This window comes from Lepisosteus platostomus, chromosome 25 (assembly GCF_059453375.1).
Source record: "Lepisosteus platostomus isolate fLepPlt1 chromosome 25, fLepPlt1.hap1, whole genome shotgun sequence".
NCBI classification, from domain to species: Eukaryota; Metazoa; Chordata; class Actinopteri; order Semionotiformes; family Lepisosteidae; genus Lepisosteus; species Lepisosteus platostomus.
In genome coordinates this window covers 11,484,197-11,556,285 of record NC_142635.1, presented here as the reverse complement: position 1 = coordinate 11,556,285, position 72,089 = coordinate 11,484,197, and the positions used below count along the sequence as shown (strand labels likewise).

General features: G+C 36.8%; 1 protein-coding gene across 1 annotated transcript; it reads right to left on the bottom strand.

Annotated features, from left to right (window-relative positions):
* Positions 1–14,667: 14,667 nt before the first annotated feature.
* drd2a (dopamine receptor D2a) lies at positions 14,668–69,186 on the bottom strand. The gene is made up of 9 exons (XM_088619354.1): positions 69,038–69,186; positions 68,607–68,808; positions 39,021–39,322; positions 27,161–27,270; positions 26,090–26,226; positions 24,916–25,115; positions 20,454–20,540; positions 18,992–19,340; positions 14,668–17,835 (listed from the first exon to the last, which is right to left on the bottom strand). Exons 3-9 carry the CDS (start codon positions 39,288–39,290, stop codon positions 17,639–17,641), a joined length of 1,350 nt encoding a protein of 449 aa, XP_088475480.1. The 5' UTR covers positions 39,291–39,322; positions 68,607–68,808; positions 69,038–69,186; the 3' UTR covers positions 14,668–17,638.
* Positions 69,187–72,089: the final 2,903 nt, after the last annotated feature.

Sequence of the window (72,089 nt, the reverse complement as noted above, 5' to 3'; positions counted from 1 at the left end):
CCTTGATGTACACAGCTCTGTCACACCTACAGTACTTAGAAGCAGAAAACATGTATCTTCGGTAGCACTGACAGTATTCGTATTAAAAGTTAAAGAAAACATCTTATACCTTTTGTAGCTAATGCGACATTGATAGGCAGTTTGAAGTTTGGAACATTCAGGGAATCACATCTGAGTGTAATTCAAGCATTATTACAGAAGTTTTGGGGTTTCAAGGGCTGGGAGTTTGCCAAGGATATAGACCTTGCCCAATTATAAACGACAGCAGCTGAATAGGCCTTAATGGCATTCTGACAGCTCTGCTTCTTACGATCAAGCAATTCCATGTCCAGCTGTTACCTTATCAAGTCATATCAATAAGAAATGAAGAGTCAGAGCGGAGAAGTTTGTCCTAATTAATGGGTTTTCTTACTTCATCAGAGCTCTGAGCAGCAGACGCTGTGTGAGATTACATGTTAAGCATATAATGAAGTTAAAAAAAAAAGAATCTCTATTCTCAATTCGAGGAAGGTTAACTATGTGAAAGACAGGAAGGACACACTTGTAAAAAATACTCACGTCTTACATGACGACAATAGAACATTGAAGCCTTCACTGGGACTATTGGACAACCAATCCAGTTCAAGTCACAAAAAATATATCAGAGCATCAAGAGTATATTTGTAATTTTTACATATGCTTATAATTCAGTAGAGGTTAAGCAAATGTACTGTTCCGTCAACATCTAGAAGTTGCTCTGGCTGGGAACTTAGATTTTGTCATTTTAATTCTAAAAAAGAAAGTGGACAAAGAAGGTCAACACGGTCTGCCATCTTGTTACGACATGAAATGAATAAACCGGCATTTGGAACGGCGCTGAGCCTCTGGCTGATAAAACTGCTGAGGATCCGAAAGGCTAATTAAACCACTTTTCTTGTGCTTCACAGGGACCTACCTGTCAGAACCGGCACAAAGCACGGTGCAAATCAGCTGAGGGATGGGATTCGTTTGCCAGACCGATGGGGTGTTAACAAGTCAGGGAAAAAAAATGGGATAGGAATAAGAAAGGACTGGGGTGTGATTTATCACCCCCTTCCAATAACTCATTTGCTAGCAACAGGGCAAGGACTGTGCTAAAAGTCTTTGCAATCAAATGGCAGGAGAAAATGCAGTCTTTTCAAACCAGGAGAAATGGGCAGTTATAGGTGGAGGCAGAGACAGACGAATACTGGAACCTAGCATGATAACTGGTGTTAAGAACGTATTGTTCTGGTTCTGGGTAGGTGCAGTACCTGACTTGGCCCATCAAAATAAACAGGATTTAGATTAAGTAAAAGGATGCAACAAAAAGTACCAGGTGGTAATAAAATAAAAAAAGGTGTGAAACTCTGGCCCTAGGTAAATAGAACTCTAAACATACATCATTAAATATATTTATTTAAAAAACTGTCCTGTTTTATTATAGACACATAAACAAACAGCAATCAGCAATGAAAGCTGACAAAAAAAAACAATACTGAAAAACATAAACAATACAATTATGTTTTTCTTAACAGAGAAATCCCATATAGGCTGGGGCTTTGACTGTATTTTATACAGAGAACTTTTGCATTAACTGGTGTATTGTGTCAAGGTGGTTTGTATTGAATTTCAATACAAAAAAAAGGTTTGCTTTGTCCTTGCAGCTAGTGTGGAATTAATCAGATTGGGTAAGCATTCACAAAAAGGGGCATAGTTACCTTTTGGTTCATTCTTAATAAATTGTGAAAACAATCAACAAAAGTCTCACAACAGGATCATAAGAATTAATGCTTCAATTAATGAACTTTTTCACTTGTGGATATTGCACAAGCTAGAACAATCAGCTAACCACTAGGTGCCAGCAGAATTCAGATCTCTCCAAAAATTAACAAAAGGCATTCGTTTAGAAATCTTCTTTTAATTAAGAAGACTTTTAAAGTGTAAAACTATACATATAGAACAAAAGAAAACACTCAATCACCTTCACAATTATTTATGAGAGCAAGAACTATAGAACCATTTGTAGTGAATGCATTCACAGATCTGATAATCATATTACGTATAGCATACTTAATCTTTGTCTAAAATACATTCAAACACTTTTCAAAGCCTAAGCCGCATTGAAATAATTTATTATTGCCATGACGTTTTGCCAAAAACTGAGAAAAGAAAATAAAGGTCAGAGATGCAGACTTTTAAACAACCAAGATTGTCTAAAGTAAAATACTGTAAGAGGCAAAACCCTATCACAGAAAGTTGAGCAAACTTTTTTGTTATCCTCTTCCTCCTGCACTCCAATTTGATATATTGTATTAACATTTCAAAGTTTCATTTCTACTGGCTTCTTAAACTTTATTTTCATCAGCTGTTTTTCACACCAACATTATTAATCACCATTTATTAGGTGTTACTGGGATATAGGAAAACATTAAGAAAAAGACAGTTCTAAAAGACATAAAAAATCATGCCTGCTAGTCTTGTTGCTCTATTTTGACTTCTGACTGTTTCCCGAAGAAAGGAAGGGACTTTAATCGTTTGATACAAATCTAATTAAAAAAGGCATTTCTTATCGCAAAATAATGCAATTATAAAAGAACACAGTTCAAGATCTCATCTAAATGGGAAACACTATTCCATTTGGTTCCTCCTAACCAATGATAAGCTGATAATGTGTGATGTGTCTGACATTTAAACGTATCTACAGCTACATGGTAATCTGTTAAATATCAATTTTTTAAGAACCAAACTTAGAAACATAATTGTATATCTTTGTGACCTGGTATCAGGCTTTCTGAAAGCACAGTTATCGTCATATAAACTGAGGCACATTCTGCATTTTAGCCAGGGTGACGTTTATTACAAGCAACACAATTAATTTTAAATTCTGAATTATACAATATTTCATGCAACTTAAAGTACTGTAAGTCAAATCAAAGTCAGAAAACGCAACTGCATTCAATTAGGCAGGATAAGCTCTCGTGAAAGATAAAAGAAAATAGATCAGTGGAAGTAACAATGGCAACAGAAATTGTCTCTTATCTTTGTGTTTGCATTAATACGAAATTATTTTTTGTCATTACCCTCAGAAAGTAAAGCAGGTATTCTTGGGTAAAGAATACCACTGTAAAAAATGCCATTTCTATTCATACCCTGCACGTCTGGCTAGAAAATAAATTGTATGACTGATTTTTGAGATCATTGAGTAAAACACCCTGGGTGAAATTACAAATGTTGCCATTGCATTTTTAAAAAATGTATCCTTCTCTATTCACAAACTCCAATGTGCTTCGTGAGGTACAAAGTTCACTGCTTCTAATGAACAAACAGTTCAAACAGCGCAAACAGTATTAATGTACTGTAATTATCCATTGAGTGCTGTGCATGCAAAACAAATGTACATTTAATGGGATTCACTTGAGGAAAGTATGATTTTGCCCACAGCGTTTTTAATTTGTAAACTTGTAGTTTTATTTTGCTTCAAGAATACACACTAGCATCAGAAGCGGCAGAAGCAATTTAACCTTTTATAGAGCCAAAATGTGTTTCTACAAATACATTTATGAATAAGGTAATGATGACAGATCCCCCTTGTTTGGTAGCTGAGCATGGGTCATCTGCACACATTAACCCCTTTGTTTACTTTGTTACCATTGTTGTATGTGGTGGATGGACCAATATTCTTACTTTTAACCTTTGTCAACCAGTATTTGGTCCAACACTAGCACTCTTATCTCTTTGTTGTATCTTGCAAATTAGTAGAAATGGAATTTTCCTTGATTTGGTCGATCCTGTTTGGGCAGACCCACTCTACTGCCTCCTTTACTTTACTGGCAGCCCAACACGGCCACAACCGAGGCTGATACTCTGCTACAGTTGCTCCCTCTTAGGTGTCTCCTTACTCATAAACCACTCAATCTGAAACCTTGATGTTTTGAGCCTTTAGCTACCAACCAACTGTCTCACTACGAGGCTAAGTTTCACCCTGACACTTGTCTCACTCAAAATCCCTGCTCACAATAATCGGAAGTCTCACCATGATCTTTTACTAACCAGGAGTCTCACCATGAGAGTCTATTTCTCACTGTCATGAATGACAGCAAGGAGCTTTCCCAAACCTGGGCTGACACAGAGTCTCACCACGAGACTCAGTTTCTTGCTCAAACCTGAGCTGACAGTTTCACTATGAGCCTTTGCTTCTCACTGGAATACAGACAATGAGGACAAACCCAAACCAAAGCAGACAAAAACTGTTTACGTCCCGAACCCTAATATAGGGAAAACTGTCTATGATGTTTTTTAAATTATTTGTAATGTTTTTGTGCCAATCTCCAACAGCCGAACCCACACTTGACACTCCAAATTTGGCTACTATGTTACAGTATTGAAGCATCTGAGATTATAAGTTACACTATTTGTTCAAAACCTGATCTGTGTACTGTGAGAATACCAGAATATTCTAGAGCAGCCAGGTCGTATTATAATTCTGTGCTGTGGTTCTTTGGCAGTTCAACAACAACAGGTTGAGCCCGTTAACATGAAAAAAGCTTTTCAATCTACACTACTGTGTTTTGAGTGCATTGGGCTTCTCTACTCACTTGACTTGAAGGTCAGCCTTCTGGATGGCTTACTAGAGAGGAACCCTCCTGCCTGTGTAAGAGTGGAAAAGTTAAATGAAAGGGTGACATAAAATGCACAATGTGAGATGTCAAGCTGTGGGGGTTCACATCTTGCTTTTATGGCTGGGCTTGGATGAAAGGCTGGAGTGAGCCGGTGTTAACTCTTTTCACGGTACTTACAGAATGTTTAACACTTTATAGAGCAAGCAATATGTGATGCAGAAATGAATAATATTCCTGCTTTTAAAGGGAAGCATTCCTTCAGAATGAAAAGCCGAACCAAGATACACTTTGTTTGAAAAGCACATTGCCCAAATTAATTAAGTGCTATATTTTGCTCCTTGACCCTTATTTTTTTTCTGTCACTCCCTAAAACCCCTGTGTCGACATGCCAAGATGTATTATCATGGTGAGATGTAGCATTTTATTAGTTAATCTTCTGCTATAGAATAAGGTGTTTCAGTAAGATATGTATAAATCCAAGGCACAATAAACATTCACCACTTTCCAATTTTAATTAATATAGAATTAATATAAGAAAAGTGGGAATTACAGAATTCTGCATAGACTGAAGAAACTATTTTGTATCTTGTTAGTGTTGTCAAATATAAGTAAAATAGAAGCAATGCCTTCTTGGGCATGACTGTTTTTTTGTCATAGCTCCCTTAGTAATAATAGATAGATAAGACTTTATTGATCCCGAAGGGAAATTGATGTGTTACAGCAGCCCAGCCCAATTCACACAAAAACGGACATCAGAATAGACGAAAAATTATACAAAATGTATATAAAATAAATAATAAAAATAAATACATAGGTGTGTGCAAAATATGATGATCATAGTCACTGTAAAAAAACAATAGAATATGTGCAAAATGCGCATAGGTTTATACAGATTGATTGTCCAAAAAGTACAATGGAGCAACATGCTGTCCATAGACGAGCAAATGAAGGGCTAACAGTCCTAGCCTAGGGCAGCGTTATACACCCTGAGAGCCGCTGGGAGGAAAGACCTGTGGAAACGTTCCCTTGAACACCATAGCTGGAGCAGTCTGTTGCTAAAAGTGCTCCGCTGCCGAGTAACAGTCCCATGAAGCGGATGAGAGGTGTTGTTCATGATGGCTGATGATACTGCAGGATTAATTCAGCACATTATGCACCTTAGCAACAGAGCTAAGCAGGTTCTAAGTGAAAGTATAAGATCCATGAGTAATGATTTCCTATTGTACAATTAAATTAGCATGACACTTTTTCTTGAGTCATGTTTCAACAAGGCCTGTATATTTTAATATAATACTAATTTCAATTCTTTCATTTGTTGATCCTAGGAGTCTGAAAACTACACAATATGAGGTTGGGGAACACTTTAATATTGTTTCAAATAAAAAAAAATCTCATAAAGTTCTCTCTTGCCTTGTTCCCCAAGAGTGCCAATTCCAATGTTATTCTCTGAGGCATTGGGAAAAATCTAAGTCCTGCAGTCTTAACAAGTCTCCTGCTGATAAAGTTCCAGTAGTCTGCGTGAAGGACTGTATTAATATAGCAGAAAATAATACCAAAACAGACTGGCACTGGCTGGGCAGGCTCAGCCCAATATGTTGTCTTCAGGCTCCAAAGAATATAAGCACCAACTGGGAAATTCATTTGCAGGATTTGATTAACATTGCTCTGCTGTGGGAGCCACAGACTGGCCAACATCCTTCCTACTGAAATAATTAGCACTAGCTGATTTTATTTGCTTTGCCCAGTCTTGTGTTTTATTTTTAATCTATATAATTTTAGATGCTTTGACGTTATTTAGTATTGCGAAAGTGCTCAATTAATATTCATTCTCAAAACATATTTATTCACAACAGCTGCAGTCTCTTCAACACACCATGTACCCAAAAGATTTTGGTTGTACGATATCTATCTACAAGATATTTACAGCACTAAGCAACAAGGTTATTGCAAAGTGTTTTCATTTATTTGGAAACAGCTGAAGAAAGACATTTGTAGAAAACTTCCTGAAACAAGTGATTTGTGTAATAACATAAAAACATCTACCTACTGTATGCTATCTTTAAATATTCATATAGATATATACTCTGTTTAGCATAACGGCTTTGATATGAAATCAAATTTCCTGAGAGGTGTTTAATGCTATTCCACAGCTTTTCAGTGTTTGACCCTTTTGTACTTAATTAAACGAACATTTATCAGGGTCCCCAGAGTAAACAAGGCTTTGATATGCTGTGTTCTGCACACTTTTCTAAATCACACTCTGGTTTATTATCTGTGAATAGTCAATTAAAACGATATAAAAAATCTATACTTAATCTTCCTAGGTCTTTGACTAATCTTAAGGGCTGCATAACAATGAAGCCATATGGAATAGCAATCACCGATTCCAGGTTTTACTGTGGTTTATACGTATCAAAGGCCATTGGTAGTGATACTGACTTACGAAGGTATACCTGCCTCCCCTGTTCAGTCTGTTTCTGGAGCAATATTCACAGATGTCAACAAAATGTCTGCAGTAATAAATCTTGTCTGTTTTGAAGCAAATGCCATCTTTTTAGTTACTGCAAACAACCAACACTGTCACTGCAATAGGCACATTTTATGAAAATTGAATTCACTCTTTTCCTTCAGCACGGAAAAATAAGATTACTTTGAAAAACTATTCCCAGCCCAAGTAGAACCCCGCAAAACCAAAATGATTTTTTTTTCTTTTCAATCTGAGGTAAACCGCTAACAAAGTGTGTTTTGTAGATTTCAGTCAGGATAGGGAGCTGTCTTTATGGCTGTAAAACAGTTTGTGGTCTTTGTATATCTCGATGATGTCATCACCCCTTTCCAAAAAGAGATGCTTTAAATCATATTGAGGACTTTGGTTAACATCACTTAAAGAGCACCTTAATGCTTCCAGTCACATAAGGGAAGTTCTTGAAAATCAGAAGAACACTTTGCTCCTCGGGAATATTCTGTGAACTAATTGGCTAAAAAATTGACTCTGAACAGGTTCAATAAGCCATAGGTCACCCTTATATAACCTTAATAACCTCTTACTTGGGTCTGTATAACTCAGTTTTAAGAGGTCTTAGGTTAATCATTTCCTGCTGTGCTTTTATTCCTAGTCTACAGCACAATACTAGTGCAATGGCAAATATTATTGCATAATGTCCTCATGGTGCAAAGATGTTTTTCAGTAAAATTGAATCCGTCCTATAGTTTTACTTTGCAACTAGTAACTTCTTCTATTTCACAGCTCATCAGTATCTGCACTACTTTACCATCTGCTCTCTTGGATTAGAACTCTTTACAAACCCCTTAATTTTGGGCTTTCTGGCTTTGATTATATTTGATAATTGAACAAAAAAAATGTTTCAGGCCCTGTGTTTTAGATACTTTTTTTTATTCACATGATAATTGTTGGCCAATTAAACCCCCTTTAGACTGTTCATCTATTCTACCAAATTCTGTTAAGTGTAATTGTCCCCAGGATTTCTTTATAATGTAGACTGCCTATAGGATGGTGTTTTCTACTGTGATGCATTGTCTTCTGCCTGAATGTAAAAAGTAGCTGAAGAGAACGGATCACAGAAGAAAAGACCGTAGGTAGACACATCATGCCTCATTTACAAAAGCAATTAAAAGCATTTAAGTCAAAATAAGGTAGTAATGAAATGCTGCATTTGCAAACTACCATTAGAAGCAAGTGGAAGTTTATGTGTAGATGCAAGCACACATTTAAAATACAGATGTCCAAATTTGCTTGCTTCATACAGTACAGTACAGTATGTGCTGAAAATCTGCCAATGTAAAATGTCAGAGTACAAAATTCAGAAGCTTAATGACACACATACAGCATTTACAAACCTGTCGATCAGATACATGTAACTTGCGTGATAATTTGTGAGGAGGAAAATCAGGTGAATGAGCTGAATTCCTTCTCACATAAAGATTCTGTGCAATACAAGATCTGAAGATGGAAGAGAGAAGAAAGCTCCTTAGCCCAAGGAGCACAGCCCAGCCAGATTGGATCAAACTCAGCAATCTGCCTGCAGTGACAGAGCAGGAAACCAGATACAGAGAGAGCACAGATACAGTACTGAGTCTGGCACTGTACTGGGCAACTACTTCGGCTTTTAGCCTTTGCCAACTGTGGGTTCAGATTTGATTAAAATTTAATTTTCTGACCTCAAGCTGATTCCACACCCTGTCTCTCTTAAGTATGTCCCCCACATTTTCAATCTCTGCTCCATACTTTAAAGTCAATGTTGGCTTTAGATTATTACACTTAAACACTCCTGTCTTCCTGAGCACCATCTGATAGGACATGTCTTCTTCTTAGTTTTATTTAGTTGTCAATCGCAGGCGTGAAGCTGTGCTAATAATATGCTAGTGATTTCATAACCCTTTTAAGGCACAAACTAAATCTGTGAGAATGAGGCCCCTCCACTTTTATGCAGCTTTTTTCATTTACAGTCAAGTGCAGTTTTGTCTTTAAATCATTTGTTCTCAAATGTAGATGCAGTTGTTAACGTGTTTACTGACTGATTTTTAATAGGAGTCACAACAGTTCTTCAGAGAAATTCACTTTTCAGAGTTTACTAGTTCACGGATGTCAGATTTCTAGAATGCAAAATAATATTTTGAAGACATATGAACACGCGTTGCATTTTGAACAAGAACTATGAGGTCATGATGTGAGATCGTTGTTATAGACTCAAACTATAACACACCTGACTGCAGAAGTATAACTTCTAAGAGGAAGTATAAAAGCAAAATATATTTAATGTATAGTGTGCCTGTACTGTATGTAGTATTTTGTTCCTTAAGTGATAAAAAAGCAGTCAGAATGGATTTATTTGATAGATCTTTGATATTCTAAACAGAAATAAACCAGAGTTTGCTGGGAAATGATTTCCCACTTTTTCTCAGAGTCTCCCAGAGTTCTACCCATCCCCATTACTGTATATCTTGGCAGTAAATGTTCCTAAAAACAATGTCATGCAGAGCAGCTTTCTCCAGTACTCAGGTGTAATTTATCTGGCTGGAAAGTGCACTCTTTTCACACATTAGTTTGCATGCATATACTGTACAATATTGTCACAAATACAATAGAAATGAATGAAGTACCACTGGCCTTATACAAAAACTACACCTCACACAATCCCTCATAACATACTGTATACAGATTCCTTTGATAACAATTCATTTCCTTTCAGTGAAAAATAAAATTCTTATAGTAAGTCACTGCAGTATTTCATTTTGTACAGAGTCTGTCATACTGTAGGTTAGCCCACAAGAGACACTAAGATCCATTTACACAGCTGGATGAACTTGTGAAATTAGGATTAAGTAGGTTTTTAAAGGCTACAAGAGCCATGATCGAACTGGGAAAGGTCTTCAGCCTAACCCTTACCACAGCTCTGCGCAGCCACATGTGTGTTAACCTTGAAAGGCAGGTTTGATATTTTCTTCTTGATCTCTGTTGTTTGAAATTTGGTTAATCAGCCCCTGATCTACAACTCGTTAAAATTAAATGCAGCTGATAAAGGGACATATGACCACCATCCCTAATGATTCTAAGAATGGAAACTTCAATGCATTCATCTACAGACAGATCCTGAAGAATTGTCCCATCCCATTCTGCAGGCTTCTTGATCTGTCTATGCCTAACTTGCATAACAGTGCAGTGGGCAGTTTCATATATCAATCAGACTTTCACAGTGTGCCGATCATGTTGCTATCAAAGAAATATTAACATGCCAGCCAGGCAATGATTCTCTGGGCAACATAACACTTTGTGAACACACAGGCTAGGTGACAAACAAAAGCTGACAACCCAACAAACACAGGGAAATAAAGTGTCAGCTTGAGTTATAATGTAAAGATAGCTGCTTTCTGTGACAGGTGTAGTATCTATTGGTTTCAGAATGCTGGCAAAAAGAATTGAGATCCTTCTCCAGGAGCACACATTGAATTAGTTTTATTAATAAAAAAAGAAGTGCTGTATTACTGAAATCCTGGATGGTTAACACTTATCACTAAGCCATCAACAGCAACCTTATCTTTTCCTGCGAAAAATCACTGTGACAGGCTCAAGGACCTTGTAAATAATCTCACCTGTACAAATATCAAATATGTCACTAGTTCTTTTATTATCAGTTGAATAGAGTGCAGGAATGGTCACATGTTTATCTGTATATAAAAGGGTGATTGCTCACCTGGTTGTTCACTAGACGTGGAAGAAAGAAGCTGAAGAGCTGGTGCCAGGCCTACTCCTGACTAGCCTTAAGTTTAGAGAGCAACCTATTTCCGAACAAGTCTTTTATTTGATGTATTGTCAACAACAATAAAGCCCATAATCTCCTGGACCTTTGCTTTCCTTTTTTTCATGTGCGAAGGTCAATGAACCTTGTTACATTGACCATAATGTAGAAGAAGTAAAAAGCCCTTCTGGTGCCAGAAAATGTGTGATTTGCACTACATGACGGTGGTGTGTTTCTCTTGGAAAATACCCTGCAAAAGGTATTTTGTTTCATGCGCTATTGTTAAGCAATCTTCTTAAGGAACCATGGGTTTCCTCAGTTTTGGACATGGTTTGAAAAGGTAAAAGCTGTCACTCTCTGCGATATATACCTTAACAATATCATTTCTCCTGCACAAGGGAGGTCCATCTGCTTAAGACACATGACATCATCCTGCAGGGCTGAAACAGAGCCACACTCATGTGCACTATCTATATGTGCTTTGCAGAGGCAGTGCCATGGGTTGAGCAGAGTTTAGAGTTCCTGAGAACTATATCTAGAGAACCTGCTGTGATGAAAACCTATGGAATCTCTGAGTCGCACCCACACAAAACCTCCTAAATCAGAAGAGACGGCCTATTCATTTGTTCAGATCACGGAAACAATTTGTGCTCAAGCTATTTTGCAGCTGAGTTTACAGCAACATTCAGAAACTCGAGGAGATTGATATGCTAAAGGCTTTTTAAGTATTGGTAAAAAAAAATGCCTTTTAGTATCACTTTAAAAAATCACTTGGTTCGTCACGATCTCATACTTGAAAAGCATATTCTCCTTTCCAAGTTTTTTTTTAATTTTTATTTAAAGGAAAAATTGTGAAGAAGAATGATGGTATTTATACTAGTATGTAAATATTTATTCCTGCATAGTGCAGCACATTGAATTTTGAATGTGCATTTAACTTTAAGAAATAAAACGTGCTGTACATTTAATTGGGCATTAAAAAAAAACACTCACAAATAGTACCTGGTCATCAGAGGGTAACAACATTGACAGGCAAAGAACCACTTTCTGAAAGAAAATTCAGAACTGAATCTTTTTCAACCTAACCAGGTCCTACTTTTCATTGTTTGGAACATTTTTTATTTATTTGGAAACAACAAAGACAATACAATAACTTGCTCTTTCTTAAATTATTGAGAACCTCAACGGATGCTAGCTCATCATGTAATGTAGATTTTTTGTATTGCTGAATAGGGAATGGACAGATCTCAAGCAGTGTCCATTTCTTGAAGCAGTGGAAGCATTTCGTCCTCACAGAAGGGATGTTTTTCAAGGTGGTGTACAGGAAGTCAGGGGTTGTCATTGCTTTCCCCTTGGACACCTTCTGAAATCCCCAAAGAGGAGTTAAAAATGCTGTTTGGTTCTTAAACATGTGGAAAATGTCCTCTTGAGTTAAAGTAGCCACAGTATGCCCTCAGTATGCCCACAAATGACACATTGCACTCCTGTGCCAGAAAAATCCAGTGCTTGTTCTGTTGTGTATTATTAAACAGATTATTTCTTTCTTAGTCCACTGCTTTACAGATAACACAGTAGTGAGTGCAGATTCAATTAATTGGTGAAAATAACATACAGTACCCATAAAAGGTTTCTGTGCATTTCAGGCTTTAACAATTATTGCACATATCTCATTCTAGTTATCAGTGCAATTCATCTACATTTGAATCATAAAAAAATAATCATTTTAGCTACTTAGCTTGTAATATGACAATTGATTCTGGGATTTTACTGTGAGTTAATTTCAGATACAGTATCAGAGAGAATGGTACCAGACTTTTTATCCAAATAAAGACACAGTATTTAAGTTTTTTTCCCCCAAATTAAAGAATTTATTCCCAGTACTGATGGATATATTTTAAACAGTTTTTTAATTCAAATAAGCTTTGACAGATAAATTGACATTCATTTAAACTTATTGAATTCATCTGTTTTGTGCCTCCCACAAAAATTTGAATTGTTCTGGCCTGTCTCCTGTGCAATTATCAGATGTTATAAGCTGTATCTAAATACAGAATTAAAGCAAACACATTTGTAGCTGCTGCCTTGGAAGTGGACCCAGTCATAAAAGACCACTGAACATTTTAAAGTAGTTCCATCCATCCATCCATCCATCCTAAACGGTTCTTCCAGTTTATGGTCGCCGGAGACTTTCCTGGCAAGCAACGGGCGCAAGAGTCACAAATGTTTGTTTATCATAACGCATGACACATTCTGCTTTGATAAATGGAAGTTATTACCTGATGTTGGGGAGGGATAACAATAACAGGTCAACCTTACACAGCTTTTCCTAATCACCAGCATTACAGAAATAAGTTAAGATATAAACACCTCCCTTGGCTTTTCTCTCAAGCATCCTTCCTCCACCCCATCTTCACATATCCATCTTACATAACATATAACCTGCTTAGTCTTATTTGATAAGTCACAAATAGGAACTAGGAAAGATATAATAATAATTCCTTACACTTATATAGCACTTTTCTGGACACTCCACTCAAAGTGCTTTAAAGGTAATGGGGACTCTTCTCCACTACCACCAGTGTGCAGCCCCACCTGGATGATGCAAGGGGTGCCAGTACGCTCATCACACACCAGCTATCAGTGGGGAGGAGAACAGAGTGATGAAGCCAATTCACAGATGGGGATTATTAGGAGGCCATGGTTGGTAAAGGCCAGTGGGTAACACCCCTACTCTTTTCGGAAATGCCCTGGGATTTTTAATGACCAGAGAGAATCTGGACCTCAGTTAAAGGATGGCACTATACTGGGGCATTAGGACTCATACAGATCGCCGGGTAAGCACCTCCAACTGGATATGATTTCTTATGCCTGCCTGGACAGCTTTACCTATACAATGTGTATCCTTGGGGCTACTGTAGGAGATACTTGTGAGGATAAAAGGTACAAGAAATAAGAAATACTCTGTTCCAGTCGGCTCTAATCTTTCTGTGCACTCACACAACATCAGTTCTGGTTGAAAACTTAACTAGATTTGCACAAGCACTGAGGAAGCTGGGAGGAAACGTCTGTTCTCATTTGCAACATTTATGCTGCACTTTGACAGGAATGGAGTATTTTAAGACACACATAAGGTTCTGATATATCATACACACAAATACGCGAAATAGAGCAGTCAAAATCCAAAACAAGGCATTCTTGTTCGAAAGCTTTAATTTTTTCCATCTGTCTGCATGTTTTTCAAGTTTAATTCACCTTTTCTCTACAAGGTCAAGGAAATCAAATCTATTTACGTGGTGAAATCTTTACGCCCTCGATCTTCTCTTGGATGAGCTGTAATTAGGCTGTACCATTTCTTCTTTTAATGCAAACCTTTGATTATGTCAGTGAGAAAACAATGTACTCCAAAGGTCATAACAAAAATAACAGTAGGCATTTTGCAGGCAAATTACCAGTAATGCCAATCTTTGAGAACTCAGGTCTAAGATATCCGTATAATACCAGTCTTCATAGAAGCCTGTGGGACTTTCTCATCTTTAAATTAAAACAACCCACTTAAAGCATTACTTTTGCCCCATGGTAGTCACAACACTAATTCACTGCCTGTTTTTCCTCTATAGTAAGTTATAAATTAACTATTCAATAAAATAATTTAGATAAAGACATCGTAATAAAAATGCTACAAGATATCTAAAAGTATTAAATAAAATATATCTAGAAGTAATTTATTTTAAATTAATATATACTCTACTATGTGTAAATGTCCTAAATGTTCCAAGAAAATGTGCTCCAACTTATTTTGACATCTATTTTATTCATATGTACAGGAATATTACAAAATATATGCTGTGACTTAAGTACATTTAATTACAATGCAAATGCAAATGTTTCCGATTTAAAATGTAAAACTTTACACAGGGTGAACAAATCAGACAAACCACTGGAAACAAATGCATGTTAGTTGTGCAAGAAACATGACCAGTAACATTTACAAATTTCAGTACAAAATCCACATTTATTGGATGATAAGTAGAATTATTAATTAAAATCATTCAGGTGTATTTTAATACCGCTTTATTCTCGTGTGTTGACTTCCTGTATTGTGACTGAAATAATGCACAATATTTACTATTGGTTAACATGGAACGTGCCACTAAGTAATGATGAAAGCTTTGCTCTTCTGTTGGGGCATTTTTAGCTTAAAAAAGGTAAATATTGTTCTTCAAACAACAGCAATGAGCAGCTTCCAACATACTGTAAAATGACTTCATAAAGGCATACAATTACTTTTGCTCTGAGGAAATCATTTATCAGAATACTTAAGCAAAAAAAGTAGATACAGTTTATATACTCTATACCATGAACACAGTGGTAAATTATCTAATGTTAAATAATAATTGATAATGACAATTTTGCAGAATAACACAGGAATGTTAGTTCAGTGCAATATGCAATTTACATTTGTGGCTAATTTATAACATATGTTTGTGTTATACTTTATTCAGTTTTCATTCTGAAAAAGAAAGCTGTGTTGTGCTTTAGTATTAGGTTAAAAATGAAAGGAACCACCCTGAACCAGAGGTTGTTAGGAACAGGTTAGTTCAAAATGTATGTTATAATGGAACGAAAGATTTTGCCTGAATTACTTTGTAATACTTCAGTACTGATCACTTTTTTTCAGTCATTATACTTCACTGGGAGAGATAAGAAATCCAACAGTTTGTCCTGTCCATCATAGCACTGAACTTTGTAAAGCAAATTGTGCGGTTTTGCCTTGATATGTTGTGAGATATGTTACACATACTGTATGTTGTGCAACAGGTTCCAAGTTATTGGCTCAACTCAAAAACTCATTTACTGTCTCTGCAATGGCACTGACATTTCTTATTATTGTTGGTATTATTGCTATTGTTTTTCACAAATAATACTCGAATTTAGCAAATTTTTCAATGTATTTCAGTTACAGGGTCTCCAAAACAGAAATTCTGTAAAATATTTGGTGTTAGTGCTTAGTCAATGCAAGGAATGAAATAGCTATTTTATATCTACTGTACTTATTATTAAGCTTCAATTAAAGTGTAAAATTATCTGACAAGCACATGTGATCTAACAGTAATTGTTGTTCAAGTACATAGGTAATAAGTGGATCTCTTTTTTGAAATGTAGTTTTTGGGAGAGCATAAAACACTGTGATCTTTGAAGAAGAAACTGACAATGGTAAATATTTGTAAGATCCATATATAATATTTGAGATAATAGATTATCTTTAAGTTGGAATACCTTTTTTTATTCTAAATGAAAACGCTTTATCCTGTATCTAAATAAACCACTCATCTTGCCTGCTTAAATCATAATAATTAGGCAAAAACTTACCTATCGTCTGGGCATAACTGAGCTTTCAAAGGCACAATACCGTAAAGATCTACAGTATGCTTGGAATTTTTTAGAGTATCTTCTGGCCAAAAAAAGAGAATTAGGTGTATGATTTTTTTACGCATTCCTGACAAGTTATCAATCCATTAACTGAAGAATAAATATATTCTCTTTTATTCTATGCAGATACATTGTAATGGTAAATAAAGTAACTTTTATAAATTCTTCTCTTTGTAAATCTTAGTAAATTGTTTTTCTTCAAAAATACCACGTTATTCCTGAAAGTGTTTCATTTTTACTGAATCTAAAAAGAATGGAAAATATTAAAGTTTCCATGAAGCAAAATAATGGATTTAACAAAAAACTTTTATTAAAGTAAGCAACTAACTTTATATCAAAAGGCCTAACACAACCCCCTATATTTTTACTTAAGTATTCTCCACACTTCTCTAGTATTCTTCTATATTAATGAAACTCAGTTAAAAATATAATTTCTGGATGAAAATTCCTTACTGTAATTATATTTTTCAAAGAAACAAAAGAACATAAAAAAGATAAGGACGGTGAAGAAATTCTTTTGTTTTCAATGGACAATGTAATGTGTATTTCATTTTTGTCATGGGCTTATATTCTTTTGTATTCTTATTTACATTTTATTAAGTTAAAGCATTTCATTCATGTACACAACCACTGGAATAACAATCCAAAAAAGAACAAAAAAAGTTTAGTAAAATTGGTATCAGTGTTACAGCAGAAGGTAAAGATTTCTCTCTGGACTTCAGATCCGTGAACTTGTTGAATTAGAAAGATTTGCGTAATACATTTATGAATGCCATTGAGTCTTAATTCATAGACCCATCTTTGTTCTGTGTAAGACAACTGGATATCATCTTGTTTTATTCAATTATAAAGCATAATACTTGAAGAAAGAATCCAAAGCACACTTTTGCCAAATTAAATGTGCAAAACAACAGGGACACAAGCTTGTTGAGCTTGACACTATATTCATTTGTGGTCTTAATGAATGAAGAAAACAACCTTGCCTTTGGCCTTTCTTTACTTAAATCCACTGAATTCATTCAGCATCCTGTCTACAAGTACATACTGTAAAATGAAGGTGACAGGTCCTTGACTATTAGTCCATTGAGTCAGAAATAGAGTGTTGCCCTTTTGTTTACATTCTTTAAAAATGAGAAAAACCATCAAGTGAAGGAAAGATCAGATAAAAACAGGTTCCCCGCCTCCTCGAAGTCCGTTCCCCCGTGCAAATCTTCTCTACCCGAAGGTAAAACGTTTCTGAAACTGCTGACTGGCGATCAAAAAGGAACCAGGGGGCGTTTTGTACAACAAATCCAGACTTTGGCCTCTTTGCTAATTTGTGTCCTTTCCACCTCAGCAGTGCAGTATCTTGATAAAAGCCTTCCTAAACTCAATGTTGAAAGTGGTGTAAATGATCGGATTCACTGCGCTATTGACATAGCCAAGCCAAGTGAAGGCATTGTACATTTCCAGCGGAACCCTGCACTTTGTGCAGTGCGTGTTCAGAATATGAGTGATGAAAAAAGGCAGCCAACATATAATAAACACCCCTGAAACAGAGAAGAAAACATAAGTTTAAAAGGTGCTGCAAATTAATTAAAAGTCCAATTCTAAAACCTCCTTCAACTGATGTTTCTTTATCTCTTGATGAACAAGATTTCTATTATTTTTCTGTTTCAGTTTTTAATTAACTGTCTCTAATAGGAAAAAAACTAATAGAAAGAGACTGTATGGTAATGTATTTAGAAGTTCATGTTTTATTAAGGTGAAAACTGTAATAGAAATGTATTTAAGAATTCAGTGAATACAAATTCTATAAGCAATTTTGGAAAGGTATATAGAACACATTTTATATTCACAGCTGTCATTGCCCATTGTTAATCTGTTTTTCAATTGGTATTATTGTTTATAATATCACTTATTTTAGATTTTCATAAATGTAAATGTAATTTCCAGCTTTGTTTCCATGATCACCATATTTGGATAGAGTAATGAAATTCTTTTCTTTCTAGTGTCATTGAATAAAAAAAAATTTAAAAGACTGAGCACCCTCCTGGGATCGTATCGTTGTGTAAAAAATGATGCACTGCAAAGCAGAATCAAGGATGTGTGGTTCTTGTATTAGGGGAAGCTGGGCCTTAATATTAAATGGACATACTATAAGTGAATTAAACCTAAGAGTAATTTAAAAGAAGTTTAAACACAGAAAAGACTACAGTGGCTTTGACCATAAGTTGTAGAGTGAGTTGTACCATTATCCATTTTATTATAAGCAAACGAAATAATTCCTTAACTTAATTTCTTTCCCAGTATCAACGCATTGATAGCTGCTCTTCTGGTAGCCATATCTCTTGCTGTGGGAAAGATACAGTAACTTTCGGGAGACAGGAATTTAGAAAATCAACATTCTTCACTGCAGCCCTTGCAGAGTTTTCACCCCCTAACCTTCACTTGGAGCGATTACTACCTAGAAAACTACCTGACATGCTGTACAGTACCTGACAGTTTTCCAGAGGTACCTCTGCACAGCAGCTGCAGAAGATTTCTGCAGCTTATATTCATTTCTTGTCGACTCAAATTCACTTATTTCCTACACTACGTTGCATAAATACTATAAGAAACATGGCTGTTTTTTCAGTAAAGACACCTCATCTCACATCACACTGATAAAATGAATCTCTTCACAACACTGAGTGTTTCACTCACCCAGGACGATCGCCAACATCTGAGTGGCTTTTTTCTCCTTCTGCTGAGAGAGCTTCCTCTTGCTCAGGGTCTTGACTGACGTCCTTGTTTTGCCGTTGGGCATTGCTTGGATCTCGAAAGCTTTGGCAGCTTTAGGAAGCTCTCTTGTGTGCCCGTTCTTTTCGGCCTTGACAGGGCTGTCGGCTGGAGAGGGCAGGGCCATGCTCTGGCACTGGTTAGAGGTGGCAGGCATGGAAAGGTGAGCCTGGGGGGCTGCGGGTTTGTGCTTCTTCTTCTCTGGGGGGCTGGTGCTTGTCATCATGTCCATTTCCATGTCGTCAGGGTGGTTCACGGCCTCCTGGATGAGAATCTGTAAACGCAGACACGGCCCGCCTAAGCACACTTGTGTCGAGCAGAGAAATCTCTGGAGATATGACGACCTCACAGTAAGGAAGTGCACAAGTCATCTTCACAAGAGTCTGAAGCGCAACTGTTGTGCTATCACGAGTGAAACTGTGAAACTTCCTCGGCTTGTCCAAAACCTGGGCAGTACAGATGTACAGTATGTGATTGAATGCCAAATACACCATGCTTATGGAAGTGCAGGCTACCTTATAAATCTAATAATAATTCATGCAATTTAGCTACTGTACAACTGCCATGTCTTTGCAAAAAATGTATATTCCATCACATATCTGTCAATAAGTAAACTGGATATTAGTAATTTTACAATGACCAAAAGGCACAGTGTGATGGGTCTTTAGTCAGTGTCCTTGATTAGCTAGTGGGCTGTCCTATGTACCGCACTAGAGAGAACTGCACAGGCTCTCTCAAACCACAGAGAGACTGCACAGATTTTCTTGGACTTCACAGAGATTACAGGGATACAGACTAGAGGGAAACTGCATGGATTGTTTTTCACTGCAGACAGGCCTGCAATAAGCTCACCTAGTGGGGTGGAGCCTATCTGGAACACATAGCTATAAAACTATTCTATTTGATCAGTTCTAGTAACATGATGGGCAGCACAGTGATGCAGTGGTTAGCATTACTGTTTCACAATGCTGAGGCCTTGGGATCAATTCTGGACCTGAGGTGCTATCTGCATAGACCTTTTATGGTTTCCCTGTGTTCACGTGGGTTTCCCCTGGGTGCTCTGGTTTCCTTCCCCAGTCCAGAGATATACTGGTATGTTAATCGGCTTCTGGGAAAACTGCCCCTCGTGTGAGTGAGTCTGTGTCTGTGTTTGTAAGTCTGTCCTGCAGTGGACTGATGTTGGACTGAATTGGTTGTTACCTTTTATATACTGTATACAGTATTACAATTTTAACAATATTTTAAGTAAAAAAAAAACCCACAGAAAGGCCACATTAAAAGAAAAGTTAAATGAAATGATATTTGGAAGCTCTAATATATAGGACAGTTCTCAAAAGGTGATTTTCCCTAGAGGGAAAAGAAGAAACATCAATAAAAATACACGAACCACTTTCTTTTTGTTGACTGGAAAACTCCCATTGGACTTCACTATCACCGTGCAGAGTTTCACATCCTCAGGATGTGTGCACTTGTCCTGGGAAAGAAAAAAAGCAACAAAATGAAGCAACAGGGTAGTAGAATGTGTTTTACGCCAGACAAAAAGAAATATTTTTACAATTTTATTATAAGGCAGAAATGCTAAAAAAAAATGACCATGGCTCAAAATGTAGTACAGATCGATCAATTTATAAAAATGCCCTCTAAGTTGTGTACCGTTTTTCAAAGCTTTCATTACGGAATTCTCAACTCCCCATACTTTGGGATTTCATATTAAAAAGGTAACAAAGTTGATGGTCTGTCCTACTTTACTGTGTGGGGCTTGACAATTCATAACCTCTAGAAGATTACTTTTTGCTGACGATTTCACATATCAAGTAAGAGGAGAGGTACTCCAACAGAATGTCAGTGTTCCCACTATCGAAGCAGTGATTATCTGTAATCAGCTCTGTAGGGTTGGTCATTTTGTCAATCATTGGTACTCCTGATTATAATTACGCTGTCGTGTGTTTGGTGCCATTAAAGAAAATCACTTTTCACACTGTCCTTTTTGCCCATTGCTTCGAATGTAAATCTTGGACAAACAAAAAAAAATGATGGTTATTATTATGTTTTCTTTCTGTTCAGATAATTACATATAAAACATTATTAAAGGTAGAAAGATCAGCCTCAGTAAAAGTAATCACAGGATTCTATGTGAGAAAGAATGTATAGCTCCATAACGCAGAGTAGATCTCCGCTGTTAATCAGTTATGAATACTTTTGCCACATCGGAACATTTCTATTGCAGCCTATAATAATCAATGCAAGTAAGATCCAAAGCCAAGAGTACAATTTCAAATTATCAGTTCACCAAATACAGGATATATAATTTCTCATAATGTTTGCAGAGCAATTTATGTTTAGGTCTCTTACAGTTTGGTATCAAAACGAATTCACAATTAACTTGTTTTAAAAAATGTACACATACTGTACTGTGTACAAACTATGATGTTTGAGCCAGATAAAAATATCTTTAGCTACTTCATTTATTTCGTATTTTGTACCCACCAACATATTGGAATAGCAATACGCTTCAGTGTTTTGTGGAGATCAAGGTGTCATTGTGAATTTAGATTTTTGTTGTCACTGAACAACATATGTGCAAACAATTTCTGTCAATTCCCATTCATTTACTTTTCAGTAGAGATCTCTGACAGACATATAGAGCTGGCGATCACGAATGGATGAAAGTGTCTGGCAGAGTTGTGAAATCGAATAGCTCTGTGATATGGATGGTATATAATAAAAGGATTTTCTTTTTGATTCCAGAACATAATCGTTGAAAGCTATCAATATCTAAAAATCAGATTCTCCTTTTTCTTTTCTTTCCAGACACAATATATTTTTCAGGGCATACTGAAGAACATATTGAATTGAAGGCAGCTCAATTTGAAGCATTTATGTTATACTAAGAAAAGAACAGAAAACACAGGAAGAGTTCAGTGGTAGGCACCCACACAAGAATTCTATTGAAATAAAATAGTAAAACCATTTTAAGTATGCTATTGTTCCTTCCAAATGTATTGGAAAAAAACAAAATTGGAATTTTACTATGTACAGTAACCTCTATTTCGTTTTTAATAGAATCAATACAGTTCTATCTTCTTTGGTTATTTAAATAAAAACATAGTGTTGTTATTTTTCATTTTATTTTAAAGGCACTAAAGTATTGGGACAATTGTTCTATCGGAGTCTCCTATAGAAGAAAATGCTTTATATTTATCTGGTGGCAATTTACCTTCTACCATAAAAATATAGTGCCGAATATTCAGCCAATGCAACCAAACAGTTCAACAGGACAAAAAAAGAAAAATAAATGAAAAATGAAAAAACTTAGACTGAACAAGCCTGCTCGGTATAAATAAAATTTAATCTGCTGATTTAGATCCAACTGAGCAAGTATTTTACACACTGAAAAAAATGGAAGTTTGTTCCATTCAAGGACTTGGTGATTACAAAAAAGGTTTGGCAAAGTGTCTCGAATTATTAAAAAAGGTATTTAGTGAGTTCAAATGGTCAGCGACGTGCAGTTATTGCCTGAAGTAGATGTAGACAAGTACAAGTAATATGGAAATTAATGTAAAGTTTATCTTCAAATAGTAATCACTGAGTTGAATTCACATTATTTAAGGTGACTGTGGTTTGCGCCAATATGATTAAAAGTATGCACAGAATTACCCAAAAATAATTAGATTTTATTTTTGTATACAAATTAATTTTAATCACAAATGTAAAACTCACAAAATAAATGTTTTACATGGGTGTGAAACAAAAAAAAACAAATGACTTTGCTGTATTCACACTGTGCTTTCCAAAGGTATACACTGCACGCAAGTATAGAATTAAGGACCCAGTCTCTTAACTTTCAGACCTTCTTGCTCATGTTCCAAAAGGTATTTTCATTTATTTTAAAATATGGTTGTTGCAGTTGTTTTTTTATTTTTACTGTCCCCATTTTAGAATCAACATTTGTTAATAGACTGGGCTTTACCTACAATTCTCGTACCTGTACAGCTTGGATGTCCCTTTCTCCAAAACAATTTGTCACTTACTGTATGCTACAAACCCCACAACAGAAACAACAGAAAGGGTCCACTGGAATCCATTGGAAGGGTGAAAACACTCTCCCAGAAATCACTGTAAACTTATGAATACTGTCCAAGCTACAGGATACCTTTGCAATCTCTAATGTGGAGGCATCTTTCCTATTGTGATCCACTGCTGCTTTTGAAATTCCAGTCACTGTAATATCAAATATCACACACAGTAATATCAAATTCCAGGTTTTCATGTTCAGTGCTTTCCATGTTTGCTTTTGATCCCATGGAGTCCCTTTTAAACTTGTCTTCCAATTGTTTCCTTTCCAATTTAACAACCTTAATTAGGAAAGCTAGTGAAATGTCTTTCGATTCCATAAGCACAATTTACAGATGACCATTAATCCCACTGAGCCTCCTTAACTCATACTTCAGTGTGCCCATTAATACTTAGTTGTGCATTTTTTCTCACCAGTTGTTTAATGAACATTATGACAGAAGCGCATGGAATACATTTCACTAAACTGGGATCTAATAAAGACACAATAAGTTCACATCAGAAAGGCATTTCAGTTCATTGGTTAGATTCTGATGAACATGATAGAGGGACAAAATACGGAAAGCATAAATGACTCATCTGGCTGAGAGGGAGTGACAGTCCAGTCAAGGAGTTGTTGCAAGGGTGTAGATGGGAAAGTGAGAGATATTTGCTAAGGGGAAGACATGATATGAGACCTTGGTCAGTGGGAGTGTATGGGATTAGGATCTAACCTCCCTGCTCAATCTGTTTTAACCTAAACATCGAAAGAGTGGAGAACAAGGCCAAAGGTATCCTTATATCCTCATCAAGAACAAAAATCACAAGAGTCACCTATGAGAGCTTTGGAATTTGCCACTTTTATCAATTTATAATGTGAAGCATTAATCAATTTTATGTAAATAATTCACATACTGACAAGTATTTAAATGCAATAAACGAATACAGGAACTTTGTTTTGTTTTTTAATGCTTCTCCGTTTTTTAAATGCAAACTGTAAGGTTCTCTTATGAGAAAAGGCACTGAGGGCTTATCAGAAATATTGTTGCCAGATATTGAGAAAACACTCCATCCTGAAAAGTTGTGGACCTAATACAGAAAATTGCTATTGCACCTGCTTGTAGTTCAAGTGCTCACATAGAGTAGACTCAAATTGAGTAGACTCAAATACTCACGTCACAATGCTCCAAATTACTTTTTTTTTTTAGGTTTTGCTCCGTGGACAGATTGTTAGATTCTGAATTGAACACATAAAGCAATCCAAAATCCATCCATCCATATTCTAACTGCTCTATCCAATTTAGGGTTGTGGGCAAGCCGGACCCTGTCCCAGCAAGCAACAGGTGAAAGGAAGGATAAATGCTGGATGGGATGCTTGTCCATCATAGGGCTAATACATGCACACACTCACAATTTTCCAATTTTCTGGGCCAATTTTCCCAGAAGCCAATTCAGATACCAGTATGTCTGGACTGTAGGAGGAAACGGATCAACAGGAGTGAATCCATGCAAACACAGGGAAGACACACAAAATCCAAGAAGATTGCATCCCAAGAAGTGGACCCAGGGCCCCAGCGTTGTGAGACAGCAGTGCCAAGCACCACGCCACCATGCCAGCAATGCAAAATCATACAACCAAAAGTAATTGACGTCTGAGTGTGCTAAAATCCAGCTTTCTGCAGCTCCAAAAGCTAACGTTTCAAGTGCGTTTCCTCCATGTACGAATCCCGTAAGTTCCAGGGGATTGCTGAGACTTTCTGTGGGCTACGATGTACAATGTGCACGCGGAGGATCACCTTCAGGGTCGTGTGCACGTCGGCCTCCATCCCGTGACTGCTGCGCTTCGTGTTCACACGTTTCCTGCGTTTCCTGAGGACCACATAAATCTGCACATACACTAGCAGAGTGATGATGAAGGGAACGTAGAAGGACACGATAGAGGAGTACACAACAAAGGCGGGGTTTGCAATTACACATAGAGCATCATCTCGGGTGGCTGAAAAAAAGAACAGAAGTTGCTTTTTTATCAATTCCAGCTTAAAGTCTTGTATATAAATCACACAATGATCTGAATTTTGCGATGATAGCAATTGCAATGATAGGCGCAGCAGTTCATATTAAAAAGAGCTTTGATTTACACCTTTGCAGAAAATATGTAAACTTCAAATTTTGAAGACCTCATACATTAGGTTTTAAAAATACTTATTTGGGATATGACACTGCTAACGTGCAGGATTTAAACCACAAAGCTACTGCATGTGAGTGAAGTTGAAAATAAAAATTTTAGAATATAAACACGTTTCACTTGAATTTTGCCGATGAATTTGTTACAGTTAATAAGCATTTTGTGTCTGTGATCACATGTATAGAGCACATGTGCTTCCTTTAGATGAGTGTAAAGGTCAAACCATGGTTGATGCCATGTGTACAGGTCTCTAAGGCTGTAACCACAGGAATTACACAGGAAGTTATGGGGGATGTTTTTGACAAATGTTGCAGGAAATAGGAGAACAGGAAACAGACACACATGAAAAAAGAGAGGGTAGATTGTAGTGAAGTTACAATGTGAGATTGAAGCTATCATTTTGCTGTAATGTCACACACTCAATTAAAATTCCATTCAGCTATTAAAATATGTGCACTATCTCCTCATAAAACATGGAAATATGAAATTCTTTTGAAGAAAAGCAATTTTTGAGGGGTGTGTACTGTATCTTATAATAGCATAAAAACAGATTTCCCACCTTTTAATGATTTAATGAGTCATTAAATATTGGGAGCGTGTAGTCATAAAACACCATAAACTCAGTACTCAATGCTAGCTTTTTCTTTGCAAATGCTTTTTTTCTTGCTTCTATTTGATGGATACTGTCTTCTACAGTATGTACTGGGCTTGCTCTTTGTGATCACTAAGTACTGTATATCAACGTTACTTTTTAAACAAGTTCTTAATCAGTTATTTTCCTTTACCTGTGTTATTTAAGCCAAACAACAGAGGGCAGGATATTGCAAAGGACAGAACCCAGACCACCGAGATCATAACTGTGACTCGTCTCTTGGAGCTGTACCTTGTATTGTATAGCATCGGCATTGCAACAGCTGTATACCTGAGAGGCAGACGAAGAAAGACAATAAGGATGGGGAGGAATAAACAGCATGGGATATTCTGAAAGTACACCATCGTATCAGATCTGATTTATTAGTATGCTGAATAGGATGTTCATAGTGAATATCATTACACTTGTAGGGGCCAGGTGTTAAACATTAGTCTTCTGGATGCACACATATTTACATATGGATGAATGGTGGAACAAAACATGCTGATATTGACCTACCAACCTCGCAGTATGTACAGGCCAATTAAGAATGATCATGGTGCATTAATTGGACTGGCTAATGGCCTTATTTAAGAAAACGAAACATTCACTCTTTTGTCTCGTTTTAGGAGGGAAATTTGTTGCAACGTCCCAGAAATGTCATACAGTCCCAGTGCTCATACAGTGAAGTACGTCTCCTGTGTACTCTTGCAGTACACACTTTCAGAACGTGACAGCCTTTGCAAGGGTTTCTCAACCTTGTGGAAGTAATTGTTTTGTGCAAAAACATATTAAATGGTCCTAAACGCTCGCTAACTCAGGCATATTACAAACAACATTCATAACTGGCACATATTAACATAAAATAAGGAGGCATAAAAACCTCAAACAAGTGAGGCTTCGGTCAGAAGGTGTGATGTGTTATCCTTCTGCAATACTGTAGGTTAAACTGCAAAATTTGTTGCAAGACATTAAAAAATAGAGAATGCTCAAAACTCCTTTTTTTGCTTTATTTTATTCACAGTGCATCTTGCTTCTCTCTTGTTTACCCCTGTGTAGTCTGCTCAATTTCAAGAAAGAAGACTTTATAAGCAATCCACGAAGCATGCTTTTTCAAGAGGGGGAGGTTCTGTGATTCCTGAAGACTTAGCAACATCAGTTTTATTATTAATCTGATTATTAGTTGTGGCTAATAAAGTGGTGCAAAGGATGAGAAGAGTCTTACCTGTCAATACTAATAGCACAGAGATTAAGGATGCTAGCAGTACACATCATGACATCTAAGGTGACAAAGATATCACAATGGATTTTACTAAACCGCCACTCTCCAACCACCTGGAAAAAAGAAATGTTAAACAGATAAAGACTTGAAAACCATCCAACTATTTGTGCTAGACATATAGATAAATATGGATACATACATATGGTTTATATTAAATGAGAATTTGATATTCACTAAACTGATACCCGACAACTAATGGCATAACACTTTTTTTTCTTGAAGACAATATGCTGTCATTTAAAATAAAATGTAGCACTTCCAAGAACATGCTCAGACACCTTTGGATTACCTCCCTGAAGGAACAATGTACTGTGTAATGTATGGGAAAAGCCCACACAGTATGAGTCACGAAGCCACTACTGGAAATTTGAACACATTACAGATTATTTTTATGTTTCCTGATATCGTCTGAATCTTAGAAAAAGAATCTTGAGCTGACTAATAAGCAGAAAATTGTGCACACAGAGCACGTAGTTCTCTTTCAAACAGAACCTTTTTTTTTCCAGATTCCCAAAATCAAATTACACCAAAATGCTCATACGGCGTTTATGGCTTTTTCATCGAAGGTTTTAAATTGGGGTTAAGTACATGTATAACTATTTTATTTAGTTCTGGGTCATTATTGGGTTTGCAGTTGTGAGCACAGCTTTTCTGTCTTCAGAATACATGAAGCAATATTTAATGTTATTTAAATTGAACTGAATTCCTGGAATTTGGCACACACAATGCCCTTTGCAAGTACAATATGTCTAGACAGTTTGAAAATTCCAATGAAGGTAATGATCCTAAGCAATTCCTTAAAGCTAAACTGAGAGAAAATAAATTGAAAACCTAGAGACAAGAGAAGCAAGTTACATTAAGTAATAGGAAGTAATAATTTAGAAATTATTACAGAAAATCCCTCATTTTTTTAAGATTTGAGATGCAGGCAATTCTTTTATATATGGAGTGTTAGCTTAAAATGATTTAGTACATGTCTCATCATCATGCTTCTCTCACATTTCAGTCAGAAAATGTAACGCTGGCTGGAAAGAGCAGCAGTTCTGAAAGATTGCAAGACTTTCTACTTGCAGCCAAGTGAACGAATGTATCTTATCTTAAATTATGAGTATAAAATGTCCCACCAAATTACTATGCAGCTTTGGACTGCTGCTTAAAACAAAATGACTGTACATATATAGAAAAGCTTAAAAGATTGTCTATCCTACCATCTACTCCTTTTGTACACCAAGACTCTGCAACAGTGTTTACCCAGTGCACAGTCCAAATAAAGTCAGGATTTGTATTAGGTGATTAGATTTGCACAGTCTTACATAGTGCTGTAAAAGCGCAAGCATTCAGTAGCGCAGAACTGAAAGGGTACTGGAAGCCTGGAGATGAAAATGATAATTATGCCTAAGGGGGGGACATTTTTAAGAAGCACAGTAAAGAAAAACAAAATGTTCAAACATTCTTGACTTTATAAACCTTTGCCTTTTGTTTTCTAATTCTGAGATGATTTTATTTCTCCTTATTTAAAATTCCGAAAACCTAAGACTTACTGTAGCTTCTAGCTATAGTTCCTGTACAACTTGGGGAGAATGAGATCCCACAGACCTAGTTCTCCAAGTTCGATGTGTATCAGATCCATTCATTGTTTGAGACATTGGTACAGTAGGTCCATAGAGCCTTGCAGGAGTTAAGGTCACAGGGAAGATCAGTGCATACCTCACTAACATCATCTCATGCCAGCAGGTTGATTTGCTGATCGCCAGCCTGGCCCAGTAATAGTCAGCCTTCTGTGGTTGTACTCTAAGAGATACTGTTTGGGGGGAATGCGTTTCACTTTCGACAACAGGATCCTGGCTAGAATCAGAGACTTCCATTCTTAAGAGCTCAAACTTCCCCTCGATTTCAAATGACTGGCAACCCTTGTTTCATTTACTGCTGTATTTCCATGGCTTGGCTCTGGAAAATGTACTAGAAATCCAATATCATTGTCAAATCTCTTTCTGTCAAGAGGTTATGTCTTTAGTGTTTGAGCTGTCAATTTATTGCTCAGCAGATAACAGCAGGTAATGCTTTACATTAACATGCGTAGGTGTGTAGGTAAATTCTATATCTGTTCCACACCAGGTGAAGGTTATTCTGGTTTTTGTGGCTTTGTGCAGATGACAGATCACCTAACTTCAGTACGGGATGCTGGTCTATTACCAGTATTACCCCCTCAGCACCCTCTGCTGGCCCTTATATATACAGCATATAGCTGGATTAACAGGAGCAATTGTAGCAAAGGACCTCAAACTAGGTAACACAGCAACGTCAGCAACCACAACCCAACAGTCATGAGTTCAGAGACTTACCCAATATGCTAGTAAAGCTACAAATCTATTATTTTTTTTATAATCATTTGCACAAAAATTAAATTTAGTCAAATTGAAATGGCAATGTAATTAAGAGCAAGTACAGATGTGACTGGTGTACAGGAACACTCCATGTAATTATCTAACAATGAGGAGGTTAGTTCTATCCCAGGCACACATTATACAATACCTCTGACACTTCGATCTGTATAACCTTGGACAATCCTAAATCCACCTAAAGGTTTGAAGCATATCCCCAAACCTAATCATAAACCCAAACCAAACCCATCCCCTTAGTCTTGACCTCATGACAACCCTGTCTCCATTTGACCCCTTTTGACTTTTTAATAATTCCATCCTCACCCCCAACTCAAGTACACAAGCCTCACCTATAACTTAACCACTGTGATACAGCATATAAACTATACAATAATGTAAAAATATGAGTACTGAAAGCCTACGATTATTGTAGAGATGTGTGTATTCTTTAACCACAGATGTGATCAAAGGTTGTTTGAGAAAAAAGAATGGTTTCTCAAGACAACACTGCTTTTCTTAATGATGATACATACTGTATTTCATTTGTTGGCTTCATAAAAAAGAATGTAACATAAAACATAATTGCATCGCCTGCTGCCTCTGAAAGATTCGGGATGCAATTTTAATTTGAAATGGATTAAAGATAACCACATTTCTGCTGAAAAGGCGGTTTTCTGATGCAAACTTAAGGCAATTCGTGTAAGAGTGGTATTAATGTCTAATGCACCATTTCTCTTTGGTCTCTGCTTTTCACTTTGTTCTAATGGTAAACAAGGAAGAGATGAATGCTTTAATTTTTCAAACACCTTCCATTAGACTAGTCTCTCAATCTTCAGTAGTCTATTCATTAGACATGCATATCTCTGAGTAAAAGGCTCTCACCTTCCTCTTCTAAAAGATACACTCACAAAAGAAAGAAAACACAAAGGTATTTAATGAATACATGTACAGTATGAGTTACTCAAGACAAATCTCCTGTCTTTGAAGGTATGGTATATCTCTTCAATTTTACATGATAAAGCATCCAAAACAATTATGTGAAAATTCTCCACGTCTTTGTTTTCTATAAACTGTATTTACTCTTATTATTTATTGGGGTGTATGTCAGGTCAAAATGTAAGTTGTGATATGTTTTCATCTATAAGTTGCATTCTGTAATCTTAAAAATGCTTTGTTCACTTCTGTTTGGATATTTTTGTAGAACCGAAGAGGAAATGTCTTAGATACTTCTCATTTTGGGAAAGTAATACTTCAGAGGAATAGCAACTAACAGAAAATCCCAGTCCTAATAGGTACAATACATTACAGGTAATTAGTACTGTACATGCATACAGGATTTTATATTGACCATCTACATAGTATAGAACTTAATCCATTCAGATACATTTATGAGATCATTTCTCATTAAAAAATCAAATTTGCCTATTAAAATACTTTTGAAGTAAACATTTCTATAGCCCTTAAATCACGGTGTGAATGAACGGATTATGAACAAAAGAAGTTCCCCGCACATAGTTCAGAAAACTATGTAATTTATTATCTCGCTCTAAAAGCTATTCTTTGCTTCCCATTCCAACTGTTTGCATTTTAGAATTACAGACTGCTAAAAATAATCCGGTAGCAGTATCCAGAGTAATTCATTTTCAGTTTTTATCTAAGACTGTATTCCCTGGGGTTTCATATGCCCTGTCCACATTACCTAAGTGATGCATAATCAATGTGCAATAGCACCTCAAGAATTTGAAAACACAATTGGGCTTTTATTCCACAACAGATGTCCAGAACCAAGCAATTTAAAAAAATTAAGCATGTATTGTGAATTTGAGAACAGGATCTAGAATATAGGAAATATTTTATATCCAGCAAGTAGATTTTAAAATCTGGTGGCGCCAAATAGTGCAAAAATCCAATTTTATAATCTGTGACTTTGCCAAGGCATGACATTAACTGACCCAAGCTAAATCTGAACCTTGCAAAAAGGCAGCAGTGACTGCACAAAAGGTAATACTTTGCTTATGCTCAGACTATGCTGTGTTTATTCATCCATCCATCCATTTCTGTGACATCCATTTCTAACCACTGCAGGGAGTGTCTATGAGAGAAGGAAGGGACAGCATTCTGCGCTCACTTTTGGATCCTATACACAGAGTTTCCCAGTCTTGGTCCTTTCCCAGCAAAAAGCACAAGGCAGGACACACCCTGGATGGAACGTTCATCTGTGTTTATTCAACTTCTGTTTAACTAATATGCCTACAATTTCACTGTCACTTTCAAGGATGCCGAGTCACTCAGGACCTTCGAGCCACATTGCCAAATGTACTTTCTGCCTTAGATCTCTTCCCAAAAGGAAACCAAAACAAGCAAAATGTAACTCTCCCCTTTGAGGGGACTAACAGTGAGCAAACAAAGGAACAAAGTAAAAGGTTTATTCCAGGCTGAAAAGAGGAGAAAGGAAACAATTTTCGGCTTAGGAGCCTTCTTCGGGTGTGAACAAACAAAACCTTATGGTAACTATCAAACTTCAATATCTTCAATAACTATCACAAAAACAGATCAACTGTCTTTCAGGTCCAAACAAAAGACAACAAACTTTAATTATACCCTTTTAAAGCCAGAGAGTTGCTAATTCCTGACAGCTGGAGCTCATTAGACCAAATCACCTCTGCATTTTTGGAAATGTAGTTCTCTGCCTCGCCTACACATAGGAAAACTGGGAATTTTTTAAAGAGACAGGGTTATAAAGGGTAGAGGTGTTTCATTACTCTGGTCCCAAAGTCTGCTCCCAATATAAACCTGCCCCACATTCCAACAAAAAATATATACTGTATATTGTTGATATTTTCCATGAAGTATGATATTAAAAATTGTATTTTAAAGTTTCTTATTTAGTTAACAACTGCAACTACAGTAAAAAAAAAACTAAACTGCACTCTAACTGACCTTAATATGACCACAGATGCATGCCCTCACATCAGATTCATTCAATTCAAAATGTAAGCAAAAACCTATCTACATGCTCCTCCTGGCAATACATTTTTAAATTTGCTGGAAGATTAAAAATGGCATACTGTACATTGGTTTTGGATATCTGTGTTTCGTTATTATAACTGTGGCTGTGTTTTTGCTCTCTTCATAAATGTCAAACCATTTAGGAGTTTCTGGCTGAGCAAGCACTAAGCTAGGATAGCATGGGTTTTGAAATTGTAGGTTATCTGTAATACTTGTGACATTTTAGCTCCTGCATGTCTCCTAGGTCAATCGCTGTGACTGAAAACACCACTGTCTAAAGAACATTGCTCAGAAGGGTGATAAACGTACATTCACACATTTTTTACTTTAATTTTAGCTTTGAACTCTAGATGTAGAATACATGTTGTATATAATTATTTTTTCAATGTAATACACATCTCAATATTCAATAAAAGGCTGAAAAAGTAATATTAATATACAGGGCATCTATGAGTAAGTACCACATGGTAAACTGTCACTGTGTATTTGGTGCATATCCTGAAGCAACTGATAGTTTATCTGTAGATTGAAACTATAGTTTTTGTTTTTTACAGTAGGAGTAGATTTTTGTCTTTTATATAAGAATGAAATTTTCACGCAAACTGTTCGGGGCTCCCTTTAATTGTTGGCTACCGACATCTCAAGGAGAGGAGAGCACTGAAGCAAATAAGATAGAAAACTGCAAAAATAAAAGTAAAAATGTTGATAAAAAGTCAAATTTAATGTGTGCCTGTCTTTTCCACTTTCTGTGCTGAGCTTACTTAAAAAAACCATTGTGCATATGGTCTGTGCATTGTGCACAATATCTGTGAAATTGGTCTGATGGTATTCTTTCTCCCTCCAACACCTCTTGTATCTACAGCAAGTGTGGTGGAGTATAGATGGCTGAACAGAACAGAAATGCCCCCTGTGCTGATGAAGCTCCTATGGTCTTGTGTATTGGACGTATGATCTTCCAGCTTCATAAATCGGCAAGCCAACAGCCATAAAAACATAAAGCTGATGTATGAGAGGAGCCCATTTGTATCATTGAGCTTATCAGGTTGAGTATGTGATTGATCTGAAGATTATCTTGTCATCTCTTTAAAAAAGCTTGAGTATCAGGTTGTTAGATAGCATGTACAAGACTCACACAGATGTGCCTACGTTTCTCAGTCTTTAATGCACTTCTCTTTAGCTTGTTAACTAGTTACAGTACAACAAATATACACAATACTAATATAATCCATTCTGATTACTTTTGTATTAGTATTGAAATCTTAAACAGTCTTCTGTGACATAAATCTTAAAAGTATTTTTTGCTACATACAATGTAGTAGATTGATGTAAATAAAATAGTCAAGCACACAGTGGAGGTACAGTATTTAATGACAAATGGAATATGAAAATCTGTAACCAAGCAGTAAAACAGTTACTCTGGCATGTAATGGTAAAGATTAGAAGGGTGAAGAAAAATAGATGCAGTGAGGTGTGGTAAGGCAAGTTACAAAACTGTAAAATACTATAGCAAAATAAGGTAAGTGCAAGCATAAGCAATGGAAATCTGCAAAAACATCCTTTCATGAGGGAGATTTAACCATTTCCAGACAACATCTCAGAACAGTACTGCAAAAGAGACAATTTTGATTACTGACATAATACCCCGAAACGTATTGTGCAAGCATAACAAAAGCCTGAAGTACTTTCAAAGCAAAAATAGACAATCTTTCCCACTACTTTTTAACTTTAGCTTAGTTAAGGCTTTTTGTTCTCTCCCAAACCATTGCATACTATTAAACAAGCCATAAATGCTCTGAGGTTTACTCTGTAATCACATCAGAAACCCATTTCTCTGCCTCCCTGCTCATCAACAAAGAAAACAAAGCATGAGGTTGCACAATATATCATATATTTTTTTCCAAATATGTAATCTCTAGCGACAGAAAAAATAATCACTTTCAGATGTTTATTAATAATGTCTGGTTCTGAATTTCGTTGAATGGTTGATTTTACCTGTATTTGTGAATTTTTCTTGGTTTTCAAGGCTGGTTTCACCAGAACAGAGGACAATGCTGATGACTAGCATGGCCTATATTTCCCCTGACATTACATGATTACCTCAACAGATTTGGGTACCATTTTCATTTAAGGTGGACAGTAAATAATGTTTAATGACAAAATCAAAATTAGTTGAAGGTTCTGTCCAATTTTAGCTCCCTTCTCTACAATTTCTATATACAAATCAGTAATGGTTGGTACTGAACTGTATTGTGTCATGACTGTGAAGTGACCTCCATCTGTTATACGTTGTTAATGTTATGATAATAAAGTTCAACAGCATTCGGCCCTATGCCAGCCTTCTGTGAAAATGGTTGCCCGTTCTTCATGTGCCAGCTAGAGCCGTTCTTATTAACGGGTACAGTATGTACACATACCTAAAATATGATATTTGCAATAATTACATCCTACAGACATACTGTATGTTGCTAAGCCTGATATTCACATCAAATTCCAATATATTAGACTTTCCAAATAATATTCCAGACGAATATTCAATTTAATCATGAGATCTGAGACTTAAATGGTTCTGTTTAAAGATGGATGGTTGTGTTTTTGTAGGAGAAAGGTATACTTACAGTACGTATACAGTTCAGTTTAGCAAAGTATCTGAAAACTAAAATTACCCTCTATCTCCAGAAAAAAATGTAATGTATGTTCAGTCATCTTTGTTTCTTTCTAATACAGTTATCATTTTTCTCCTGAAGATGGTGAGTTCACAGCTCTACTCTATTGTAAAAGGCCATTACTGATATTGCAAGGGGGATCAGTACTATGATTGCAGGCAATACGATAAAGTCAGTGTGACAGCCACAGCATTATTGACTGTATACTCTTAACCCAAAACGTCAGATAGCTAGAGATTACTAGTGACATCATTGTTCACACTACAACCACTTAAATGACCAGGGCAAAGTATTACCAGAGTCTGCAGCAGAATTCAATCTCTGTATTGACTTGTGCTGACTTGTGATGACCTTGCACAAGTACTGCAGAATGGGCTAAAAACCAAAAGCCATTCAGGGAATCCCATAAACCGCATGCTACCACACATCCAATGGGTTTGGGTGATGGCAGTTTATGCTTTATGCTGCAATCTGATACCTGACTGATATGGAATACAGGTGCTTTTCCTTTTCATTGTACGTATAGTCATTTAATTTTCTTCTTCTGTGACTTATAAACTTAATCAAAGATACTGATAAATAGACATTTCCCTTCCAATTTAAAAAATAATGTTTCTCAGATGTTCATAAAACGCACTAGGAATAGTTTGCACTGTTTTCCTTTTTAACTCTTCACAAATATGCTAGCTTTCTGGGAAATGGAAAAATTGAAATGCTGACAGAGTAGCAATAATGTTGTTCTGCAGATTTCACATCTTGTAAAGGCCAGGGAATCCAATCTGTTCTGCATGAATTGTAAACATCACCCTGTAATTCCCTTTCAGTAACACAGGCAAAACAATAAATTTGAATCTACAGTATGTGGATGGTGTTTGTTAGTAACCCATGTACTGTAACTTGCACATTTGTTGGTGATCAAACAACTACAAAAGAGAAGTCAAATCCAGCTACATTTTGTCCAGCCCATATAAGTGTTCCTTTTGCTTATAATATGGTGTACAACATACAGTATACTGTATACTCTCCTGAAGAAGGCTTCACAGCCGGAACGCTGTGTTTTCGCTCTTCTCTTTTTAGCATGGAATAAACCTATTACTTGTTTCTTTATATACTGTATGCTGTATTCATCTTCTGTATTGGGTTCTTAAATGAAGCGTTAAACATAATTAGCACATAAAGGCTGTGAAACATTATCTCTGTCATACCTTGATTTATGAAAAATAGAATACTTTAAAGGAAGGAATAATGACAAATTAAAACAAAAATGAGCCTGAGGCTCAATCTTTGACATGTTTTTTTTTATTTAATTTTTGTTTAATTTAATGGAGTACTTTGAATTTCTACACCTCCTTTGACATGAAAATGTCTAATATTTACATCCTGCCAATTTGCACTATTTATTTCACTGGGTGTCTTGGAGTTTTAAAACCTAATATCATAGCAGGTCATTAAATTAGTTCTCCTTCTTACTTTATTACAGTAGTGTTTCTGAGAGAAGTTGACTTTAACCATTGTGGAAAATTGAACCTTTCACAGAGACTGCAATGTTTGTGAGAGCAGATAATTTATGAAACATAAAAGCACCATAAACGCTTGAAAGTGTATACATAAAATTCAATATTTGAAACAAATATAAGTCATTATTACCTACTGTACATACTAAGTCAATCGTACTTATGCAATCATACATATCTACAATATATACAGTGCATGTACTTATACAATCGTAATAGGGTTTGAAGTAGAACTGGTAGAAGAATGGTGATTGTGGATATCTATAATCCCTCAGTTATTAATAACTGAATGCACAAGAAGAGTTAAATGGCCCTGTTCTGCAACCTTTCTTTTTTTATTTTTACTCTATTGCCAAAGGCTTAGTCTGAAATGTCAGTAGGCTTTGGGTCATTTCAGCATCTATAGACATAAAGGTAAGGAGGCAGCAGAAGAGTTTCAAAACCTTTCAGCAGAAAACACGCTCCAGTCCTAAAATAGGAATAATGGATATACTTAATCCATTAAAGAGAATTAATAATTCTTTTCCGGGTCATTTTTGTAGTACAGTAGTTTAATGGCTTAGTCCAGAGTGAATTGTAACAATATGTACACTGAGAAGATGTGACCCCCCCCCTTCCCCCATTACTCCCACAAGACACACTATTCTAGTCCATCAGAAGATATCTTCCAGCTATGCTGATACTCATTCATTGGAGCAATCGGGTAAAAGGACCTTGCTCACGTATTTTGAAGCAATTTACACATCGGGGACATAAAACCACAAGCTTCTGGTTAGAAGTTCAGCATCCTTTGCAGTGCCATAGGAAACTTCCATTGCAGGCAGACAAAACAGCTTTATACATTGGAATAAAATGTAGTAAGGAAAGTATTTCTAAAAAATAGCTGAGAAAGCTTTGCAGATCTAAGGAGAAAGCTCTTTACCCTTCTTTCAAATTGAAATAAACGGAGTTTGTCTATTTACCCATGCACTATGGATGTAAAAGGTTTCATTACACCTTTTCGAAGACCAACAATCAAATTCAAAGACAGGTGATAAAATCTGGATCCGCCAGCCTTAATTAAAATCAATTATTAGTGCTCTCTTCTTTCCAGCATGTTCCTGTGCTCCAGCTGAGATGTGGTCATGTGTGTGCTGGTGTGAAAATGCCTGCAGTTTTCCAATAAAGGTAAAATGGCCCCTCACCGTTTACTAGCTGGTTAAGGTGAACCTATTTTGGATTCCAATGGTGACAAAGGACTGTTTGAGTGCAAGTTCTCACTGTCGTGAACGTTAGAGATTTGTAAAACACAAATTGCATAATGAAAAGTATTGATGAGAGAAGCTGCAGAGAAGAACACCTTGTGACAGTGTCTATCCTAGAAAATCAATAGTGTTCAATATTTAAAGCAAACAGGAAAATGACGAATAGGAAAACATGTCTGACTTTCTCCATTCTGCTTTTAATTGGACTTTTTCCAAACTATTATCAGGGAAATGTTTGAAGACTTAGCTTCAGTACAAAAAAACCCCACAAATGATTGAATAAAGCTTTCTAACCACATCTAAAGCAAACACTTCAGAAACAGAATCCCATAGTAATGTCATGCATCCTACTTCCCAATGAACACATGACATATCATCTTGTATACGATGTTCTGTATGCAGTAATCAACCTTGATTATTTATGTAAAAAAAAACATTAGAAAACATGATAAATGCAGTACTTTTGGAACAAATTGCTCTGTTCATGCCCAAAGCATCAGAGATGCAGTATATGTTAGCCTAGAGCATAGCTTCCAAGCACTGCTTTTATTCATTTAAATTTGCTGACTCAGCCTAACGGAAGGTGAATCTCGTGTTAAACTTACAGGCAGTCCACGAAGAAAATTAAAATACCCATAGTGTAAAGGAACAAGTGAAGATTTATTCCACGCTCAAAAGAGAAGAAAAGAAACACAAAGTTTTTGTTTTTATTTTCTTCTCTTTTCAGCATGGAATAAACCATCACTTGTCCCTTTGCAGCCTACGCATGCTGACAAAGCTACTGTACATACTTGGGTTGAGAGCTAATTTCTTTCCTCAGTCTTTTCTCTTTCCTGAGTACAGTGACCCGCTCAACCTTTGACACGACACAGATGAAATATCCACAGAAAGAATCCTTGAAATTCAATTTCTAACCACTGGTCTACAAGGGTTTTGCCATAATGTGAGCTACTTCCTGTACTTCCATCTCCTTCTTCCTGTGAATGACTCACCTCTAAGTAGACCACCCATGGCATGACAAGTGTTGCCACTAAGAGATCTGCCACGGCAAGGCTCACAATCAGGTAGTTGGTGGTGGTTTGCAGCGCCTTCTCTCGGGAGACAGCCATGCACACCAGCACATTGCCGAAGACGATGACAAAGATAAGCAGGGTCAGCAACATGGCGTAGTAGTTGTACTGGTGCCTCTGCACGCGCTCAGTTCCATTGGTGACATCTGTCTCGTTTCCGTAATATGTTTCATTATCTGCAAAGGATTCCATGAGTACTGAATGGCTGGGGCCGGCAATGAGCCCTGCAAAGAAACAAAGCCAAGAGCATTTTTATAGAGCCAAAATCCCACCAATCATTTCTGAAAAGTTTGATGTTATCTAAACCGTTTGCTTTATTATTGAGCATAAGCCTTTTTGTGTGTTGCCTGCCTAATTATTTATCTGGTCCCTCAACTTTCCTTATCTGTATTTGAACAGAAAGACTGCAAATTCCCCGTGACAAGAAAGAAATGCCACAGAGAACCATGTTACTTTTTCATTGACTATTTTACCATTTAGACAAAGTGTCCCCAAGGTTGAAAAACCAGCACCCCAACGAGAGACCCAACTACTGTACATGACAGCGAGACAAATGAATCACAGCACATAAACAGATTCCCCAGTTGTTAAATCAGAGTGAATGTATCAGGCAGGAGCATCAGCCAAAAAGATAGAAAACAACAACAAAATAAAAATGATTGAGGATTTGTTTCTCACCCTTTCAAATATTCCAGCTCTATTTCTATAGCCAGAAGAGGCGACAGGGATCATATACATTTTTATCCTCCACAACCTGCACTTGTCAGTGCCATCCATCATGGTCCTATTGCAGTTGCCTCACATCTTAATGGAAATGGAGGAGTGATGTGGTCCTCTTAAGTAAAACTGGTACCCAGCAAGTGTCAAGGGTGGCACAGTGTGGAGTATTGAAGATTGCCAGGCCAAAGCCAGTCCCACAGGCTGGTAGCACCTGGGCAAGTGTCATTTTCCAATTGGTATTAACTGCTCACTTTCATCCAACAGTATAATCGAGGTCTAAACTGGAGATGTTCTGACAGGCTTCAAGAAACTCTCAGCAAGCATGTACTGTATTTTAGTTAAATCACTATGATTGCCCCTATGAATTACAACAATTTATTTTGACAACTATTCCTATTGCAACTACTGTAGAATCATTCTATGGGTTATTGTCAAAAATGAGAATAATGATGATCATGAGAGATCACTAAACACCACTTTTTCCTTTACCTTATAGCACAGCCAAAGGCTCATTGTAAGGTTCATTTTATGAAAATACATTACCACTGTGTTGCAGACGTGATATTTTACAGACCTGAAGTCTACCTGAGTGTTTAATTTTATTTTGTTTTCATTGTGAATGGAAGCTGTTCCAAGTGGAGTTTCCCAGGTGTTTGACTTGAGTGTTTAGTTTCATGATTGACAACAACAAGGAAAAAATCAACTAATATCTATCAAGTATTCAAAGTGATAAACATATGAAAGACTTTGGAACAAATTTTGGTCCATGACAACTATTGTACAGTGTGTGCAATTTGGCACTCACATAAAATTTCCTCCTCAACCAGTATATTTTTCAGCATACGATAAACACGGAATATGGGTTTGTGTTAATTTTCAGTAATTTTACTTTTAATTTCAGTACTTTGCATTGCCATTTTGTCTCCTAAGAGTAGGTTTTGCCGCAATGATTAGAATTTTCTAGTGGTTTTTAAATGAGAAGTGTGCAGAGTTTAGGCTAAAGCTGTTTTGGTTGAGAGCAAGACAGACGTAGGGAAAACATTGATTTACTTACACGAGAGGGAGATAATTGTTGTTCTATTGATTTTTGCAAAGGGATCTTGGGTTCAATATTTCTGTTTAAAACCATTACCATGTCAAGTGAGAAAAAATACTGCAGCAAAATCTTTTGATTCTAATGCTTAGGTGCACCTACAGCCCACCAAATTCCTTCTGCCTTTTGTCTGCCTCTATATTTTAAACTTAAAGCATACAAATGCACAATGTAGGCGGTTCTAAGTCACTAAATATTCACAGCATGTGAAGAAATCCAAAGTGTAAAAATAAAATCACAAATTGATATCTTTTTTAACAGCCTTTTTGTAACAATTACGAATCAATATCCAGAGATGGAAAACATATCAGAAGCTTACATCTGCAGCAATACACTGATATCAAAATGTAGGCATTCAGAAATCCCTAGGAATGTACTTTAGCTAATGCATGTATACAAATAGTTACAGTATAACTGATGCTTGATAAAATCCCTAGCCCAGTAATGACTTAGCTTTTAAATGTTAACATGCAAGTTGTACTCATTCCTTTAATGCACCAAAGAGTTGTCAAAGACCTTTCCTAAAACTATCAATAGCACAATTATAAAATAAACCCCCAAAACCAGCTGTGCAATCAAGAAAAAAGAACCTTATATCTGCTGCTCTGTATGGATAGATTGCTATCTGAAAAGACAGTTAGAATTGGTTTCTTCTTTTTTGCTAAAACCTATGAAGTAGGCTTCCTCTGAGACTATAGACAAATTGGTGATAATAATAAATCTAATAAAGAAAGTCTAAAAACCCTTTGCTTGGATACAGTTTTAGTCATCCGTCATCTAAATACCAGCCAGTACAATAGTTTGCTACATTAAACATTGTAATTGATTCCCCTGCAGAACACTAATGTATCTGAAATTATCCATTAATTACCGGTGTTGTTCTATAAATCTTGGTATGAACGAGCTATTCCTCTTTCAGTCTATGGGCCACTTTTAGATTGACTTTTTATCTAATTGAATACAGTTCAAAACCATCATTTGAAAGTTTCTTTTTTCGATGTTCAGAATCCTATAACTTGATTTTTTTAAATGACTGATATTATGGTTATTTTTTTCATTTTGATTAAATCCATTACATTTTGATGAACATGAGATTAAACCCGGTAAGTGCACATATGAGCCATACAGTGGGGGCAGCAGCAAGACAGTGGTTAGTAAATTAGAAGAGTATCCCCCCAGCTTTCCTTTCCTCATACACATCCTAGTTTTCTCTCCGTGCAGGGCAAAGAAGTTTCATTTACTGTTCTGTTTCAAGAAAAAGGAAGAAATATCTTATATCATGATCTCTGCAGACTCTTGACTGCAAAGTGCAAGAAAAAGATATGAAAGCTGAAGGCAGGTAACTTTTTTTTTCCATTCCTGTAACCTTCATAACTATTTCTCATGTCGGGCTTTGGAGATAGTGAGTTCCAAAGAAAACATGCCTCCATTCATCTCAAGACTATAGCATTAGCTTGGTGCTTCATAAAATAACCCAGATCCTCTATAGAACATGATATTCTTGTAGGTTAACATTACAAATAAGGAACAAATAGGCAACATTCATTTTGAAAGCGAAGTTGTGTTGTTGGACCAGCAGATGAAGCTCTACTTTCTGGATTAGAATTGCAAAAAAAACAAACAACTCTCACTGTGGAGGCTGGGAAACACTGTAGGAGATGCCATTCTACAGATGTATTTACTCAGCATCTGGAACGTGTCTAGGCAGCATCCAAACAACATCATACAGTATGTGGTATGTCTGCATCTATTAAGTATTTTACCCCAAAAGGAATAATTTTGCCACTTTAAAGCCTGCAGCACCGGCCTTTACAATGGCTTACATGGCTGTATTAACCATGCAAAAAATGTTTTACTTACAGTACTAGAAAATCCAGAATTTTCCTTTAACTGCTTTACTGAGGGGGGATATTTTAAAAAATAGCAATAGAATACGTAGAAAAGGAGACCCCTTAAGCTCACCACTTACCAAACAGAGGTAACTACGATAGGTAATGTACAGATATCAGACTGCCTGACTGGTTAAAGGTTTCCCCCCACACACACTGTAGGTCAAGGCTCTGCTACTATGGCGATGATGAACGAGGGCTGAGAGGCAAAGAACCCTGGGATAGGTGAATAATATACCATAGTTATAAATCAGGGGAGGTTAAAGGTTTGTCTTTTCTCTTGAACATTTGTTTATAACTCCCCTTATTGATTTCATGCCACAAAGTACTGTTTTATCAATTCTCCCAGTAGTATCTATCAAATAGTCCCTTAAAATGCACTAATTAAAATCAAATAACTCCTCTATATAACAAATAGACACATACAAATGCTTTTTGTTATACTAATTTCTGTTCAGACCTGTCTACCTAGTTTGGAATTAACATTTTTTTTAAGCCACGTTTGATCGATACAGATTTTACAGACCTATTTTACGCTTTTGGGTCTCAAAATTATTGAATGAACAATTTGTCATCATGGTCAATGATTTCACCTGCCATAACATGCCTGTAATTTCTGGCTTCCATTCCCTTACAGTTTAATTTAATAATCTGGTTCACTGCCTGGTAAGAGTAATTCTAATTGAAAACTCAAGAATACGACTGATATCAGGGTGGCATATCAATCGTAGTACTTGAGCAATGAGGGACAACAAACTATAGTTTCACTTGTTTTTGTACTTTCAAGGTTAATGTCTGCTCTTTACGGTGTGTAAAGTCCGTTACTGTATGTGAACAACATAAGCTGTTTGTTTTCTCATTCCGTTGGCGCCACTGCTATGCAAGTAACATATTTTTGAAGTATGAAGTTTTCCTTCAAAATATAAACACATACTGTAGATGGATGCTCACACCCGAAGAAGGCTCCCCAGTCGAAATGTTGAGTTTCCTCTTTTCCGCATGGAATAAACCTTTACATGTTCCTTTGTAGCCTACGCATGCTGACGCAGCTCCCCACCTGCACTAGATGGATTTCTGCCTTGGTGCTTTCTTGCTAGGCTTCCTGGAACTAAAATTCAGAATCACAGATAAGAGCTGGAGAGCAGAAATCATGCACTCACCTGACAGCTGTCTCTCAGAATTGAGCGAAATAAATGACCAATTTTGACAAGGAGAAACAAGCAGAGGGATGCTTTGAGGGTTATTGTCTGCCTGTTCAAATTCTACCGTCCTCATTAGCTGCTGACCCCCCCCACATGCAGCCCACATGTAGTTATCCATGAGAGACCCCTGAAATGAGTGACTAGTCAGGGAAAGAGACAAGCCAGATGGACAACCTGGCACACAGCCACAGCAGACTCCCTGCACACAGCCAGATGCAGCGAGAACCTGGCACGGGTTTGACAGAGTCCCTACGGTTATTTAAAAACATTTCATGGGAAAAAAAAGATAAACAACAAAAGGGTTGAAAGCAAAGGCCAATAATTTTTTCAGTTCGTCCATTCCCTGGAGTTGAGACTTCCAGTTATAGTCTTTGGAACACCACTCAATACAAAATTATTAAAATTAATTGAAATGACAAAATTCTATAATTCTAAATGCATAATCTAAGCAGCTGACTATAATGTGAAGGACAGCTGTGAATATACTGTATGTTGAGGCTGAAGAGTTCTCCGTTTATGCTTATTTGTACATTGAAGTTACACTATCTTATAATTAAAACTGTACACAAGCCCTGCTCAAACATCCATTTCCAAGGACGAAACACTGGCATTCTCTGAATATGTTCAGGTATAAGCTTCTGTTACAGCTATTGTAAGTGACAACTAAAGTGTCTTTAAGATGGTTATGGTTAAGACCTGACTAGGGTAAACATATGAACAATTATGACTGTAGAACTATGGTGTTAACTTATAGTAGTTGTGCTGGGAGTGAGACACGCTGATCAAAAAAATAATCTGGTTTACTTTGGTTAATTGAGTTCTAGATAAAAGATTAAGTGTCAATCAACAGTCCAGGTATGCATAAAGCAGGCAGGATGCAGAGAAAGAAGGAAGAGCCAGATAAAAGATTATCTATAAAGACCAGAACTGAGTTAAGTATTTGATCCTTGTTATGAGAATTTGCCATTGTGTTGTCTTTTGGAAACTCTGATTTCCTTATAAAGAATCCCTCAGTTAAAAATGGCCTCTCCTGGTTTGTGAATGCATTTTAGAAGGGGGAGGGGATACAATAGGTTTTCCATTCACTTTGTAGCAACTAGATCTCTATATAGAGATTTAACTCTAAGTGGCGTTTTGTGTGGTTTAGAGGGCAAATTTATCTCTCCTGTTGGCCGGTAGAGGTCTTATAGAGAATTTGCAAACTGGGTTTTTTTCTGGGTGGTCAGAATGTAGGCCTCTAGGACTCATTGTTTGTAAATAGTATAACTTGAATGTTGTATTTTTATGTTCTGTGTTGTTAAGTGTGTGTCTTCTCATTTTTAATCAATAATTGTTTAACCCAGTTTGCTTGAATAATAGGTATTTTCACCAAAGCTCTTCCAGAGAAGTCAGTTGCCTCTGATTATATTGTACCAACCACTTGGATATATTCTTACCAAAGTCTTTTGGGGGTTGTGATGATCTAATTTACTTAATTGTCCCACTCTGCCTGTGTCTTATATGATCTATTTCTAATTTCAAAATGGACAAATTCAATTTAATATCTAAGTAGCCAGTTCTGCTTCTTTCCTTTTGTATGGGTTAATCAATTGTTAATCAAAAGCTTGTCTAAGATTTTAATTTAAAATGGTTTAATGTAAGTCAAGCAGGTGATGCTTGAATTGTACAATACAGTATCTAAAATGTTTACATTTTCTGTCTCAACCTTACATAACTATGCATACTCTATACTACATATTTAATATAACAATATTAATAAATTTGTTTAGATTAAAGAAGGCTCCAGGGAAAATGCTTCACCACAGACTTTTCATCTAAATTCAAAGACCCAGATCACAGCACTTAGTGCATTTTTATAGAAAGGACAAATTCCCATGCCTTGAGATGGCATATTTGTGTTGTAAAACTTTTGTTAGTTTTTCTGTACTAGTACATAACATGATAAATGGCTGTTTGATGCATATTAAAAAGAAATCATTTATAAACCTAATTTGTCAACTCTTCAGAAAAAAATCAATTGCATTGATCAGCTGTTCACCCTGTCTGATCATTAACATCACAGCTTCAAGACAATTTGTCTCAAATCCTGCCTGAAAGGGTTGCAAATGGAGTCACATGGTTGCCCTTGTCAGAACAGAATTCCATTGTTGCACATTTCCTTAGGATATCTATCCCTTATCACAAGAGAAATCAGGTTTCTCGCAAACTACTTGAAAACCACCTGAGCCCTTCAGAACAACAGTAAGATTGCAAACATGAGGATTTCTGAAAGGAGTGAGTTGTAGGACCCCTGTGCGAAGCCGTGAGGAAGGTAGTACAAGCAAAAGTAAATCCAATATTCCAAATCCAAGTCGTTAGGCAAGAGCAAAGTCAAAAGTAAGAGAACCAGGTCGGGAAGTCAAAAGAGTCCGGTCGAAAATAGTAGCACGCACAAGAGAAAGCTGTGGAAGACTTCTCAATAGTGAGCGTAGGTAAGCCAGAGAAGAGTGTTCAAATATCGAAGAGAGAGAGAAGTGGTTGGATAATTAGTTCCTGGATGAGCATGTGTGGAATTTAGTACTTGTGGGAATGCCAGGGCGCTTACTGGAGAAGGTACGAGTCGTGACAGTAACTTTGCCATTGGCTGCCACCTTGAATGGCTGCTGTTAGTGTAATCAAGGCTGCTTGATAAGATTGTGTCATCTCTATTTTATTCATTGTAGGGTTAACTAAACAGGATGAGTTATAGAACTTGAATGAGTTTTCTCGCCTGTTACCACAGTGATGTAAGTTATAATAGAGATGTCACTGCCCATTCAGCCTTTGCCTATGAAATACAGCAGGGAAGTTCAGCTTTTTAGGAAGCATTATTTTCATAAACTGCTCAACTACAGTACGTAAAGCATTTGTCAAATTAGGCTGAAACGTGGCATCCGTTTTTGTTTTCTCAACAACCACTTCCAGGATGAATATGTGATCTAAAATGACTGGGTAACAGATGCTTTATAAAAAGCTGGAATGATCCTATGTTCTGGTTACTTTGCATTGCTCAGTGCTAAGATCTCCACAAGCTGACAGCACTGATCCACAGCTGGACACTGTGATGTTAAGGCTATAATCGTAATTATAATTATTGTACAGTACAAAAAAAAACACAACCTGGTCAAGTGTGAAATCATTTCCCAGTGGATGTGGTAAGATGGCAGAGTGGAAGGGAAACCATACAGCTGGGAAAAAAAAATCAAATTCCTAATCAAATCTTCAATCGCGGCAGAAATTGCTCGGAGAGAAAATGGTTTGAAAAGGGATGTTCAATCTGTGATCCTGCCTCAGAGTGCTGCTTATTAAAAGTGCCTGGAATTACCTGACACTTCCAATAAAAATCCACACCAACCTCTTTTTCAAAAACGCTGCATGGTTTTGAAAATGTGTATTCTTTGGATCTTGCATTTGTCCCATTTTTTTCACAAGATGTACTTTACTCTCTCGAACTATTATTTATATTGTGTGTTACACAAATATTTAGAAATACCTAAAGCATGAGAATAAGCTGTATTTTACAGTAATATTTTAATGTGCATGTTTTTATTTAATTGCATGACTTTCCCCTTTAGATCCTAGGGACTATACAGGCTTAATACTTTGCATGCTGTACTGGTTTTAAATTCTGAATCACCTGTAAAGGTTGCTTCTTGTTTCATAATTCTGTAATATATTTATGGTTCGGTATTTTAAGTGCAAAACAATTATAAGTCTTTTCATCAGCTGATTTTTAATAACCTCTAATGGAGTAATTACAAACATAACTGTGACAGGCACATGGAGTGGTGTAGCTAGCAGGAATGGCAATTTCTTTTTAATCAAATAAATTCCAAATGAATTGCAAGTCTTTTGCCATTGAAAAAATAACATATGTCAACCATATGTTTCCTTAAACATTATTTTGATAGAGACACAGATCATCACATTAGCAGTGAAATACCACAATTATCTAAAAGCTAAAGATAAAAAATGTTTCCTAACATACAGGTATGAGTAACAAGGGAAAACAAAAAGGAAATTAAGTTACTATTTGTTTTTCTCTTTAAAGTTTGAAATTTTCTCTTTGTCTCCACTGTTTAGATATTTTCTGTCACTGTTTAGATATTTTTTGTCAACTGATTTAATTAATTCTTAGAAATAGTAATCAACATCAAAACAAATTCATCAATGGACCCTCTAAACAAACATTTGGTGCTTTTCTAAGCGTTCTTTAACAGGTGCAAGGGTTACACTCACATATTACTGCATGTGCTCAGAATGTATATACACCCCTACAACTTACTTAGAACCTGCATCTGTTATTTTTCTTAATTCTCCAGTGGGGATCTCAGGAGACTTGCACATGAATAAATCTTATTTCATTGGATAAATTGAAGTGTCAAGTTTTATTGATGAACCCTTGCCAGGTCGTAGGAAAGGTTAGATTTCAAGGTTACAAATGAGAGGAGGTGATTAGGACCATCTAGCTCATATGGTTGCTGGCTGCTAATTGATCAGAGGATCTCATCCAGCTCTTACTTAAAATAAAAGACAGAATATCCGATTCAAGAACACATTCTTTCCAGTTTGTTCCAGATATCACATTATTTCCCTGCTGCTAACTGTTTTGTATGCCACCCATCCGTAGTTTTCATTTGTCTCCTCTGATTCATGTTTTGCTGTTGAGTATAAAGATGACCATTTGTCAGTCGGTTCACTTTATTGTCATTCTGCACCTATACAGATGTACAACACAAGAGAGGCTACGTTTATCAGTACCTCTGAGGATTCTGAATGCTTGAATCAGGTCCCTTTGTAGTCTTTTTGTTTCAAGACTGAAAAAGTTTCAGTTCTTTCAGCCTGTCAGTGAAGGACATTCCTTAAAGACCAGGAATGTATTACTTTGCCCTTCTGGACTAATTCTAGAATATTATTTTTGTAACTCATTGATCAAAATTGTTCACACTATTCAAAATGAGGGTTCCAAGTGCCCTGCACATTTTTAACACAAAACCCCTTAATTTAAATTCTGTTGTCCCACATAATTTCCCAGACACCATAATGTTTGTCTCTTCGTATGTTTATTCCTCATAAAACACATGTTCTCCCTCATTAGGAACATCACCAGACTTTACCAATAAAGCATTTAAAAAGTGTGGATAAATCACCTATCATTTTTTGTTATAATACCCTGTCTTTCTTGTACCAGAAGTTGCCAGTAGTGCACGGCTCTTTTTTTCTTGGCTAAAAGGATGTCATTTCACTTGAGTCCTGTACACATACTGTATCTCCTTCATGCAATTCAAGTTTCCTGGAGCTCTTTCTGCTTAGTGGAGTGGCTTACTGTTGCTTACCGTACTATAGTATGTGTTAGTTGCATCACAGGTTTACAATGAACCCCCTAAAAACAACAAATGAAAGGTTGACTCCGGGGATTTTTTTCCTACCAGAGCTCCCACAATCTCCACATACTCCCCTTCAGGCCTGTGTCACTGTTTTTCGTCTGCAGAGGCCCAGTGCTGTCTGATCCTATTCTGTGCTGAATCATACATTTGACTGAAGAGCATCCTTAGACTGAGATTTTGATCAGTTTTGCCTTCATGATAAGCCACACTGCCAGCTGCCTGCTAAATTAAGACTAATTGTGCTAGTAATACTATTGTATTAGCCACAAAGATGATCCTTTGGAAACAGAAGAAACAGAAAGGAGCAGTTTACAATGAGTTCTCAAAGGAAATGCAGACAATAAAACAGCTCTTATAAATGACAGAGTTTTTTTCTGTGAAAGTGTGACTGAAATTCTGGCTGATTTCAGCCCCAAAGGGTGAAATTAATTAAGGATCACCTTACAGTACATTGCAATTTTTACTTCACAGATAGCTTTTTACATATTCTCTAAATGACTGAAATAAAAAGCTAAACTGGATTTGCCTATCTAATTTTCTGAAAATCTGAATTATGAGGGCTCTAGATTTGGAACTATTTTCGACTTAGTAAAATGTAATCTAAATTGAATTTTAACATGTGCAGCCTAATGAAAATCAGAAGAACCAGATTCTGCTTGACAACTTTCTCTTTCGTGGAAGTGGGAGAAGCTGAAGAAACTTCTTGAACATGGTACAACTTCCCAGCCACTACAGTGTGAATTTGCTGGACCAGGGTCATTTAGAGAGCACCGGGCTTAGAAATCAAAAGCCAGACATGCTTTCAGACATTAAATAGAGCTGAAAATCTTGGTTTCCCAAGTAGGTGTAAAGATGTAGGTGAAATGGCTTGCAGACACAAGTGGTTGAGATCTGTTAAAGCACAAAATGTTTTTTTTTTATAATTAATTCATGTTACTCTTTATCCCTTCATAAATACAGAATTCTTTGGTCTGATACACACATACACTTTGTGGAGCAGACACTCTATCCATGAACTGAAGACAGAGACAAGCCTGGGGATCAAACAACAAGGTCAGACTGAAGGGTAAAGAATAATAAAGATCTGGAAGTTCGCAGCGCTCCTGGATCAGTGACAGTTGAATAAGGCTGTGAGGTCAAATCCATTGCTAGAGAGCATCCAGTGATCTTCATCCTACTTTAGAGTGCCTTCGGATCACTCTAATGCAAAGAGGCAAGGATACAAACGTGAAACATGAAAGGCTATTGCTGGACAGCATTTTTGTTTTGTATTCTTTTTGAAGCAAACAGAAATAAATTGGGGCCTTTTATTGGGGTTCAGTTGAAACCAATTACAGCTAGTCCATTAATTTCCACATGATCCCGCCATTAGTGCTGAAGCCTATAAAATTATCAGGTCACACATTTAATAGTATTTACCATAAAAATAAACACATGCTACAGTCTGTAGCCAGGACAGACGGGTTACAACCTTGAACTCAGAAGCTGAGGAAGGGAGGGCCTGTCAATATTAGGAATAAAGACCGCAAAAGAAAACTAGGTTCTGTAAGTAAAGGTGATGAACTGGTAGGAGGTAATATTCCCTCTAAACTATAATTTCCCTGTTCAGTGTGTAGGGACACTGTCGTTAGGCTTGCTTACTTTGGATGATATGAAAAAATAAGATTCTGACTAGGATTCCTAGTAAAGCATGCTGGGATCCTTTATGATGAAAAGCCCTATACATACAGTATGTAAAGAATTAATGTGCCTTGTAAAAGTATTCAGGCCCCACCTATGCTGTCGCATTTTGTGAAATCACAAAATGATGTATGCGTTTTTTTAAGCTTCATATTTTATTCAAAACCTGAATGCTCAAGATTCAGGCTTTTAAGGCTACAGTAGGTTACAGAAAATGACAGCAAAAACCACAGAGCAAATATAAAATGTGTTTATGCTATAAGTACTGTACTGAACTCAATATTGTGTGGAAGCACCTTAGCCAACTATTATGGCTGCAATTAGGGCTAGAGTCTTTTTCAGTAAGACCCTACCACCTTTGCACACTGATACAATACCCATTATTCTGGCAGGCATTCTTAACCTCTCAAAAGCTGCTTGTGATAACTTACGGACAACAGTTCTCACGTCTTTTCAAAGTTTCTCCATAGGCTCAAAGTCAGGACCTTGGCTGGGCCACTGAAGAGTTTTCACATTCTTCTTCCTCAGCTGTTGGTTTAGCTTTGTGCTTTGGATCATTGTCCTCTTGAAGGTGAATTTGTGTCTCAACAAGACTCAAAAGTCTTTTCAAGGAGGGACTCTTTCACATGACCAATGGCTTTTCATGAAGACGTTTCAAAGTCTGTTTTAAAGAGAAAAAAGTCATGGTGCCAAAGTAAACAGGCCAAGTCTTTATTAGAGAGAAAAAATTACTTATAAACTCAGGAGGGAGCCTAAAGATAAAGGTTTTTTTTTATTTTGGTGCAGATTGGCTCTAAGATATTCTGTGGCTGAGGGTGACCCGGTGGTTCTGCTGAGCACTTCTGAGTTTGCATTGGGGATGGTTGCTTAGCTATCTTCAGAAACTGTAGCCATGGGGAAACAAAGCACATAGCTAAGTATTCCTAGTAGTGGAAAATGTTGGTGAGTCTGATATATAATACCTCATATATAAAAATACACAGCAATTCAGGGCTAACATGAGCAGGTGTAATTGCTCCATTGAGGACTAATGCCAGAAAGAATTGGAAAGGACATTGAAAACACCCACCATACATGCCTACTCATCTTGAATGGGAATTGTATCCTTACATATTTAAAAGGCCTCTGAAAGTGACAGCCTGAATTCATACTTAACACTTTCTTTCCCCAGGAGGCCATTTTATTTATGTAGATTTCGCTGAAAATGCCACACAGTAAATCCATTTTGTATGCTCTCAATATTGTTTCACAGAGACAATATGAGGAGCTCCCAGCTGGATTGGGGAATACTGTTTTCAAGATCTGCTAATCGTCTAAAAAGCACCTCAGGCGACTTGCGCCATTCGTTTCTGTAAATGCAGCAGTGCTTCATTGCTAGCACAGCAGATTTTTTTTCTCCAAAAATTCAAAGCTGTATGAATATTTTGTTTCAATTGCTAATCATATTTACGTTTTTGTGTTAAAAACATAGAGGTGCAGCCTGGCTGGAGCAGAATACCTTTGGTTAAAGCATTGCAGAATTCTTTAAGGGATTTAATCTTTTAGGATTTAACTCCGTTGTACTGCTAACACTTTAATTCCAGCAATCTGGGATCATGCCTTTCAGATTGAATATCATTTTGTATATTGAATCATGTATTTGGTATAGAAAAGGATTATTGACATTTTTATATTGACAAAAAAGAAAAAAATATGATTGTGACAATACACATGTACTTTTCCTGTTTCATTGATTAGACAAAAGCCATTTTGTTTGTCGGTTTAGCTTGGAAAAATAACATTTTGGAAATTGTGTTAATTTGAATTAGAAGGCGGTTGCTTCTTGCAGTGTACTGTATATTCACAAAGAAGATTGCACCGTGTCAAAATGCTTTGCTGGCAAAGCTAATTTCATAAGCAAGAAGCCGACTGAAAACAGGAGACAGGAAGATGACTATCTTTTCACATTAAACCTGATATAGCACACCTGGCAGGATGCCATTTATGGTCACATCAAAGTAATAAATGACGACCTTTAATGATATTACAAAACTTTTAAAGGTCACGATATTCTCACACCTGGAAAGATTTCAAGACATTTAATGTAGTGAAAAGATTGGCTAATACCACTGCAAGCTAAATAACAGAATAAGAGTAAAAAAGGGCAAAATCCAGTAGTGTAGTCACACATTTAGAGCATTCTTCATATTTTAAAAAACACTGTAATTTCCTTCACCTAGAATAAAGCACACCAATGAAGGAAGCCTTCTGAATAACTAATAAAACATTTCAATCTTCTGATAATTGTTATACTTTTTGATAATATGGTTGCTTGATAAAGACCTTGAAGTGCTACTCTCTGTGGACAGCACCCTATTCTTAATAGCCTCTTTGGTGAAAAGGGATCTACAAAGAGCATGCTGTACAGTATATTCCTTTGCAAATAAACACAACAAAGCGCTTTGCCTAAATAAGCAACTTAATGACAAATCTTTGCTGATACAGATACTTGGCTTTTCTATTCAATCAAGCTTATATAAAGGAAAGATCCCTATGGGTTCTGAGTTTCAGTCATGCAAAATTACAGCACTGGCTTCAAGACTTGATTTTTTTTTCTGTCACAGAAAACAAATTTGATCTTTAGGGGTCTCCTTCCCGATGAGGAAGGGAGGCTCAGTTTCCACACCCATACAGGGGAAAGCACCCTAGTACACTTGCACATAGATGTAAGATGTGCTGTGCAGAAAACCCAGATATGACAGGACAGGAGGAAACAGCTGGCAAGTACAGTACACAGCAGAAGCCACCCCACTTTTCATTATAGAACAAAAAGCAAAACAGTTTATTTCAAGATCATTCTTTGCTGGAAGCATGCTGGTGATCTGGGCAATTGATCAATTGCAAAATCAAAAAGGTTCCGTAATTAACAGAGAAACAGAGGTTTCAGGATCATCCGTTACAAGACAAGCCCACAAAGCCTGCAGTTTTTGTTTCTTCTTGTCTTGTTAGATTAGTCTGAGTTAGGTCAAGATTATGGTGTGTTGTTCTTACGCTTGGCACTAGCTCATTAAAAAGTGAGTTTCTCTCTGGTTTTCACTCTTTTTTAGGGCAGGCTACACACTTTGAGCATTTACTCTGTTCCACCCATTTCTTCTGTAATGCCAGTGCCCTGCCTGTCACCCTCACTAACATGGAATTCATATGCTGTATGTGTGCAGAATATCTAGATGACAAATCCACGTGAAATAGATCAAGGCAATAGAATAGGTAAATATCACTGTTGTAAGGGCGTCCTTATTTCAACTTCTTGTGCTGCCCTTTCCAGACTGCCAGCTGCCAGGATCAATGGGATTCAAAGTGGGATAATGTATCAACAGGATACAGTGACGCAGTGACCACATGCTGCTTCTCAAAACTGGTCTACTACTAGGGTCTAGTTCTTTTTTTTTACCTATTATGTCACTTAAGTGCACTAATGCATCTTTAGAGCTGAGCAAGTGCCTTCTAGTCCACACTAGTGAAGGGACAACCTGTGTGTTACAGTATTTTTCTACAATATGATGTCTCCAATGTCTCCAATGTAATTCATTATTATTCAATATGTGTCGCACTAATACTCATTGTTATTGCTCTAATGAACATTGTTAATACAAAAATAACCAGGGGCTATAGTAGTAGTGGTAATATTAATTGGAATTATTAATTCTCGAAGATTGCAGTAGTAGTATTGGTGGTAGGTAGTATTGTAGACAATGTCATTGGTAAGTGAGATCATACTATTAGTGGCACAAATTCTGCTAAATATCTCTGTACACCTTACCGAGTTACTAGTCTGAATATGATTAACTCCATAGTACTTTGAGTTACTGCAACAATCTATAAAGGCTTAACATCAAATTTCCATATAATTAATTCCCAGTTAGTGTATATTTCTAATAGTATATTAGAATAAAAGACTCTCAAAGATTGTGAAGACACCACACTAGGAATTCTTTGTCAGCTGCAGATCGTGCTGAGACGCAGCTGGCCTGAACTGGGGTTATTCACACTACAGCAGAAGATGTGAAGCTCAGGACTGAAAGGAGTGTTGCTGACCTGCATGTGAAGTGACTAAGTACTGTACGCCAGCACCCTCCCCATAAAATTGCACAGCTTGCTTTCTCTATAGCAAAGAATGCTCGGCTTTGAGTAATGGGTGAGAGTATTTATGAGCTCTAACCTTCAATCACTACGCTACAGGAGGTGGAAATGCCTTGAAACTTTTCAGTCCACTTTTTGGCACATATAAAGTCTTTGTTGCACTTACTGTATGTTACCATTGCCCTCTGAGCTCCCACCTTAATCTTGGAGGGTGCTCCTTGTAAACACCTTGTAAACACTGTACGTGGGTGCAGACATGTGCATTTGCACATTTTTACTATGTATGGGAAGGGAGAGAATCCTGCATCGTAGTTACAGTTCTGTCAGTTTCAAAATGCTTTTGTGTGCTAATCACTGACTCCAGCAGTAACGTGAGGTGAAAAGGGCAAGTATGTAATAATCCTTGAAAAAAGTCTCATAAGGAGCAGGAAAGAACCTTGCTGTCAGTCTAAAAAATCCCAATTAATTTATCATCGCATTGCTGGAGGTGTAAAACCCAGACTATGAATAACAAGTATTATATTAAATCTATATTAGGACTGACCGCCTTCTGGCTGCTGCTCCAGACCCATCTGTTTCGACAACACCTGTTACCTCTTAATTCTCAGCTACATCCTTCAGAAACTCCTCTGTACTGCACTGTTTTTACTTCTCAAACTAAAAACGTAATGTACTTGTTGCACTGTAGACATCAAACACATACCACCAGGGTTCCTAAATTATTGCTTTGTATCTGTAGTACCTGTGTCTATGCTTTGTTGCACATCTAATACCTGGAGCCATGACAGGGATCTTTATATACTGTAGGAGGTTCTCAGGAAAACAGACACTCATATAAGACTTAAGGTGATAATAAACACTAACACTAGCACATTATTTATTTTACAATGCTTACAACTCCAAAACCCACAAAACAAAACCCTAGTTCTCTGAGCTCAAGCTAAACTTCTTCAGAATTCACCTTCAAGCTGCTTAGTGGCTCAAACAGACAAAAAACTAAATGTCTATGGGCCCTTCAGTCAGTTGTTTCCAGTTCTGAGAGGCTCTACTGCATAGCAGAGGTCAACAGCTAGTGGAAGCCTCTGCTTCCTGGTTTTTAAATCTCACCCGACCATTTGTCTCTTACCAATTGGTCAGGTGCCTAAAGACAGCAGACTGTTCCCTATTGCTCTCTGGGGAATGTGTTTCAGAAAGGAGCCTCCATGTTGTCTCCACTTACAACACTTACTTGGTATTTTGTGAATTCTTAGATTTTATATTTTCCTTTTGCTTACTTAGTAAGCAAAACAGTAGGTTTTCCTAATGTACAGGTATTGTTGTTTTATTGGAGGGGGGCTGTTCATGTGAGGATCTGACTTATTGAGAACTCACATGAAACCATTCTGCGAAGCAAATGTTGCATCTGTAGTGCTGTCTGAAATCAAAGCACTGAAAAATCACCACAGCAAAATGAACAGCAGCATGGCGTTTTATCAGTGACTGTTCACAAGCAAAGGTTGCAAAATGAAAGAAATGGCAAACCAGTATTCCAGTGATCTATTTTTAACCTTTCCATGCAATGTTAAGGTAATTGCCTGCTTTAATTCTTGCAGCGCATGCACTGACAAGAAATCCACTGGGCGTTCAATTAATTAATCCTTTGGTTCAGGTGTGTTCATTATAGGAATATTTTTTTTTGCCTTTTACACAGCGCTTTAAAGATGTGGAGGTGCTTAAAAAGAGGAATTAAAAGTGTGCAATTTTATTATAATTTTCTAGTGGACAAGGTTAAACTCATTATACTGTATCTCATACCTAAAACCTGAGCAATAAAAAAGTAAGGTCAAATGTCTTTATTTCTCTGCATTTCGGCAATAACCGATGCCGACTGTTGAAATTATATTCTAGTTTTAAAACTGGTGCAAAAGGAGTGATAGAAATAAAGATACTGTTCAATGTAAATCTCTTTGCAAATCCCCCAAAATTCTCATGGGTTTTGTTTCCTGATGATACAAAACAGTAATCTAAAAATTCTTGGGAATATGAACACAAAGTGAAAAACAGCCAGATAAAGAAACAAATTAAATTGCACTTCATGGATTGACCACATTGCACCATGAACATAACTGAGTTTTCAGGGACTTTTATACAGGAACACTGTCCCTACATTTCCAAAATCCAAAATCTGTATGTGTCAATATGCTGTTTTTGTATTCAATTGTAACTTTTTTAAGGAATGTTTTTGCATTTCCTGATTAAGATACTTAATCTTCTTTAAATTAGTATACTGTACTTGTTAGTATACTTGACATTGTTTGTGCATTCAAAGACCTGGATTACAAAATCCAAAATCTGAAAGCTTTTAAAAAAGGATCTTATACTTATAACATAGTGAAAAGGTTCTTATACTGCACAGGAATAATGCAGGGGTGATGCTCTTCACTACAACCAGAAAAAATAAATGGAATAAAACCTTCATTACCCTGTGATATGTTTAAATAATATGACTTTTATTTACCCCTCGTAAAATAATTTTCCATGCTTATGTAGAAAAAAAGTACAAGTCAAAAATCATTTAACAAAATCATATGAGGCAAGAAAACACACCTTTGCAACTGCTGTAAATCAAATAGTGCTTATGAGCATTTTTTTCTGAAAAGCAACATATTGCCTTGCAATGAAATGGAACAATAAGCCCTATACAGAATAGAGGGAGTGCTGTGGTTTCTATGGCAATGGTGATTTAAAATATCACAGAGACTAACCAGAGGAGGACTTGAAATTGTCATTAAAGATTTTTTCAACCTGCAGGAGCATACAGTATGTGGATGCCAGTGTTTCCTGGCTCTGCAATAAGGCACTACCTGCTCAAGTACATAAAGGGGCTGATTGACAAAGACAGGATTGTAGTTATAAATAAATAGGCTCAGATAAACATGTATGGAATACTTAAAAAAACGTTTTGACACAGTTCAAGAGGTCATGCTCCAAGCCAGGGATGAAGACTTAATAAAAACAGCTGGTTTTCCTTCTTTGTGTTTTATACATGCCTTACTCTGCTTTTCTGGCTCATGTACTGTGTAAGCAAACATTATTTTAAACAGAAACAGGAGATATCTACTGCTTGTCCTGGCATCTACAAATATTTCAACAATTTTGCATTTGCCAGCTGCCATAAACCCTGCAACTCATAACTGGTAGCCCACTGAAGCTCAGCAGGTGTATAGCCCCCCCTTAAATCAACAATTTGATTTGGAAAGTCCTTTTGATTTTTTTATCAAAATCAATCGTATTAATATGACTTCCAAACTGTGTAATTGACCAAAAAAAATGTTCCAAGCATTTAATAATTGCTATATTTAGGGGTGACCCATAAAACCCACTGGATTGTTGCTCTATGGGACCAGTTTTGTCCATTCCTGTCCTACAGTGTTTTTTCTCCTGCCCAACAGAGTCTCTTGCCTACAATTTACAGGCTGGCTGAAGTGTTAATTAGACTATAGATCCATGTCTTTGCTCTGACGTACCATGAACTACAACAATATATCATTGGCCTGTCTTTGCCAATCTGCAACTCAGCTTTTGCTTCAGCTACAGTAAACCTACCACTGTGTGTTGGGGTAAGAAATGTCACTCAATGTTCAGGTAGATAGAGTTATAGCTTGTGGCCTAGTGAAGCTATGTCTATGGACCACAGCATTATCAAGAAGCTCATACAGTATGTGGGAATTAACAGAGGAATTAAATCAGATATGAAAATATTGACACAAAAAGACTAGTGATTTATTTTTCTACCTCTGAACTTTGTACAGTTTGCCACACTCATTGCATTTTTCCTTGCAGTCAGCACAGCAACATCTATCTTTCAGAAAGCACTGTGAACTAACGAGCCTCTGATGGGACTTTTAAGACCCTGAAAGGTCTCAAAGCTTGTGCTGTATCCAAACAACAAGACAAATCTCAATCGACACTATCAATTGCATGAAAGCTTTCAGAAATTTGTGAGACAGGATGTGGTGGAAAAGTCAAAGAAAGCATTTGATTGTCAGCAAAAACCATCTTCACTAGAGTTTTATTTGTTCATTTGTGCCTCTCTTTCCCAGGCAGTCAGGATTTTTTTTAATCTGCGATTTTTCTGACGCACACACTCCAGATACAAAGAATAAAAAATCATGTTGGTGTCTGTTTTCTTTTTATTTGCCCGAGGACAAGAATTAGGCTGATCAAAACCTGTTTTCTTTCCAAACTGCACATATCCTCTTACCAAAGCAAAAGAGACTTAAATGTATTTTTAATGCCATTTTCAAGATCATTACAGCAAAGAAGGCTTTGAATTAATTCATTTACTCTTGGGATATGTATTTTTCTCTCAAGATAAATGACTTTCCTTTTGTAAAAATAAATCCTTGTCACCCTGACTTATTCTTCACCTCAGATGCACTCAGAAAAAGAATAATGTAGTAATATCATTTACAGGTCATAGTGTAATGAGTGCAAGTATAATGTTGTACCTGTGTTAATGTTTGGAAATCTGATGGTCAAAGCTTTACTATTAATAAAATCCTCATGTTCTTCCATATTAAACTTCAGGGCACAGCCACAGCTCACTGAAACCATTTCAATACATTTATCTCAGGGGCATCCGCGACACCAGGACTACTAGTCTTAATGCATATTGTAGGACGCCAGTTCAGAATTCTCAAGAACAACCCGGCATTCTTGGTTTTAAGCCTCCTTATCCTTACTCCATTGAATCATTTTGTTTATTTAGTTTATTCAGCCACTGAGGATAAAGCTTATGATGCTGTAGTACTGGATGTTCAAGTCAGCCTGCCCCTTGCGAATGTGTTTTAATTGGAAACTCATTTTAAAAATAATTCCCTCACCTGTGGCCTGGAATCAAGCCAATGATGCCAGTGCTGATACTGTACATATATATATAGTTGTATAAGCTGCCCTACCTTCAGTCCAAGTGGGGTTTGACAGAAAATATTCTATTTGTGTTATATTTGTATAAAATACAAATAAAATCACTGCCAACTTGAGCACGTTTTCAGAAAATGAAACTAGCTAAAAGCTATGGAAGACCCTGCATAACATCTTGCTCTAATAAAGTGTATAGTACTGAATTAAACAATTAAAAACTATGATGACAGTTCTGCTGACAGTAGGTAGAAACATGATATATTTGACTTTAATGAAAAACAGCATAAAAGAGTAAATCACTATGCAGAAATGACAGAAATAGTGAATCTTAAATATTGACTATTTGACTATGAGTCAGAAATTGGCTACAGTACAGTACATCCTGCAATCAGTAGATCATTTCAGAAAGAAGTGTCCTGAGCTCCATGAATTTTAAAGCATCGACATACTGAAGAGTCATGTGAATATATGGAAATACAAAAAGTCTTAATTATTTATATTACAAAATGCATCCAAAATCAGTAGAATTCCAGTAGGCCTGGACAATATTGTGCCTATAAAACACACAACAGAGGACAGATCATCTCAGAAGTCATTCTAGAATAAAAAATGCGGCATAATTGTAGCAGTTAAAGGCAATTCTCTTCTGTCTCACATGCATTTAAAAAACATTTGATCTTATATCTTCTAAGGCAGTTATTGCTTTATCTATAGTAATTCCAATATAACATCATACTGTAGATGAAATCCTCATAATCTGCCATGATGGTCTTTTTATGCTCATTTTAATACTTGAACTTGAAAAGTCTCATTATGGCATCATTGTGCAAATGAAAAAGTAGAGGGGGCAGTGCATTATGAATCAAATTGCCCTGTGCATCTATGATATTACTCCTTAATAATCCACACTATTTTTGTGACAGACTGGACAGACTCCCATATTCTTCCTCACAGACCACTTCACTGATTACACAGAAAAGCGTTATTTTCACCACTGTTTGTGAATGAGCATTCACGGGCAGGAAAAGGGGAATGTGTAAGAGTCTACTTTGGTTTATATACAGTTTATATACCTACAGGATAGGTATTGTGATGCTATTAGGGATGTGTCTTGCAAGACATGGCTCTTCCTGTGACTTCTCTTTCTTTTTTCGAAGCTTCCCTCCTGCCCAAGATGGTGGCATACAGATTGTGTGCTGGTTGACAGGATACCTGCCATTACTGGAGCAGGATCAGCTGAGTATCCTGCTCCAGACAGAATTAATGGAGCTCTGAACAGATGGTGATGATGGTGGTGATGAGCAAGATGGTGATGACCAGGAGCAGTATCCAGCAACTAACTCTGCTCGAATGGTCCAGCCTCTATTCCAGACATGTTGAATCCAATCCATCCCCTGGTTGAAGTCTGTTTGTTTTCCAGTGTGAGAGATTGAAAACCACTTCTCCTTGCTACAGCAATGGTGGTTTATTTTCCAGGCTGCTACTGAATAACTGCTGTTTTTTCCCTGATAGCGGGCAACTGATATTTTCCCCTGTGTGGGCTGTTTCTTTCCCAGCTAAAAAAAAAGTTTTTTTTCTGTTATAGCTCGGGGTCATTTATTTTTTTTAAATAGCATCCTAGCAGGAAAAAATCTAGCTGGAAAAGCCTCTTTCTGCCATAGAGAAGGGCTGTTTTTCTCTCTAGCACCTCACAGGGAGAGCCCCAGTTTGGGCACAATATCACACTTTTTCCAGGCGTTTTGCTGAAAGTCCTATTTATTTCTACTGTCAATGACATCTTATTAAAAAAAAAGCTTTATTTTCACTTGAAATCTTGAGTGTGTGGTGTGTCTGTGCTCAGGGCCCACATAGAACCTGTGCCCATATTGTGGACCCTCCCACGTGGCATGACATCATGTTGAAACTGTCAGTAAATCAAATAGAGAGTCCATATGGGAGATAATGTCACTTAAAATTTTAATTGTCCTCTGAGTTATGAATGAATGTTTTATGTCCTACCTGTGACAAGCAGCTGCAGAATGAGTTTCTAGGTTTTCTCTAGGAAACATACAGGAATACACACATCTAAGGAAAACCTGGTTGCTACTGTAAATGAAGCTAAGAGCTCAGTAGGTTAATTTCACGCTGAATATTTTAAGTCTAATTCTTAAAGTGAAGAAGTGCTAGAAGACTTATTCTTTAAAAACAGAAGCTTGAACATTGCAATATTCATAATAGAGCTCTTTACAGGAGCAAAATCAAACTGATACTATGCATATAGCAAAATGCCATTAAGAAAAGGCAATACTGAAGTGTATAGCTGAAAATACTGAAAGAGCACTCTGCCCTTTGTCAGAATATCCAAGCCAGTGTCTAAGTTCCCTGTAGTTCGGGATGGGTCACTGCCGTAGGTGGTGCTATCTTTTGGAATAAATGTTAAACTTTGCCCTGTCTATCTGATCATTAAAGAGGAGTTCCTAATCCTAGGGGTGTTACCCCCAGAATCCTCTCAAAATCTCCCCCGCCCCCCAAGACTTGAAACATCAGGCCCAAAGTTTCCACTTCCTGTATTTAAATTAGTGATTTAATTTCTCACTTCTTTATCTGATGTTTAGTGTGGCTTCTGGCACTTAATAGATGCTGCACTTCAGCAGCAGATGAAGTGGATCCTCTCACACAAGTAAAGTACTTTTCGACCTTTTAGGAAGAAAAATGCAAGCAATAAATGCTAGGGCTTTTCCTTCAAGAAGCCTGCAAAAGTAAAGCTAAAAATAAATGCAGACTGCAGTGCTTTGGTCTTTAATTACTCGTGAATGTTCTGCTACCTAAAATGCTTGGTAATAAGAGAAAACAGTGAAATCTAGAAACCAACTTGTAGAAAGATTTAAGGTGTAGTAAAAAAATAACTAATACTAACTTTATTATGTTACATGGCAATCACCATTTATAAAATACTTAAATGCATGTTTGATGGCCACACATACTTATTTAATGTCTGTGAGACAATTTTACTGAAAATAAAATACAAATAAAAAGGTTGATCTTTTATTGGGTACATATGAGTTGAGAACATATGTATCTCATTAACATATCACTTCCTTCTCTATATCCACTTTATCCAATATATTTTATAGCTTTTGTAATAAAGTCTGTTTTTATAGCACCTCAAAGAACCTGTCATCTGTGTATGTATCCTGTCAATGGACTTACAGTACTACTGTACATCATTCAATGCCATTGATTACTTAATTATCAAGAATCCTGACTGTGCTTCATGGAATCTGCCAATATATTTTAACTTGCTCATTTATTTAGTTATTTCTAAGTTCATTATTAGTTTCTCCACAAAACATTTGTAATACACATTAGGTTATATCACGGCATGCTCATACTGACCTTTTTTAAGTCTAATTCTAGAGAGTTAAGACTGATTCGTATTTTTTATAAATAGATGCTTATAAAAGGAACCTTGAGGTGTTCATACCAGAGCTTTTTACAGGAACAAATCAAGACTATGCATATTCTAGTTTAACAAAATAGTATCAAGGTAATGCTGAAAGGTATAGCTCAAAATATTGAAAGGCTAAAATCTGTGCAAATGTAATGTGATCTAAAAATAGATCTGAATGGAAATACAAATATTTCACAGCAGGCTTTATATTCTCTCCTTTCATCCCTTTCATAGGAAATTTAACAAACACTGGAAAGAAATATGCATTTTGGCTCACAATTAGTCAATAGTAGTCAAAAGACTGACTGATGCAATTGATCTGTTCACAATTGCTACCCAGGGAAATAAACAAAGTCAGATGTGCACTACCATTCTTACAGTCTTGTGAAGTGGAAGGAAAGTAATGCCTGCTTTAGGCAAAGAACTAGTTAATCGTAACGTGTAATTAAAAAATGACTTCACATGGTGACTCCATCATTCATCCAGTGGAAAGGGCTTCAGAAAATAATGGAGGGGCACCATTTGCTCACTGGAGGATGGAAGAATTAGGGGTAACGTTAGCGAGGCAAAGACAGAGGCAGGTACTGTATACCATATTTCAAGGTTGGAAGTGGCTACCCGCCCGCATCTCTCAGTTTCACTGACATCTCTTCCAATCATGCATTGGCACATTCAGTGGCCATGACAGGCAATAAACTAGCTGCAGGAAGAGAGTTTGGCAGTCTTTCATGTGAATTTAACTTGAAAGTTATAAATAGGAAATTGGCACACTCCCCCAATCGGACTAATAATGATGTTAGTCATAATTTCATCTTTTGTCAAATTAGAAACCAATAACCTACCCTTCAGTGTAAAACCAGTTAATTAAATCAGCACAACTCTTTCACTATAGCCCCACTACAGTGGGTTAGGGGGGTGTTAATTAAAGAGAAAGAGAAGATTCCTCTGCAATTTTCATTGGTCTGCGCCACCACCCAGTTTCAACAGTGGGAATCCAACAGAGCCAGATGAGAGCCTGAACACGCACAGGATGATAGATGTAGTTCTCACCGTCAGCAATTCAAATTTCCGCCCTCTTGGCAAAGTCATAAGAATCACTTCTGACAGCATGGGTAGGATGACCCGCCCCATTAAACTCTCCCATCTTGGCTGTCACCTGTTCAGCTGATCACTGCTGCCTGAAGAATCCCTGTCACAGTTACAGTATCCTACTCAAACCTGTCTGGACAGCACGACACAACACCATACTCTAAATCAGAACCTTTACTGGGGAAGCCACTCAGGAGTCCTGGAATGGCCAGAATTTGTACTTAAGGCAAGCTCCACATGTCAAAACTGCAAGTTAAATGCTTAGCTGAGTCCCTGGAACTCTGAAGAAAACCATTGACAGCATGTATCCTGCAGAACCACATTACCTGGAAAGACATGTACTGTACAACAATATCAGAGTGAACTACTGTGATTAATCATCCCACAATATTAGATTGGGAATCCACAATATGACCTACTTTATGTAGTTCACAGCAGATAAATTAATATCATACTATATACCATTACCAAATTTGGTTTGAAGTCCTGTATTTATCTCTCAGAGATAATCTTTTTTTCTTTTATTGTTTTACTTTTATTTTCCAACTAAAAGGTCTGATTTAAACAGAAAATACTCTTAATTCATAGAGGATGACATGTTTCTTATTCTGATTTGAATTCTCCTTTGCTCAAAAACCAGCTGCCTTGTTTCAGTGCTCCACGTGTTTTGGCACTCTGAAGAAGAACCTTTGCAAACGCCACAAAAAGAACAAGTGCAATTACAAATTGCCACAGTGAGATTCGTTTTTTGCCATTGTCTTGGAAGAAGGATAGAAAAGAAACAACAAATAAATCATTCAGCAGATAACATCGACATTAAAAACAACTGCAAATCCAGCAATTTCCTTCTAACCATTCATACAGTATATCAATCTTTTGTACAGTACTTGGTCACCTCTATAACATCCACAAAAAAGCACTTAAGTTATGTAGACTGCTTGTAAACTGTGAGAGAGTCTCATTCCATTTAGTTCTTTGATTTTGTTAATGATTGGTTGAAAAAATATTTGGATATTTTTTTTCTTCTTTGTCATGAGGATTTGGAGCATTCGTGAGGATCAACTGAAAAATCCACCGTTTATCCTACTGTTGGGTCTACACATGGTTTTAATGTCCTGATATGTCAAAGAAAAAAGACAGTTAACATGTATTTCTCTTCTTGTAACAATACCCCCACAGATATCACCTTCAGGATCTCCTGCTATGTTGGAGTTGACAACACAATAGGTTTAGGGCCAACTTACATCATGTGAATTTTCTCACTGTTGACATCTGCCATTACAACATCCATATCATTTTGTTTTCAGCTGAAAACAAAATCACCATGCAGAGTATTTCATTTTGGATGACGTGAATGTACTATTTTCACACAGCACAGCAACAAAAGTTTTGTCAGACAGATTTTGGAAAGGAAATTATCATAAGGAATTGCTTTTAAAAAACAACTCATTCCTGCAAACATATTCCATTTGTAAGCTGGACAGAGGCAATAACTGCAGGTCATTTTCTCAATCCTGTCCTTGACAAACATCGTGTATGAATAAAATAACTTTTACATCAGACAATATGGAATTACAGGAATAATTTCCTTCTTAAATTCTTTTGAATATTATTAAACTAGGATCATCACCCAAACACACGCATAGCACATGTGATCTTCTGTATCTGGAAGCTTTTGAAACTACAGATATTTTTTAGTAGGTACACCATTTTTTTTTAATGTGAGCTTGGTTATGACCTCATCATCACTACCCTTAGATTGTATGTTTCGTGCTACCTGTCAGATCACATGGGGGTGTAATTCATTGTCTAATAAAAATAAAAACAGGTTTACAAAAATTAAAATACAGAAAGGTCAAATCATTTGTAGCTAATCAATAAGAATCTCTAAATTGTAGATACGTGCATACAGTATGCAAATGCATGTACTGTATTTCTCTCTAAATCCCCTTGTTCATTCAGGCGTAACTGGTGAAAGAAATATGTGACCACATTATACGGTGTTCATTTCTCTTGCTGCGCTTTTTATTACAGAGTGAGCACATACTGTATGTTTTTTTTCCAGATGAACATATTCTGTTTCCCTTAGAATTTTACACAGCGTAACAAATGCATTCTGCAGGACCTTAAGGGGGCACAGTTATGGCTTTAGTGTTGTTCTTAGTGAATTGAAAATGAAAAGCTTTAGGGGCTTCTTTTAATACACCTTTCCATGAAATGCCTCCTCTGATAGTTTAGGCATTATTTTCATACAACAGCTCTCTGGATGAGATGTTTGCTCATTTTCAGACAAATCCGGATTTCAGATGCTCATTAAAGTTGTCGGCCTGGCAGTGTACATTAAGGAAGAAACACATGAAATGGTATTGCAAAGGCTCTGAACTTTTGAAGACAGCATTTTGTCATGTATGGAGTTGCTGTGATATGAGCACATTGTATTGATGTGTACTTTTTAAAGAAAAGACATGAATGAGGAAAACACACATCAGTGTCTGGTTGTATGTATGACATTTTACCTTTGATGCAGTAACTCAATCAACATTAAGGTACAGCATATTGAGTTCAGTATTAATTGAGATGTGTTGCTTACAGTACAAACCTGGGTTAAAACCTCTTATTAACAGAAATCATGCCGTGTTTCATATTCATAAACCAAATGCCAAGACTTTGATTTATGGACAAATCTTAAACTGAAATTAAATATGACCAAATTCAGATCTCTATAGGACATGTGAAAGTCATTCACCTAAAAAAATAATGTGGAGAAGACACAATATTTTACTTTTTTCCAGAAGAGCAAGCAGTTTCTGAAAATTTTTGAAAGTGTTGTTATTTTCTCCATGCTTTGTTGCGCACTCGAACAGAAGCCTCTTAACGTGGCAGCAGTCTTTATCCTTGTACTACCGCTGCGCTTTGTGTCCAGTGATTTGTCTTCGTCCTTCTCCTATGAGCCTTACAAGGTTCTTGCTGAGCACACTGAGACAATGCAGTTAATACGGTTTCATTTTATAGAACTGACATCGGTGACGGGTCCCGTTCTAAGCGACAGGTTGCTCCGATTTAAAACTACGTTAGTGCGTCAAAATCGTTCACTATACAGTAGATTTACATGAGTATTACAGTATAGAATGAAGGTCCTTCATGGACATATTTCATTATGGGCATTTTAATGAAAGACATCTTAAACTATACGGGAGGCAATAATAACATGATATTCACAGAACAGGTTTAGTACTTCCTTTTTATAAAAGCATCACGATGGTATTTTACGAAGTTCCCCAATGTTAGACACTTTTACGAATAAATCTTTTGTAACACGTAAACATTAGGAGCAATAACTTAAACAAAATTTGAATGGGTTCTGTCATGTTTGTAATTAACTAAACGATTACAAATGCTGTTTTTCCTTTAAGGAATCTTGAAGCTGCCTGACTACACCAACATTGAATGTTACAGTATATACTTATAAAATTATATTGGCATTATGTTATACCACCGCAAAAGTTTACGATTTGAAAATAATGTTTAAGAAATTGTGCACAAACTGTGACAGCACCATTTTGCATTAAAACCAACAAACAAGAACGCAAATGTTTTCTTATAACGTAGGCATTGGTTTTCCTAAAAGAAAGTAACGATATTATGTCGTCCGTTAGATCATGAAATCGCTTTTAAAATCTGTATTATAACTATTCCAACAAGCTTTGTGTTTTTGACGCTTTGTTAAAGTGTGACCACGGTGAATTGATGTACAGTAGTTCACACAGTGGAACAGTAAATCGTAACAGTCAAGTTTAATGTTAGGCATTCATAAAAAAAATAACTGAGGACGTTACCATTTTTTTTTTCATGAGAACAATCAGTGTATATCATACCTAGAATGGAACCTTTAATGATGGATATTAATCAGTCTTCCATATAAGAAAACAAAGAAGAAATTCGGTACTTCAACCCGACAAACAGGAAACATATTTACCTTCAAGCCATACGATTTGGGAATCAAAAGTGTATCCAACTTTCCTTCTTCTTGTAATCCACAACTATCCAGAATTGCCTCTCTTCATGACGCCACTTACGAGCTGTCCATGATGTTATTTGTCCAGCGAGCAGCCTTGTGTCACAGCTACTCAAAAGTTGACGATTACAAGCGCTGCTGGGCGCACCAGGTGAAATTCACCCTGGATGGAAGCGAAATAAGCCGTTAACTGAAAGTAAAGTTTCAGTATTTATTTATAAAACGCATTAACGAAGATATTTGTAACCTGAGCGTAACTTTCAGAATTCCAGCTCATCGTCTACTAATGTTTTGTTTTATTTTCTCCACGTTTAGTGCCTCTTATGATTTCATTTCTGGGAGAAAAAAAAATGACTGAACTCTATTGTGGCATGTTTCCAGGTAAAACTTACTTCTTAGTGAAAAGGCGAGGGCTAACCAGTGCTCCACTCTACCGTCTAAGTGAGAGTCTAATGCGTTTTATTCCATAACGGCTCCTCTCCGATTCACCACTGAAATGCGCATTTACGCACAAAGCACCCTCGCGGGTGTTCAGCACCAAGTGAGGGACAGCTACACTGAGCTCAGCATGCACTGTACAGGTGGAAAATAAAGGCGGAGCCAGGACAGAGATCAGAAACAGATTAGTACTGTCAGTTTTCTTTTCAGAACAGCCACACACAACCTGGTGCTACCTGCCTTGACAGATTAAGGGTTATTCCAGAATTTTGTTGCTTCTTTAAAATGTTTATGAAAATAAAGGGATTCGCCTGTGCGTTTATTAAGCATTTCCCGTAGATGGCGTCGGAGTGTCAAATTTGTTTTTTCCCATTAACAATAGCATATTTCTTTCAACTCTCCAGTTCATTTATTTGATAAAAATGATATTTCTCAGATTTAAAAGTTATTTTGTAAGAGCTTGGAAAGCCGTGATCTTTGAATCCCCCTTGAAGAGGTTTACGAAAACCTCTTCCACAATTAACAGAAGTTGCTACAACAGTTACAGTAAAATAAAAGCAGTTCTATTTCCAGTTATCTGGAAATCTCATATTATGCGGTCTTCTCCTCAGATATCCAGTGATAACATGGATCCAGCAGTAATCAATATTATTGTGTCAAGAAACGTGTTCTGTTTGTAGCATAGACATTGAACATATTACTGTTAAAGGCAAAACAGCTGCCCAAAACTACTAACTTTGACTACATAAATGCAAAAACATGCTTTACATTTGCTGTATAATGACAATTCTTGTGCCACCTCCCTGCCTGTGTGTGCGCTCTAGTGAATGTCCACATAGCATCAGTGTCCCCTGTGTTCCCTGTAAGATGAACTCACAGTTTCCTCACACTGTTCTGCAGGTCTAGACTCTCCCATCACTCCTCCAAGCGGCAGCATAAGACACTTGCTAAGACAAGCATGGCTTGTTCCCTCAGTCCCTGGGGCTGGGTACACTCAAGCACATATCTCCTCACGATGCCTGCTCTGTTATTTCAAACTGCACCAAACAAAGCAGAAGGGAGAGGTTGGAGCTTGTGAACTACCTGGTGCACCGGTACTGGTGAAGTTACTGTCTATTCCTGGTCCATTTTGTGAGTGGCTCCCTCTGAGACTGGATCCCCAGCTTCTGGCCAATGGCCACTGTATTTGGCATCCTCAACCACATCTCCTGCCTCTTTGCTGCATTCTTGTGTCCCTTCCCCCTGGGTGAAATATGCTTCCAAGTGGCTCACCTTTGTGAACCGCTGCATCGAAAGTGACTGGACTCTAATGCCTGTTTTTTTCCCCCATCATCCTCACCTTTCACCAAAGTCTCCCTTCAGTTCAGTTTATTACTTGCCCTATGCACAAGCAATGCATGTACACTAGGCTTCGATACAAAGACATCAAGGAAATGCCAAACCAAACACAGAACAGCAGCTGCTGTAACAACAGCACGTTAAATAACTTACATGTCAGAAGAATCAGTGTAAGAAGAGAACAAAACAGTGTGAGCCAGTGGTAGAGGTGGAGTTCGATAATCTGACAGCTTGTGGGATGGAACCGTCTCTGAATCTGGAGGTTCGTGCCTTTATGCTCATATAATGCTTACCAGAGGGGACAAGGGAGAAAACTGGGAAACCAGGATGTCAGTTATCCTTAATGATACCTCCAGCTCTCCTGACACAGAATTGTAAAAATGCCCACAGCAGAGGGGAACTGTACTCCAATAATGAGTAAGGCAACACGATTGCCCTCTGTAACACCTTGGATACTGGATACTGGGGAGGCTACAGCTATCTTTCTGTTTTATCTGGTTACTCTTATTTCTATAAACAGGCTGGATGGTAAAATGGTAGAATACTAACACATTGCAACCCAGTTCCTGTATAAGGGAAATATTGCTTTTTTTGTTCTGTTGGTAATAAGAAACCAAGTTAAAACACACGTTACAAAAGGTGATCTTAATCACAAAAATATCCAAACATGCTACTGAATATTGTTCTTATTCAGAATCTGTTTGTTTCTATTTCAGAATATATCTTAACAGTAACATTCACATTAGGTTTTCACCAAATGCTGTGAAATCCTTTGAGATTAGTACTGAAAGCCTCTCATTTAATTTATTTTGCTCTATAACAGGTTCCCTCAAAACAATGTAAATTTTGTTTCCCATATGTCTCATGTGCAGTAGATGTCAAGAAGATCCTATGCTTTTTGAAAATTATGCAATTGCAGTATGAAACAGAACAAGAACTTTAACAGATTCTGGTATGCAGTGAAAAAATCAGCCCTCCAAACAAATCCCCAAGAAATATGAAATCTGGGAAGAACTCTATTTTTTCACCTCCATCAAAGTGTTATAATTTGGCTGCCCACATGGCTGTTTGTGAAGTTGTTTTTTTAACTCTAAGCTTCTTCTGCATCCAATAATAATTCTACAGTTAAAGAACACAGCCTTAGTACAATTGATTGGTTTGTTTTTTAAAAATATGCATTCTTATCTCAGACAATTTTGAAATGTCCTTCTGTATTTAACACTCATTATTTTTACTAGTTACATTTTTTTAATCTGTCTCCTCGGCTTTTAGTTTATGGCAAAAATAGTGAGCAATATACTGTACACATCTGAAAAACATGACAATCGTGACCCAGTGTCTCTTTTACAGCTAACACCGGCAAAATGAAATGGCATCAAATGCTTTGAACCAAAGGAACATCGCAGGATTGCTGTTGAGAAATTTAATTTTCCTTAAAATGCAAATGAATTTCCATGGTAACCTTTTTTATCCATCAAACAACCATGGCCCCAGGAATGATCAAACACTATCACAAGCAAAACAATAATTTTCTTTCCTCAAAATGCTAAAAGAACATTTGGAGATGTATCTTAAAAGCTACAGTATATAGGGGGAGGGGGGGATTTTTGTTGAACTATGGTTGTTTCACACAACATTTTTGTAGTGTTGTTTTCACTCTTTTCCTGT

Coding starts and splice junctions, on each gene's coding strand:
- drd2a (XM_088619354.1), bottom strand. CDS start 39,290: ATGGAATCCTTTGCAGATAATGAAACATATTACGGAAACGAGACAGAT. Junction 25,116..26,089: donor GTTTGGCTTAAATAACACAG/GTAAAGGAAAAT, acceptor TCTTTTTTTCAG/CCACCCGAGATGATGCTCTA. Junction 19,341..20,453: donor CAGTCAACAAAAAGAAAGTG/GTTCGTGTATTT, acceptor CTGCGTTTACAG/ATTCTCATCCAGGAGGCCGT.